Consider the following 72,089-nt stretch of genomic DNA (forward strand, 5'->3'; position numbering starts at 1 on the left):
AATAAGTTGCAACAACAATTCATAATCTGGTCAAGACTTGTGAAATTCAATCTAAATGACAACTTCCTATATTTCTATGGTAAGTTGAATCATGTAGAGGGCATTAGCCACACAACTCAGAAAATAAGAAAATAACCTAGATACTTTCGTTCTAAATTAAATTTGCATCCAAACAATCAAAGCATATCAAATTTCACTTTTCAGATTTCAATTTGATTCATAAAATAGCAATTAGAGGTGATCAATCAATAATCGCACAATTAACATAGATTGCAAGGAATTGAAAGAGATGAAGAAGAATATCAACTTTGCATTAAACCATAACAAGGGTTTCCAAAAGATTCACATAAAAGCCCTAAAAGAAAATTTAGCCTATGATATTCATTCTAGCAATAAGATAATTCAATTACAAACATGAAAATTGACAGAAAAAAAATGATGAAAACTCAGGGACGAATCCTCCAATATGGTGTTCTTACTCCAGCCGTCGTCCTCCCTCCCAGACCTCCTTTCAGTCGCATTATATGTTTCTCAAAAATCCCTACCAAAGTTCCCAAGTGAAAGGACCAAATTGCCATTCAAAAAGTGGTAAAAAATGAGAAAATCGCGTCTCTAGCGCTGTAGCGCTACTTCTGGAGCGCTATAGCGCTATTAACAGTGCCAAAATGCTTCAAAATCTGGTGCACTAGCGCTGTAGCGCTCTTATTATGGCGCTGTAGCGCTAAAGTCAGAACCGACAAAACTCGGTTCGAACAGCCTGCAGCGTCATCTCATCTTATTTTGATCATAACTCCTTCAATATAACTCCAAATTTAATGATTCAAAAAGATATGGAAAGCTAAGAGAAATATATACAACTTCTATTTCTATAAGTGTTTCCAGAAAGTGAATAAATCATGGTAAAAATGCGGCTTGAAGTTTCAGACTTGCGTTATAGAGCATAAATGACGTGTGTTGAGCATCTTCAATGTAGTATTTTCCACACATAATGTCTTGAAACTCCACAATCAACACGAAATCCATCTTATTTATCATATTTAACATGTTTCTTCTCATTTCACTCCATATTATGTAATTGACCATTAAAACCTGAAACAAAAAGAAAACAAGCATAAATCTGCACTAAACAATCCTAAATAACTAAAAACACAACCTAAAACGATCTCTAAAACAAACCTAAAATGAACCTAACACACCTACTGCAAGTAATCGTTGCATTATCACATTACAATCATGGGACTTCAACCCAACAATGTTTGAGTCATTGTCTGTGACTTTTTTCTTTAGATTAGAACAAAAACCATCGGGCAACTTCACTCCTTTCAAAAATTGACAAAAATCTCGCCTCTGTTCAAAAGTGAACACATATGGAGCATGCAGTTTCATTAACCTTTTATTGGCATCCTCGTAAATCCACAACGATTTCCTAACCCCCATATTCTTTAAATCATGTCTTGCGTTAGTGGTGTCCTTAGATTTATCATTATCTAACAAAGTCCCAAGGATATTGTCGCACACATTCTTCTCAACATGCATCACATCTAGGTTGTGTTTTAACTGATTTGAACTCCAGTAATCAAGTTCATAGAAAATACTTTTTTTCCTCCAATTACTTTCCCCTGCACCTCGCTTGCGCTTCACCCCCCCAAATCTGTCATGTTTACCAGACACTTGAAGCGGTAAAGCATTGACTTGATCTAAAACTTGTTGACAAGTAAACTGTTGTGGAGGATTTCTTTTCTCAACTTTGCCATAAAATTCCTTGTCCCTTCTATACTTATGATTACTCCTCAAGAATCGCCTATGACCGACATACGATGTCTTACCAATCACTCGAATGGAAGTGGTGTCTTCATTGCACGTTGGACATGCTTTATACCCTTGCCCGCTCCAACCAGACAAGCTACTACGAGCAGGGAAATCGTTAATTGTCCACAGAAGGGCTGCACGCATCTTGAAAAATTCATTCCTTGTGCCATCTCTTGTGTCGACCCCGTTAATCCACAATTGTTTTAACTCATCCACCAAGGGTCTTAGAAATACATCCATGTCTTTACCCGGTGATTTTGGCCCAGGAATAAGCAAAGTTAGCATAAAATACTCTTCCTTCATGCATAGCCAAGGGGGGAGATTGTAGTTCGTCAAAATCACAGGCCACATGCTGTATGATAAGCTCATGTTGCCAAAAGGATTAAACCCATCAGCAGCCAAGCCTAGACGAACATTTCTAGGATCTTTTGCAAAATCAAGATGGGTGGCATCAAAGTCTTTCCATGCAGACCCGTCAACCGGATGACGCATCACCCCATCTTCTATTGATCTCCCAGTATGATGCCATAATATGTCATTAGCTGTATGTCTTGAACTGTACATTCGCTTTAATCTGGGAGTCAACGGAAAGTAACGCATCACCTTGTGTGGAACCTTTTTCCCCTTCTTCTTTTCATTGACCCATTGGCTACTCCCACACACATGACATGAATCTTTGCTTGCATGCTCATTATAAAATAAGGAACAATCATATTTACACACATGGGTTGATTGATATCCCAACCCTAACTTACTCAGCTTCTTTTTCGCCTCATAGTGTGTTGGGGGAATTTTATTATCTTTCGGAAATGCAAATTTTAGTAACTTCAACAATTTATCGAAAGAGTTATTTGGCCACTTCCCTATAACTTTCAAATGCATCAACTTCGCCAAAAAGTTTAAGGATGATATCCAATCACAACCCGAATACAACTCAGCTTCAATCTCGCCAAACAACTCGTCATAATACTGTCCCATTCGACTGCCAGACACACCATCTGCTTCCTCTGCATTTGTCGGTAAGAGGAAATTATCAACGACGTCAACCATCTCGTCTACATCTTCATTCTCCTCAACTACCTCATTGGCGACACTAGCTTCCACCTCACCGTGGTAAACCCACTTTTGATAATTCTGTTGAAAACCCTTGTCAAAGACATGAGCCTCCACTGTATCTATAGTTTGTAGTTTAACATTCAGGCACCTCACACACGGGCATAAAATTCTCCCGTCGCAGTCTACGTGTTCTTTTGCCATTCTCAAGAAGGCTTGGAGACCATTCCAATAAGCATCACAGTTACGATTCCTTAATGTTGTCCAACTCTTATCGATCGGCATCTACGATACAAGAATAAACAATAATTAAAACTTATTGACTATGTGTGTGTGCCCTAATCCACCTTTTCACTCCACTTCTATAAGGGTAAAGAACCTATCCCATTCAGAGTTGTAGTATACATATAATTTAATCTACACTCTTAAAATTGTTTCGTTTATGTAAAAATTTCGGCAGCACCTCCCTATAGTTCTCATAAGTGGGCAGACTAAAATTAAGTTTGCCCACTTACGAGAACAAATAAGGAGACACATATTGAAATCTCTATTAACGAAACAATAAAATGAGTACTAGATCAAATTATAGGTACACAACAAATCCAAACTATCCATGCGGACACATATCGTCCTGGATAATTGGGAGAAGCATATTTAAGAGTTCTTACTGACTCAGCTTCACCGAACGGGTCTAAGGCTTTTCGTGATTGAAAATAATTAATAAAACATTATCACTAAGTGATAATATATAAAACGTCTATCCAATCTTTGGTGATCAAATTTTATCACCAAAGAAAAGCAACAAAAAAAGAAATATTTTTTAACACTAGATGTTTTATGATGTCTTATAAAATCTTATGATATTAAATTATAATTTTGTAATTTATTTTGAAATTATTTATCTAACTTTTAATTTATTTTTAAATTACTAAATTTGTTAATATTAAATTAAATTATAATTTTTTAATTCATTTATCTAAAATTTTAATTTATTTTGAAATTATTTATCTAATTTTTTAATTACTAAATTTGTTAATATTAAATAAAATTATAATTTTTTAATTCATTTATCTAAATTTGTAATTTATTTTGAAATTATTTATCTAACTTTTAATTTATTTTTAAATTACTAAATTTGTTAATATTAAATTAAATTATAATTTTGTAATTTATTTTGAAATTATTTATCTAACTTTTAATTTATTTTTAAATTATATATCTAATTATTTAATTTATTTTTAAATTACTAAATTTGTTAATATTAAATTATAATTTTTCACTTTATTTTAAAATTATTAAATTGTTAATATTAAATTAAATTATTTATCTAATATTTTAATTTATTCTTTAATTTATTTTGTTAATTCTAAGTATTCAATGTCTTATTTATTATATTATTATTTATTTAGTCCTCTAACTCTACCAAAATTTTGACAGCATAACATCTCTATTATAACATATCCCAAAAATTTAAAACCCTACAAAAAACACTCAGAAAATTCCCAGAACATTCACAATATACATATTATTAATCAAATTTAAATACTAACACATACTACAATTTTATACACATATATAAATATATCACTAAACACATCTCACTTTGTACACACATTCACATATTAATTATATTAATTAAACCAATAACATAATTAAAAAATAAATACCTTGATGGCACAAAATTATATTATACCAGTGACCGAATTTCCAAGAGATACTCATTCAATTTCTACACAAAATCAACCCAAATAATTAAATTTAAACAAAATTAAATCAACTTAATATATATATATATTTATATATAAATCCACAATTTTCTTTGTCCCTTGTTAGCATACCAGGAAAATCAAAGAAATCAAAATGTGATAACAAAATTACATCTCAAATAGAAAGGATCCAAGTAATAAGAGTTATGCTCAATGCAAGGCACATATAAGAGTTAGTTGTAACTTTAACTTGCAATATGATAATAATGAAAAAGTTCCCCATTTCTAAGAAAACCAATCTTTCCACTTAAAACAAATAATAATGAAAAAAAAGAGTCAAATCTTGATCTGGAAAAAGATATGAATGTGAATCAAAGTAATGAATCACAACTCAAAAAGTTCAAACAGGTATACATTTCTAACTAAAAATCTCAACACACCAACTAATAACACTCTTTAAAATAAACCATAAATCATACTCTAAACAGGATAAGAAATTGATTTAAATACACATATACACAAACTAATAACAAAATGGGCACCTAATTAATCCTAAACATATAAAAGAACCAAAAGAATACCTCAAGATACAAAGTCCATAAATATTGATTGCATAAAAAAAACAACTAATGAGATTTCAGAGATTTCACAGAAAAAAAAAAGAGCTTGAGCTATTCTTTGATTGCTATAAAATAAGCTTAAGATTCGGAACACTTAACAGAAAACACAGAGCAAAAAGTAAAAGCATATATTTTTTAATCCTGATATTAAGATTACCACACAAAACAGAACAAGCAAGAGGACAAAACCATCAAGAAAAACTTAAAGCAAACAGAAAACACTTATACAAGAACCAATCAGCTCATACAAGAACTTATTCAGTTCTCAAAACACTGACTTACCCCATACACTGAAGCACTCTCAGTTCAATGATAAAATACGCCAAAGATCTAGACAAAATCACAGTCTATGCCTCTAGCCGAGACTACATTGCTCACAAAACAATATATATATATAAAAAAAATTAAGTTTACAATATTAACAATAAAACAAACAAATAGAGTGATGAGTAGTTGATTAATTTCAACACGACTTTTTTGCCAAACAATAAAATCTATAAATAACTAATATCATCAACTAAATGTTATCCCAAAATTTGAAAAAGATGATGTGGCAATGAACTTGACACGTGGCATGGATTAGTTGGGTGATCTGGCTTAGTAGTAGCCCAATGCATCAAAGAAAAATTTGGACTGCTTGTGAGATGCCATGGTCAAGCCAAATACACCCGAGGAGAATACTTGGGCCAAAGGGTGCTTAGCTCGGGCCCTTGTCCAAGGAGCCCAAGTGTTTGGTTCAAACTCAAGTCTAAGGAGTTTAAGGGATGAGTTTGGACTTTGGCTCGAGGGACAGAGGCAGCAGGTCCGATCGGACCTCAAGCTTGAAGAGCCCCTAGGTGCTTGGCTCGGAGGTGTCCGAGGTAAGCCTCCCAAGTGTTTGGCTCGGACGTGTCCGAGGTGAGTTCCCTAGGTGGTTGGCTCGGACATGTCCGAGGTAAGCTTCCAAATTACTTGGCTCGGACCTATCCGAGGTAAGAGGCTAAGGAGGAGAAGTCCCATGCATGCCAAAAGATGGACTTAGATTTTGGCCAAGGAAAGGCCACACACAGTCCGATCGGACCTTAGTTTGAAATGCCAAAGGAAGTTGCCTCGGACCTATCCGAGGTGAGATGCCAAAGGAAGTTGCCTCGGACTTGTCCGAGGTGAGATGCCAAGGAGAGTGGCTCAGACCACCTTGGTCCGAGGAGAAGGCCACACAAGGTCCGATCGGACCTTAATTGGAGGAGGTTGGCTCGAAGTTATCCGAGGTAAGAAGCCAAGAAGATTGCCTCGGACCTATCCGAGGTGAGAGGCCAAGGAAGTAGGCTCGGACCACCTTGGTCCGAGGAGAGCCAAGCATGCATGACCTTGGTCCGAGGAGAGCCATGCATATATCACCTTGGGATAAGGAAAGCTTGGAGGAGTATATCTGACCAATACTTGCATGTAATCAACATGCATGTGTTTGACCAGGAGACTACGTCAAAATCCCCGGAACGACTTCAGCAAGAATCGGTCTAGGCACCCGGGAATCTCTCATTCCTCACTCAAATTGAGGAATCTGTTGTATTTTAAATATTTCTTGTAATTTAAATATAATATGAATAATAAAATATCCCTATCTAAAGGGGATATCAGTTGAGGATCCCAAGCCTATAAGTAGAGGGTTGGTGGGATCGTAAAAGGACTTTTGGCAAATTGAGAATTAATCTGTGTTCTAGAGAGAGAAAGTGTGTTTTTCTTGAGAGAATCCCTTTTTTGTATTCTGGAATATTTACATTTAAGAAACTCAGTTGACACTGGTTCATCTGATCTTGAGTGTGAATACAGTAATAAAATCTCTAAGTGGATTAGGCTATTACCGACTATCGGGGCTGAACCACTATAAAATCTCGTGTTATTTACTTTCATTGATAAAAACTGTCTGTTGTCGTTTACATTATCTTGAAGGCTTGTCGTATTTGACGTTCCCACGTCGTTGGCTAAAAACACAGTCAACACTAAATTTTGGGTATTAATAAGTATCGGAAGGGGAGGAATTGGCTTATAGTGTTTGTATAATCAAACTAATAATAATATTATTATATTTTAGCAAGTTAAAAGTCTAGCAACATTAATTTCTACAGCATATATATGTAGTGGTTTTATGTATAGAGAAAGAAAGATGGTTGTAGTTGTAGTTGTAGATACTAAAAATATTTAATGCATGCCGAGAAAACAGATTACAAAACAAAAAAATCAAATTATAGAAAAAATTATGAATTGTCCATTACTAATAAAAAATATATATAAACGATACATAAAAGATATAAAAAGAAATGATACTAAAATGCAATAAGCTAGCTGCCAATTTCATTTTCTAATAGAATAATAATTAAACAAGTACATATTACACAGTCAGAACTAAATAAATTGAAGAATCGACTACCCAAAGACTGAACATTATGTGGTTAAGGGTCATCATACTTTCAACAAACAAAAAATATTGATTTTTCATATTCATCAAGATTATAGTAAATACCACAATTTTAAAGTTCAGCACATCACCTTTAGAAAACAAAAATTGAGTAATATATATATATATAAATGCATACCTATAATATATATATAAATGTATATAGATTCAAGTGGGAGAGGCATACCCAATGGAGGTGATGCTCAACTTCTTCGACCTGGCTAGCGGAGGCGGCATACCCAACAAGCAGAGGCCCTGCTTAACTTCAATCAACCCAGCGGAGGATGAGCGTGAAGTCAGAGGCGAAGTGCGACTTCGATCCAGACGGAAAGTGTAACTAAATGCAGGAGAAGGTGGCTTGGCGGTGGTCGAATGGTCCGATTGAAGGCTGGACGGTGCTAGCTGGTCGTACGCATATATATGTAGTGGTTTGGGGTTTGGGGTTTGAGGTCTGAGAGAAGAGAGAGGGAGGTTTGGGGTTTGAGTTTTGGGGTCTGAGAGGAGAGAGAGAGGCTTCGGGTTTGAGATGAGAGATTGGGGTTTGGGGTATGGGTCTGAGAGGAAAAGTATTAATTACAGAGGGGGAAAAAATTTGGGGGTTTTTATTTTGGTTTCGCGCGTAACAAAAAATATAGGAGCAGAAAATGATCAGTGGCCGCGGCCACCAGCATTTATTGGCCGCGGCCTGGGAGACAGGGAGTATTGGCCGCGGCCAACATGATCTCCTGGCCGCGGCCTCCGCGGAAACATGGCCCAGAATATGACCTGTGGCCGCGGCCATCAAGAATCACTGGCCGCGGCCTGGAGATCCGAGAGTAGTGGTCGCGGCCACCAATAAGCTCAGGCCGCGGCCACTTCACGTTTTCAGAAAAAAAATAATAATAATAAATTCACTCCCCACACAAAGACCCAAAACCGAAAAATCACTCTCATTTTTTTCATATCATTTCATCATTTCTCTCTCATTTTCACTCCAATTATTTCCCAAAAAAAATCATTAAATCCTATCATCAATCTTCAATCTTTTTACAAATTTTCACACATTATCATCAAAATCCTCATTGTCTACACAAATTTCCTTTCAAAACCTTAAGTCTCATAAATTTTAAATTTGACTATTGAGATTAATCAACAAGTTTCAAGGTGCTTCATTGATATTATCAAGCTTTCAAAGACTTTCTATAGTCAATTACAAGTAAGTACATTTTCTTGATTCTTTGATTATTGGGTTTTGAGTATTCAAGTATATAATTTTGGGTATTTTGTATTAATTGGTTTTTGGTGGATGAAATATTTATATATTGTGATAATTGGCTTAGATTAAGTGATTATGTTGTTATATTAGTAATAATTCAAATTTTGGGAAGATTGAAACACTATAACATACTTTTTCACTATTGGTTAGTCTTTGCCTACTAAGTGTTTGATGAAAGTTCTTAGAGGAGTATGTTTCAGTTTTAAGGGGAATTAATTGAATATTTTTGAAGAGGAAGTGTTTATTGGTTTAACAGAAGTTTGTTGGGAATAATTAGAGGATTTTGACTTTATATTTTGGGGTATTTTGAATTATTCTTTTAGTGCTTAATTATTTGTGTTTAAGGAAGGTTATCTTTGAGTCTTGAACTGACGAATGGCTCCAAAGAGATTTCGAAAGAATGCTAAAGGTGTTTCCTCATCTGAGGTTGAGTTTGATGCCACCAAATTTATTTCTGAGGAGGCATTCAAACGCTATCAAGATGCGGTAGTGAAACAGAAAATGATGATTGAAGAAAGGGGGTTCGATATGGAGATTCGTCATGGGTATCCATCTATTGTAGAACAGATTGAGAAAAGACATTGGATGAAATTTTGTTCACAACCAGATGCTGCAGTAATCCCTATTGTCAGAGAGTTCTATGCTAATGGAATTTCTCAATTTACAGCTATGGCTACAGTGCGAGGAGTTAATGTGAACTTCTCAAGTCCAGCCATAAATCAATTTTATGGGCTTCCTAGCATTGACAATGATGAGTATAGCCAAATCGTTGATAATCCTGACTTGAATGAGATTATCCAATATCTGTGTAAGCCAAATACCCAATGGAAGTTAACTGAAACAGGTCATCCTATTAAATTTAAGAGAGAGGCGATGGGAGTTATTGAAAAAGCATGGCATAAGTTTATTAATGCAAAATTATTTCCCACTAAACATGTTAGTGATGTGAGTGTGGATACTGCTATACTTCTATATGCTATCTTGAAGGGGAAAACAATTGATGTGGGACGCATTATTGATTCTTCCATTCAGAGCAGTTTTAGAAATGTTTCTAAGGGGTTCTATCATCCCCATCTCATTACCGCTATGTGTGCTCAAGCTGGTGTGAAATGGGATCCCTCAGAGCCTTTGCTGCAACCCATGCATATACTGAATAGATCCTCCATTACTCGCTTTAAGGTCACTGACACTACAGGGGCTAGCTCATCTTCTCATACTCAGACTAGACCACCGCCATCTACAAAAAATATGACCTTGGCAGACCGTATGACACTTGTGGAGGAATCTCTATACACTACATCTCAAGAGTTGCATGCTCACCGTACTGAATTCCAAGCACATCAGCAGCGCATGATTGAGTGGGCTAGTTATCAAGATGTTTGTTTCAGGATGAATGCCATACACCTTGGCTTGGACATGACAAACTACCCACCTGCACCACAGTGGATTCAACCATATCCACCACCTATTCCCATGATGCAAGATGATGAAAATGAGGAGGAAGCTGAAGATGATCAGGAGATGCCTAATTAATAAACATTCACTTCGGTTGAGGGAGTTTTTCTTTATCTTTTTCTTTCTTTTCTTTCATTTCTTTCATTTTATTTGCATTGAGGACAATGTTTCTTACAAGTGTGGGGGAAGGGAATAACTGAAAGTAAACGATTTTGATTTTATTTTTATGATGTTTCTGTAGTTATTGCTTTGACTTTATTTTGTTTGTCATATTTAGTTTTTTTTTTTTTTTTAGGTTGTAATAAGCATGGCATGATTATGTTGGAAGTTGTTTGTCAATGATAAATTTTTTGATTGAAATGAGACTAGTTTCATAGGAAATTGATGAATTATGAATGAATTGTGTGCTTAACTCTTGTCTAGTTGTTACTTAAGCTTGATCTTAGATTTTTAAACATAATGTGTTCAATTAGATTTACTTTTTCACTGTTGTTTGGAGATATTTATAGGCTATGGTGTGATTTAAGCTTAAATATTCCTTTTTCATCTACCTTCAACCTTAGCCTTATATTACAAGCTTTTAAAGACCTTATGATTCTTGATTATGTGTGTTTACATTAGTGGAGAACAATTGGTTAATGTCTATGGAGTGGATGTTTTTCATAAAAATATTATTATCTATGAGACTTTAAAACATATTATGGCATGTATAAATTGATTCAAATGTCTGTGATTTGGTTTATTTAATTGTGCATAATCATAAATAAGATCAAGTTCTAAGTGGTGATGATGCATTGAGTTGAAATTCTAAGGAATGTAGAATTCAGATTTTTCTTATAACTCATACTGGTTGATCAATCTTTGAGATAACTAACACTTTCAACAAAATCATTGCTTATGTTTTATTTGTTTAGTTTTTAGTTTTTATTAGGAATTTTGCTAAGGGACTAGCAAAGTTTAAGTGTGGGGGAATTTGATAAGGGTATTTTGGATATTATATATTTTTATCCTTTGGCATTTAGATAATGTTCCTTTAAAGTGTTTTTAGGTGTTCTTAGCTTTGTTTTACGAGTTTTTTTTTAATTTTTAAGTCATAAAATATTTTATAAGGTATTATTGATGAATTTGATACAATTTTGTGGTTAAAAATGAAAGTGCAATGATATGACTCGAGAAAATGAAGTTTTGAGCGAGATTAAAGTGTTTTTGAAGTCCCTAAATCCGATGATTGAGCCTAAGTTGGAGATTATGAAGAAAAAAATATAGGAGCAGAAAATGATCAGTGGCCGCGGCCACCAGCATTTACTGGTCGCGCCCTGGGAGACAGGGAGTATTGGCCGCGGCCAACATGATCTCCTGGCCGCAGCCTCCGCGCGAACATGGCCCAGAATATGACCCGTGGCCGCGGCCATCAAGAATCACTGGCCGCGGCCGTGCGACAAATTTTTCTTTAAAATTTAAATTTTAAATGTAATTATTGGGGGCAATAAAAGGGATTAGGGTTAACTTTTATCATAACTTTGGATTGCGATTTTTAGAGGCTAGAGCAACAGAGGAGGAGGAATAAACATCATCATCTATATTCTTCAATCTAGTTTTTCTTTCTTCTCAAAACACTTTTATTTTCATTGAATATTTATGTTTATGAATATGAATATGATTATGGAGTAGTTTTCTTTATAGTTAAGGGTTATTTCAAAACCCTAGACATGATATCTTGAATGCATTGATAAATTTTATTTTTTTTATTCCCTTATATTAAATTGCTTCTATTTTTCTATTTGAATGTCATGGATCTTGTAAAATCTTGTTTAGATGGCCACTAATTAATGTTTTGCATTGTTCTACTATCATCTTAGGATTTCTATTCACCTAATAGTTTAAGATTCTAAGTAAAGTGATAAATTGCAATTAAGGTATTGTGACGGGTATTCTAATTGTGATGAGAAATAGAACCTAGGTTAAATGAATTACATGCTTAATGAATTTGTTGCCTAGATTAACCTGTTTCCACAAAGTGTAATGCTTTTACTAGGTTAAATAAATTGCATGCTTAATGGGTTTATTGCTGGGTAAAAAGGGTTAATTAAGAGCGCTTAGCTTTAATTAATTATATTAGGGAAACTGGGATAATTGACTGCTTAAGTGGTATCTGCGGGGTTAATAGTTTAATTGAGAATAGGGAATATTATTCATCATTGTTGATAGATTGATTGTTGAAGGTGGAGAGTAATTCTTGACTATTTCTTTAATATCGTTATATCCTTAGTTATTCAATCATTGATATTTATTTCATTTTATGTTTTCAGCTATTAAAACTAAAACCCATTTTTAATTTTAATCTAGTATTAGCATTGGTCTAGAATTAACTGTCGGCGTTGGGGTCAATAACGACACATTTTAATTGTCGGCATTGGTCTCGAATTAACTGTCGGCGTTGGGGTCAATAGCGACAGTCAAAAGCAACGGTGACAGTTATTAGCTGTCGGCGTTGGTCTCTATGCCTACAGTTTTTAACTGTCGGCGTAGAGTCACACTAAGCAACTACGACAGTCAACAGAGTTGACTGTCGTGGTTGGGTGTCGGGAAAGCCCAGTTTTGTAGTAGTGAGTAAGAGTGAGGGTGAGGGTGCGGCGACGGTGGCGGTGCGGCTACAATCAGCTGGCTGAGATCGAGTGAGGGTGAGGGTGAGGGTGCGGCGACGGTGGCGGTGAGGCTGAGATCGAGATTGAGGGTGAGGGTGAGGGTGTAGCGGTGGTGCGGCGACGGTGAGGCTGAGATCGAGAGTGAGAGTGCAGCGACGACGGTGGCGGTGACGGTGATGGTGCAGAGGCGGTGCGGCGGCGGTGAGGCTAAGATCGAGAGTGAGAGTGAGAGTGAGGGTGAGGGTGAGGGTGAGGTCTGCGGCAATAAAGAAATCGAAACTATAAGGCAAAGAGGAAAATGAGGGTCTGCGGCTGTGTAATTAGGTTTTATGCAGTGGAGGAGAATGATAAAATGTATCAGGGGTGACATTTTATAATGTTAGGGGCGACACGTCGCCCCTAATAATTTTCAGAAATGGGGAAAATTTCTCAACATCAGGGGCGATTTATAACAATATCAGGGGCGACTAATGATGTGTCGCCCCTGATTTGTAGAATATTAGGGGCAACACGTCGCCCCTAATAATTTTTACAAATGGCGAAAATTTCTCGACATCAGGGGCGATTTATACCAATATTAGGGGCGACTAATGATGTGTCGCCCCTGATTTCTAGAATATTAGGGGCGACACGTCGCCCCTAATAATTTTCACAAATGGGGAAAATTTCTCAACATCAGGGGCAATTTATACCAATATCAGGGGCGACTAATGATGTGTCGCCCATGATTTCTAGAATATTAGAGGCGACATATAGTCGCCCCTAATAGAGTCGCCTCTAAAACCAATATTTCTTGTAGTGAGAGGTTCGATGGTGTTCGATGCGATTCTTGCAAGATACGTAATTTTTCACTCGGGTGTCCGTTTGGGGTGATTTTGTTTTATTTTGAGTATTTTTTCAAGATCTACACGTTTGAGATATTTATATACACATTTGAGAAACGTAAATCTTGAAAAAAATGACAAATGAAAAACATACCTCATGTTCAAGATATGTTTTGGTATGTTTTCAAGTTCTAAACTTTGAAAATGTGTATGTGAATATCTAAAACGTATAGATCTCAAAAAAATACCAAAAAAAAAATCATCCCAAACGGACACCCGAGTGAAAAATTATGTCTCTTACAAGAATTGCATCGAACCACACCATCGAACAACCATCGAACCACCATCGAGCAACGTCAATTTTTTCATGAAAATATTGATTTTGAAGGCCCCACCGAGGTAGTATCGAACACCATCGAGCAACCATCGAGTTGGGCATAATTTTTGAGTTATTTTTCAGATTTGAAACTCTGAAATATGTAGAAAATTGACTTTGCTCGATTGTTGCTCGATGGTGCTCGATACCAGCACAATGGGGCCTTCAAAATCAATATTTTCAAGAAAAAATCGAGATTTCTCGATGGTTGCTCGATGGTGGTTCGATGCAATTCTTGTAAAATACATAATTTTTCACTCGAGTGTCCGTTTGGGATGATTTTTTTTTATTTTTGGTATTTTTTTGAAATCTACACGTTTTAGATATTCACAAACACATTTTCAAAGTTTAGAACTTGAAAACATATCTTGAACATGAGGTATGTTTTTCATTTGTCATTTTTTTTCAAGATTTACATTTCCCAAATGTGTATATACATATCTCAAACGTGTAGATCTTGAAAAAATACCCAAAATCCAAAAAAAAAAAAATCACCCCAAACGGACACTTGAATGAAAAATTACGTATCTTGCAAGAATCGCATTGAACACCATCGAACCTCCATCGAACCACCATTGATTTTTTCATGAAAATCTTGATTTTGAAGGCCCCATCGAGCTGGCATCGAACCACGTCGATTTTCTACAGATTTCAAAGTTTCAAATCTGAAAAAAATCGCAAAACAAACTCAAAAATCATGCCCAGATCTGTTCGAAATGCAATATTTTAGTGTCCTAAGTAAGGAATACTTGCTATTACATTGAGTTCTCTTATATTTTACCTTACCCATGAATTTTTTTCTAGAGAGAGATTTGAGAGGAATGTGTTGAGGGAGAGAGAGGGAAGAGGGAAGAGGAAGTTGATGGAAAAATTATAAGAGGGGTATTTTGCGTATTGTCAAAAGATTTGGCATTTTTTTGATTTAGTATATCTCATTAAGCATAAAAACTCAAATTTTCCATTTAAAATTCATTCCACATTCTTTTTTCATTCTAGATTCATTCATTTTATCGATTCCATGATAAAAAAAAATATTTTGGAATTGATGTGACCATTATCTTTCCAACTAATGTTTATTGTCTAATTAATCTAAAATATTCAAAATTATTGATTCTATATATTTTATATATTTATTTTCATTATCATTATAATATTTCATCATTAAAAATTTATTTAGGGATTTATGTTAACCATCATGGATCTTCCAAATATATATATATTAAAAACTTTTATAAAAGAGGATATACATAGAAAAACTGCGTGTATAAATAAGTATGTACCTTGTTCGAAAACGAACGACTTTTTTGCGAGAAAATTTGTGACCTTTTTGCTTAATTAGTACTCATGATAAGAATTTAAAGTCTAAACAGGATCACTAAATTAATGGCTTTTGCTCTAAAAGCACGTAATCAATTAGTCTAATATTATAATTTTAAAGCAGTTTTAGCCATTTAAAATACGTAATTTGATTTATTTTCTTCTTCTCAGACATATAATATATATTCAGTTAGATAAATCATTATGCATTTATATAAAACGAAAGTTCAGCTAATTAATGTAAAACCGCGCCTTGCTATTCATTTTCTGCATTTGTTTTCGCTCAGACTCGACATATGTTATATATATATATATCAGCTTACAGACGTAACAATAAGAAGAGACATAGAGGATTGATAATATGTGCATTAATTATATTATTATTGGCGATAATAAGTACAGATTATCATAGATTCATAGATATTTGTTTTGGCTAAAGTTATAATATATATTTATATATATATATATATATATATAAAACTATACTCAATGGTGCAAGTTGTAGATTTGTCGACTTTGACTGCATGTGCATGCTTTATTTCTTAAATTTAGTTGCTTGATAAGAAATCAAGCCTATACACGCATGTGCAACTAATACTAGCTATACCCATAATTCTATCAAAATATTTTAAATATATTAATTGGATACTAAGTTTTGACTGATCGATTGCTAAGCCAAAATTTTGAGCTAGAACACAATATATATTTATATATATATAACTGCACATTGTGTATAATTAATTATGTACATGTTACATATCCAAAAGTAAAAAAAAAATGAGATGTAAAGAAATTTTATCAAACAGAATAATAAATCGTAGTCTCTTAATTTTATATATAAACCAATATTGAATTGCATTCCACTTTTACAGAGTATAAACACTCTTCAAGTATACGTATAGCTCTATAACAAAACTGTGTTAAGCTTTCCTTAATGTATATAGAAAATGAAATCATCAATCGATGGATACATTTTATACTCATTATTTAGTTCAAATATGGTGGAATTACACACACTTCTTGAACATGATCAACGTAATAAAAATGCATGTTAATGATAATAAAATTATGATTATATGATGTTTTTTGAGACCACCGGCCAATTCATTTCACGTGGTTTTGTTTTATTGAATATATTGCGACAAATTAAATAACGAACCTCTCACGTACGAGATGACCAATCATTAAGATTATATGACGATCATATCATATACAATCGATATATATATTTATATAGATATATTAATATCAAACTCCTTGATCAAGCGTAGTCACAAAGACCATAGATACAGTACTTTCCGTCCTCACAGCGATTGTTACATGTTGCACAATGCCTCTTGTCAAAAGCCAAGTCTACGCACTGCCCTCGGCAGCAAGACTGAGTGTACATACACTTCTTCTTGCACGCACCGCAGTTGTCATCGTCGTACAACAAATCCATGCACTTTTTGCTGCAGCACGTAGTCGAGTTCCCGGAGCCTGTCTTGCACACCTCGTTGTCCTCGTTGCAATGGTCCGCGGCTCTGGGGTTTTTCTCAGTGTTAGCAGCCAAAAACCTACTCACTCTTTTGGAAGGAAGAACTTCCACTACATGATCATCATTTTCATTGTCAAGCTGATCTCCCTTCTGACTCCACCCAATACCACCATGGCCATGTGAAAACGGGGGCTTCTCTTCTTCTTCAGTGGGGTTGCTCATGGTGATCAAGGCCACGGATAAGGCCATTGCTATGGCGATTAGGAAGATTACTATCTTGATGGCTTCCATGGTGCTTGAGACCTTATTGTTTTTTTTTTTGTTCACCTAGTTGAGAGAGATGTAGAGATGGAATGAGGAGAAGAGTCTAGAGGAGCTAGAGAGAGAGACTTTTAGGTGGTATTAGATTCTTAGGAGAGAGAGAGGCTGTGATTTGTTTGGCATGTGAAGGAGGGAAGACTTGGGGTTTATAGTAGGGTTTGACGCGGGAAAAGTGGTAAAAGGTGGTGGTTTTTCGGGATGTGCTGCAAAGAGTGTGGTCGAATTATTCTAGGGCTTATACTTTATAACACACAAAAGAAATTTAAAGAAATAGTGATTTAGGCACTCCATAATATTTGTCAATTACATGCTTGAAATTACAATCTTGCAAGGCATACATAGTGGAAAGCAACCTAAAATCTTAAAAAGTCAAAAGGGTAATTCCGGGATCTTGGGTCCATGATCTGTGATAAAGAATGGGGGAGTGCCATAATAGCAAGAGTTCATTAATGTGCAATAATGGGCCGACCTGAAGAAATTTAGGCATGCCTTTAGGAGAAGCAAAGGGCTTTAGGTGTATTAATTTAAAAATGCATGGGGGGGAGTACTACACACACTAAGCAAAAATGGCCAAATGGACCCTTTTCCTATAAGAGTATTTGACGTTTTTCGTTAAACTATTCTTAAATTGAACCCTAAGATGGGTCTGAGTACAACCTATCTAGTGTTCTATACATATTAGTTTTTACGAACATAATTAATCAATAATTAATATGTAACTGCAAAGTTAGCTAGCTCTTAAGTCTAGTGGGTATACACGTTTTCTATGTAACAAGTAATATTGGAAACCAAAGTGGGTATCGAATGGAATAGCTACACATGTCATGATCAAATCGGGCGTCTCCTTTTTTTATTGTTTGACTAGTTAAGTTTATAATCAAGGTTTTCTAATGATGGTCGTATATTCTATTAATGCAGTTTTAGCTTTGTCTCTATAACTAACAAATACGCTTTATATATATATATATATATATAAATGATGAGCAAGTTCAAGCAATTAAAAAGAAAGAAAAAGAAAATTGATCTGCGGCTTCAATTAATATTGTTTGTTGTAGTGACAATTAATGCGTCGTCATGTTTTTTATGATGATATATATTTTTGTAAATATAAACAATTAATAATGGTTAGAAGACAACATTTTCATGCGATTAGTGTAATATAGTGCATGACATTGTTTGGAAACGGATTGAAAAATTTAGACGTCATTAAATATAAATGAGAGTATTCTATGCAAGTGTAATAAAATGCAACAACATAATTTTGTAGGTTTTTTTTTACAAACTTAATTTTGTAGTTCACTCTTGTAATTCTAATTTTGAATATATTGGGATATTCAAAGATCCATTAATTTTTGGTAATTGTGTATGATATGTCGCTAGAAAAAGTAATACATATTAGTCATATAATTTCCCTATGTCCAATAATATTATAGAATACATTTATGTATGAGCCCGAGCTATAATTATAAACAAACTCACTAACCTTGGATTAGTATATTTATCTATAATTACATAGCAAAGTTGGATTAATATATATTAGTATGTTAATTTTCTTTCGAAAGATTCAATTTTTTATTTTTATTTTTTTTGAGAGGAGATTCAAATTAGTTCTTGATTCTTTAAATATTCTCGAACAACTAGAATATTTATGACATTTCATAAAAAAATCGTTTTCAAGCCAGCTATACGCACACGTACACACATGTCTACAAATTAATGTCACTCATATAATATAAAACATATAACTCAAAAGAAGAAGAGTAAAGTCACCTTTGAAAATTAGCCTATCAAAAAAAAAATTGCAGGTTCAGACGCTGCTGGGATATACTTGGAGTAAAACGATTAACATTTTATTTTAAAATAAATAAATAAATTTTTTATAACGACCTTAATTTATTTTAAATATATATTATAAAATATTTGATTTAGCCGGCCGGTTTCTGATTGGTGTGCGTGATATGAAAGTTTATTTATTTTAATTTTTTAATAATTATGAAGGTTACTTGTATCATCGGACAACATAGCTTTATTCGAGGTTATAATTACTATTATATACAAAATAAAGTAAAACAAGAGAAATAAGAATTTTAAATGTTAGATAATATATTCTTTGGTGCTAATTAACTACATTGGGGAAGCAGTATAAAGTACATGGTTTGTGCAATCTATGAAAAGGAATATTCATGAGGTCAAATATATAGTACTACTTGTAAATTACAACTGGAAAGTCAAAGGTCCCTTCAAGAGGAGAGATCTGATATGTACAAAAATTGACCAATGATACTTTAGATCTACTTTTAGCCAATTACGAATCAGAATTTCAAGCTCAATGTCTATAAAGATCAGTAGAAAATAAAAGCAAATCCCACATACTTGTGCTACGAAATCTCTCATGCTTCTGAATTTGACAATGCAATAATACTATTTAGGTTTTCAAATTTTAAGTATATAATAATTTTCTTAGGTAGGGACGTCATTTTTGCCCATAGGTGTAGAAAATTTCCTTTAATTTGTAACTCACTTTGACTTGTGCATATCTTCTACCATAGGATCGTCTTCTATTTTCAACACTTGGAAAAATAATAACTCAAATTTTTTTGCATGATGGCATATATTATATTTATAACAGGCATCCCGTCAATTTTCGAATTTTTTTGAATAATTTACAATGTCAAAATCAATGTTCAAACAGTCAATACGTGAGCCTAATCTTTTTTACGCGTGGAAAACATATTATTTGAAACTCTTATTTCAACACTGTAAATTATTCAAAATTTCTCGAAAATTGACAACTTGCATGGCGACGTTCGTAGTCGTCGAGTGCTTGTCGGTGTACAATGTCGTGTTAGGATGTCCTGTACTCATTGATCTACGCACTATAACATATATTTAGCATCTCACATTAAGTTCCCCACAAGCGAAGGCATCAGTTGCGTAAGAGGAAACCAGCGAGAGGCGCATGAATGTTACAACGCTTCGATCAATAAAGCTAGAAAGGGAAGCGCCGCTTGCGCCAACATGATCTTTGATGACCAAGGAGTTCAAGGTATAAAGGAGTTATTCGACGAGAAGACTATCTAATCAATAGAGACAAATTTGATAGGTGAGGCCCTGATGAGCGAGGCTAACATTGGCAAGGCCCCAAGGGTTCAGGCCACGTAAATATGCACCGTGGGAGGCAAGGCCCCGCCAGACAAGGCCACCCCGAGCGTGGTCGCCAATGACGCCCGCGAAGTCAACATCACCAGCAGCAGCGATTGCAAGGACAACAACTGTAGGGACGGCGTCACCCCTGGTGGCGACCTAAGTCCATGCACTTTATGAAACGAGTCCCAAAGTGGGGAGGATTCTGATCCTCGCTTTGGGGATGAAGAGAGGCTGATTGGACCGGTCGAAGAGCTCTAAGAAGTAGAATTAAAGGATGGTAACCCCACTCAGAAGGTGAAGGTCAGGAAGAACCTGAGTAGCGACATGAAGGTCGATTTAATCAAATTTTTGCAACAAAAAAAAAATAAGATGTCTTCGCTTGGTCCCACAGCGACATGGTAGGCATCAATCCATCATCCATAAGCCACATTCTAAACATAGACCCGAAGGCACCTCCAGTCCGCCAGAAGTGACGGTCCATAGATGCCGAGAGGTATGAAGTGCTGAAAGTAGAAGTAAAGAAGATGGAAGAGAATGGCATCATTGTTGAGTCTAGTTTTTGTCATGTTTAGGTGGTGTTTTAAGTAGTTTTTTATCTCATTTTTCTTTCATTTAGTGCGGGTTTATGCTGTGTTTGTTTGTCTTTGTGAATATGAGGAAGAATTGAGTACTTGGAGGAAAATGTCAAAAAAAGAGAAGAAATTACCAAGTTTTATAACATATTTTGAGAAAGGATGGATCTCAACATGATTTGGAGGTGTTGGTAAATTTTTGGGATAAAATCTTGAAGAATTGAGAGATTTCTTAAGGGTCGCGGCATGAGCAAAGTAGAGCCGCGACTAGCTAGTGAAACAGAATCAATGTTTTGAAGGAGAACTTTGGGCCGCGGCATGGCTAAGGAGAGTCGCGGCATAGAAGGGCAACAACCCAAAAATCGTAGACACGGGCCACAGCATGGCTGAGGAGGGCCGCGGCATGGCAAGGCAGTATTCATGAAAGATTTTAGACACGGGCCGCGGCATGGTACATATAGAGCCGTGGCCCGCCTCTTCAAAAGCTGAATTTTTAGGATTTTATAAGAGGAAAGAGAGAGAAAAAAAAAGGATATACAATTTTTGGTGGGGGGAATTCTTGGAGGCTGAAGGCTTGGAGGATTCAAACTGCATGTTTTCATCTATTTTCTGATGTTATTTTTAATTGTTTTTGTGATTAGCATTATGAATATGAACTAATTTTCTGTTTAGGATTTTTAATTGAATCACTTGAATCCATATTATGAATTAATGCAATTTCAATGTTCTTCTTCTTCAATCTTCTTCAATTCCATATAACCTGTTCTTATTGATTGATTATTGATTGGCCATCTATAGTCATTATTTATATGTTTTCAAATCAAAATCTGAGAAGTGAGATTTGAATTTGCTGTGGTTATATTGGGCATAATTTTAATCTGGAACGAGAGTATCCATATTAATTATGTAACTATTTATTAAGTTGTTGAGATTAATGTTACCTTTGTGGTTCAATTTACCATAGAAATATAGGAAATTGTCACCTAGGTTGAGTTTATAATTCATAGTATGATTATAGGCTGTTTTTATCAACTTGTTAATTGAATTAGGCAGAAAGAAGAAGAATTTAGTATTTTGTATTAGGACATGATAGGGAGGATAGTTGATGAGATTGAATATCCTAATTATTTCTTCAGTGTTTAAATCCAAGGTTTCGCTATTAATTGATATTTTATTTAATTTGTAATTATTGTTTTTTAATATTATATTTTCTTTTGCTTCATCTATAAGAATCGAAATTATAATTGACCAAATAGAAAGAGAAATTAATTGACTGGTAATTGAGGATTCAGTCCTTGAGGACGATACTTGGTTTTACCAAGATTATTACTAAATTGCGATACGTGCACTTGCGTAGCATATAAAATCCGCAACAATCATCCAAGTGGCATTCTATCCCCTATGGATCACCAACCTGTTGCTTATGCACAAACCAAATACACACATGTTAGTTAAGTTCAAGAAGGCTGGGGTGCACGTAGCTGAATTGGAAGTGGGTTTCGCCATTCTGTGCTGGTACAACATGAAGTTGAACCCGCACAAATGTTCATTCAGGGTTTCTTCTGGGAAGTTCCTTGGTATATCGTCAACTCTAGAGGGATCAAAGAAAACCCTAACAAGATCAAGGCTCTCATCAATACGGAGTCCCCTAAACGAACGAAGGATGTACAAAGCCTGACCAGGAAGGTCACTGGCCTCATTCGTTTCATCCCCACGTCAACCAATAAGTGCATTCCATTCTTCAACCCCCCTTAGAGGAAGTAAGAAATTTGAATGGACAAAGGAATGTGATCAGACCTTTCGGGTGATAAAAAAGTATTTGGCACGGTCGCCCATCCTGTCAAACCCCTTCAATGACGAGCACTTGTACCTGTACATAGCCATCTTTGATCATGCATTGAGTGCAGTGTGTTAAGATTAGTGCCCTTTAATGCACATGTATTGAACAATGTTTTATGAAATAAATAATTGAAATAAAATTTTTCATATATTGTTTGTTTATTATTATTATTAGAACAATATTATATGAATATCAGAAAATTCCCAAATTCGATCTTCGATTTTCTTCATAGTCTTCCAAAGTATCCTTAGAATCACCTAGACTAGAGTGAGAAATTCTCAACACATGAGATAGATACAGAGAGAAGAAGAATAGAAGAGAAAAATTGAGGCTTAGAAAAGAACTTATGTTTGTAGAGAGAATCTATCAGAAAACCAGTGATTAAACTTGTGTTTTTCAACTCTCTCTTAGCATTCTTTTTATAGACTCAATTAGGTCATTTATTTAATTAGAAAATCAATAAAATAATAGCCAATAATCATCCCTAGGTCAAAATTATCATGGGCTTTAGGCCCGTGAAATTACTCATTTGATTATAAGTCCATTAGACTTAAAATCAAGGCCAGTATTATTTTCTATTGATTTAATTAATTGAATAATTATTTAAATCCTTTATCAAATTAATTATTTATAATTTGAACCTTGATTTAAACTTATTTATTAATTTAGATACCAATTCATCTTAGTTAATAAATCTGCCCTAATTTAACTTTTATTCTCTAAATTACATAACTCTGTGAAACTATCCAAAATTGACCTGATCAACTTTGATAATTCTAATTGATAATTAAATCAATTAATTTAGACTATCTAGATGATTTTATCCAATGTACAGTGGGGACCATTGGCCTATGAAATCAAGCTCCAATAAGTTATCATAAATCTAACAAATAAATTTACTAACTTATTAATTTCTCGTGACTCCACTAAAGACTCGGAATTGCACTCTTGAATTCATAAAATGCTCTATAAGCAATATAAATACATTATTAATTATCCATTGTTACAACCATAATAGTCACTCAATACTATATAGACGATCTACAATGAGATGGGACTAAAATATCGTTTTACCACTCATTGTATTTTATCCTTAAAACACTTAGTTCCTTGTAAATGATATTTCAGTAAACTAATATTAATTACTGAAACAAGATCTCTATCATTTAGCACCATGAACCAAACTAAACGGAAACCATCGTTTCACTTCTTTATCAGAAGCTATAGATGGTCATATCTATGATTAACACTCCCACTCAATTATATTATCGAGTTCCCAAGATGTAAGTATGGGCTAGTCCGTAGGGTAAGCTGGTCACGAACAAGTCAAAGAACTCAAATAATACAATCAGATAGAATACTAACCACTCAGAATTGAGATTGAATTGACCTATGGTCAACTATATGATATGACTAGAATAGATAATAACGGTATGTTTACTTATCCTATCTACTATCAATATCGGTCATGTCTGATGTAACAAATACATCCGATCTTATCTACTTTGCTAATGTTTTGGAAAGAACATAACACTACAATGTGTACGTAGATCATATCGTAGATTGGCAAGTCAGTGTAAATCTTGTGCGCTAACTAATCTTATGACAAACTTATATTTGAACATGTAATCATATTTATATTCAACTGTGATTACGTCACTATAAATACGATTAGCTATATGCTTGGGATTTAATAGAAGTTTATATTAAACAAATAATCATGAAAATAAAACGTGTGAGCAAAGTGATTGACCAAGTCAAAAAATGATTTCTATTCTTTTATTGATAATAAATGAGATTACAAAGAAATTGAGTTTTAATTAGGGCATTGTTTACCGAGATTTTCGAAAACTATATTAATGAATATTAGGTAAGACTAATGATATGGAATTTAGAAGATAAAAATAGGATTTTTACGTGGTTGGGGCGTTAATGAGCCTTAGTCCACGAGTCAGTTGTATTAGAGCTTGGAAAGTCATTTATAATGGAGTTTTCTCTATGTTTTGACAGAGTAACTGTATACAAGTCGAAGAGAGATCCCTTCTCCAGTGCTCTGCCACTTGTATTTATAGGCTCACAGGAGCACAGGGCTTGGGCCGGGTATGACCCGGGTCCGTCAAGGATAAATATCCTAGGCTTCTCTAATGGAAGCCCAATACACAGGATAAAACTACAAAATATTAAGAGAGACTGAAGCCCACTGGGGCGGCCCAAAGCCTATGCTCCGCCCGACAAAATAGGGCTTTTGGTCTGGACATTCCGAGTTACGAGGCAGATTCAAGAGACAAGATCGGCCAGTGCACTGGCGGCGCAGGTCTGAACCAGCGACGTGCAATCCTGAGGTGGCCTTTTCCGCAGGTGAAAAGTGGGGACAGCTCCCACTCGTTGTGGGGCAGCTTCAGGATCATGGATGCCTTTTCCTGCCAACCTGGAGGACATGACCCGGGTTCGTTTACCTCTGTCCCTCTTCGTTTACCACAGGTCCGGACCGTTTAACAGGCTCCGGGATCGTTTTGTGCATACCTCGACCGTATCCCCAAGTGGCCATACGTCTCCCGGGCGACTGTCATGGATCATCTTCCTGGACACCATCCGGGTCCGGAACCACACTTAGGCCATCATCCTTGGTTACTCTTGTACTATGCGGGCCTGGGCTGGGCCCATATCCAATCGCCCAGACCATGGGCGTGGACCATCGTCCCGGGCCCACAACAGGAAATGGGGATAACATTTACCCCCAAGCCTTCGCCTGGGTCCGCGAGGTGGAGGCTTGCCTTGTTCCTGGATACTCCACGGTTGCCTTCCCAGTTCTTGCTTGGAATCGTGGGTCCGTGGCAAAGGGCAGTGACGCTGGCCGCATGCTAAGCCCGGACCATTTACCAGTGTCCCGGTATGTTTACCTAAGTTTCGCTTTGTGGCAGGGATACACGTGTCTCCAAGCGACTGTTGCAAAGATGGCACTTGAACTCGAAAGGTTACCTAACCACCTCAAGGGTCACTAGGCCTAGTCTAGCGCGTCAGCATGGATTCCGAAGCGTCCCATCCGCATGAGGGTCCTTCATTAATGCTTCTGCGCTGAGGTGGACCGTACGATGGGGCGACCTTTTACATTTGCCTCTCCTGGGCCGTTGGATTGAAATGGCTAGGATCCAGCTCCCGAGAGCTCATAAAAGCCCCTGCATGATTTTCGACCATCGGATGGGGGAATTTCTATCCACTGGATCAGAGACCAGGACTTGGGTCTCTATAAATACTCCTCAGACATTCATTTGACACTTTTACACTCTCGAGCCATTTCAAGAACTGAGGAGCTGTGGATGTCCGATATCGCCGACGACATCCTTCACCGCCTGCTTATTCTGTGTTGTTGCCTATTTCCAACAGTCCCAATGTCTTCCTCTCTGCCTGAGCGCACGTCCTGGGCCTGCCCTATCGACGAGTTGCTGAGTCGGCTTCACCAGTTCAAGAACAAAGTTCTGCCGTCCTTACCGTCGGACAACCACCATCCTTTACGGCCCACTACTCACAGTAAGTCTTTCTGACCTTCTTGGTGAATACATGAACGTAGGCTGCTCTTTAGTTCATATGCTTAGGCTGCTAGAATTTGCTTATGCTTAGAAACATTGTTAGGAAGGCCGCCTGGTTCAGGTTGCTCCAGGTCCGGATGCTTCCTGGACAGACGGTGGAGCCTACTTAGTAGCCCATTTTTCGTTCCCGATCTGGGTCTCGTGGTTCCCTGGTGAACCCGGACCCGATCCGGAGGGGACTCCAAGCAGTCCGTAGGAGACCCCCGTACCTTAACCGACTTTCTTGGGTTTTGGTATTGACTGCTTGGTTTCTTTTCTCTGTTCCCAGATCATCAGTCATGGCAATGGGCGTCACCCTTCATTCAAAGGAGGAAGTCAATAGGGCCCCCGTCATCCTCTCCGGGTCTAGGACCCCCACGGGCAACAGATGGGAAATGGACGTGCTGTCAAACCTATTCCAGAACTATCGGATGATGTATATCCTGGAGAAGCACCTGGGCATAGAGTCCACTCCCGGACTATTCCACAGCTGCCTAGCCAGGATAGAGGAGCGAGCGCATACTTCGGTAGAAGGGTTTGGGGCCTGGCGTGCTGGCCACATCATTGCGGGAGCCACACTCCCGCTTCACGGCTACTTCGTGCGGTTCCTGACGTACATGGGGATCGCACCGTTCCAGCTCCTGCCACAAGCCTACCAACTGCTCGCGGGATGCAAAGTATTCTGCATCGCGAAGGAGATCGCGGAGCCGATCCCTGCGGAAATCTTGTATTTCTACAAGATGGAGCTGCAGGTCAACGCCAAGGACAAGAACTTGGATGGCTTCTACAGACTGAAGCCGTGAGGTAGCTACCCCGCTCCCACCAGCTCTTGGAAGCATCCCCCGGACGTCCGTCACTACTGGTTCATGACGTCCGGGTTCCTCGTGGAGAAGAACCCCACGCTGCTGCTGGACTTCCAGCGAGTGGGTAAGTGCTTCCCCGATCCTTTTCCTCTTTTTTATTTTTTCTTTCTTTTTCTTCGTTTCTCATTACGTTACTCCGGGTGGGAGGACCTTTCGCCGAGACTCCTCTCACCCAGTTCATCCTGGAATGGAGGAGGTTCTACTCCGGGCTGAGCGCAGAGGACCTGGACGTAGGAGGCTACGTCAACACGGACAACCTCCGACTGGTCGGGATGCTCGTGGCCCACCAGAATATTGTTGTCCCGAACCTTCGTGGAATCCAGTGCGAGAAGAATGTTTCCATCGGGGAACAGCTAGCCCTGGAGCACATCGCGAAAGTGGAGAAAGCGGCGCGAGACGACGCGGCCAAGCGGAAGAGGGACTTGGCCCAGACAGAGGCGGCCGCTTCAGAGGAGCTGGAAGCCCTCTTTGAGGATGCCCTACCGAACACGGGGACCCCTGGGGCTAGCATATCGGGGTGAGGTAACTCACCTTTGCTCTTAACTTATGCTCCCCAAGTCGGGGACTTAGCTAGGGATAGGCTAGCACTTCGAGGCCCCGCGTTCGGGGCTAACGGGGAGATGAGACCTTCGTCTCCCGTCCCTGTAGGCTTTGAGGTTCTCATGTTCTTGTCCAGGTTCCTTCAGTACGGGAATTTCTTGAACCCAGACGACATGGGGGATCGAGTCCATTCCTTCACGTTAGATGAGTTGAGTCACGCTTGGGGTTTAGATGAGGGTTCATCCCGGGTCACTCTTAGTTTTGATTTTGATTCTCTTGGTTAATCGTACTAACTATTTTTTCTATGTTTTTGTAGGAGACTCTGACATGTCTACCCTCGCGGGCGAACTGAGGCAACTCCTTAAGGACCGGGCGGCCAGGAAGGCTGCCAAGAAGACAACAGAAGCGGTAGGCCCGGACCCACCCCTCAATAAGGAGGCGTCAGGGGCGGAACCTCGACCCGGTGGGGGTGTGCTTGTCGCGGTCCCTATCCAGGCCGTGGACAGGGAGGAGATCCAGACCTTGACGGCTCGGGTCCACGAACTGGACAGCTCTCTTCATGAGGAGAAGATGGCGCATGAGGAGGCCCGCCACGAAAAGGAGGAGGCGGAAGGCATGCTGGAAGTCACTTTCGAGGAGGCCATTTACATGGCTTGGCGCAGGGACAAAAGCATGAACCTCCTGGTCTTCCCCGACCCAGAATTGAAGAGGGCTGAATTCGAGGCCAAAGAGAAGGAAAACACAGAGCTTCTGGAGGCGGAATCCTAGGCCCGGATCTCCACATTACCTCTTTTAATTTTGTAATAACTTTTACCGGACGCGTATGCGTCCGAGACGATTTGTATTGCTTTCTCCGGTTTATCTTATTTTTGTTATTCCTTTTGGAAATTTCCTTTTGTCACCGTGCATAACCGACTCTGAGGGTTTGGTCCCGGTTCCAACGGCCTGGACTAACGAGGTTTAAATATTTTATTGTGGAACCTAGTAACCCCACTCTACCAGTCGTGGGCCACAGCTTTACCTTGGGGCGTACCAGATTCTTTTCTCTCCCGGACATCGCTCGTCCGGGTGGGACCAGCCTTAGGCTCGGTCCTTTTAATTTATACCCCCGGACATCGTTCGTCTGGGGCGGGACCAGGCTTAGGCTCGGTCCTCTTAATTTATACCCCCGGACATCATTCGTCCGGGGCGGGACCAGCCTTAGGCTCGGTCCTCTTAATTTATACCCCCAGACATCGCTCGTCCGGGGTGGGACCAGCCTTAGGCTCGGTCCTCTTAATTTATACCCCCAGACATCGTTCGTCTAGGGAGGGACTAGCCATAGGCTCGGTCCTCTTAATTTATACCCCCAGACATCGTTCGTCCGGGGCGGGACTAGCCTTAGAGTCGGTCCTCTTAATTTATACCCCCGGACATCGCTCGTCTGGAGCGGGACCAGCCTTAGGCTCGGTCCTCTTAATTTATACTCCCGGACATCGTTCGTCTGGGGTGGGACCAACCTTAGGCTCGGTCCTCTCAATTTATACCCTCGGACATCGCTCGTCCGGGGCGGGACCAGCCTTAGGCTCGGTCCTCTTAATTTATACCCCCGAGCATCGCTCGTCCGGGGCGGGACCAACCTTAGGCTTAGTCCTCTTAATTTATACCCCCGGACATCGTTCGTTTGGGGTGGGACCAGCCTTAGGCTCGGTCCTCTTAATTTATACCCCCGGACATCGTTCGTCTGGGGCGGGACCAGCCTTAGGCTCGATCCTCTTAATTTATACCCCCGGACATCGTTCGTTCAGGGCGGGACCAGCCTTAGGCTCGATCCTCTTAATTTATACCCCCGGACATCGTTCGTTCAGGGCGGGACCAGCCTTAGGCTCGATCCTCTTAATTTATACCCCTGGACATCGCTCGTCCAAGGCGGGACTAGCCTTAGGCTCGGTCCTCTTAATTTATACCCCCGGGCATCCCTCATCCGGGGCGGGACCAGCCTCAGCTTGGTCCCACAGGGTTTGTATCCCCTGGACATCGTTGGTCCGGGCTGGGACTAGCCTGAGCTTGCGGCCCGCCGGGTATTTGCTCATACCCGAGATACCCCCCACAAGTGAGCGGAGATTGGTCTGAGGTCACTTGAGTAAGATTTTCATTTGTTTGAGAACGTTTCTCACTCACAAATTTTCCCTGCAATGGCCTAGATTCCCCAATCTAGTCAGCCAACCCAACACTCAGTTTCACACACTCACTCACGTTCGAGGTTTGCCCAGCCTTCACTCAACAACACACTCTTGCTATCAAGTAAATAAACACAATGCACACAATATACAGGAACCCTTCCCAACCTTGTTATTAAGCACAATATCAAGGACACAATATGTTTCAGCGCTGGACATCACATGCTGATGACTCAAGCGCACACAGCCTATTTATAACCCAACACAAGGGTGCGGTTGACATCCCCAACCACCTAGGCCCTAACACATCAACATCCCATGCTGATCCTAAGTAACACGCCTGTGTCACATGGCCACGCCTTCAGCCCAAAGCATTGCTTCTGCTCCCCAACAGATGTGTTCGAACCCATGCATCCGCTCACCAACAGATGTGACCGAACCGTTGCATCTGCTCCCCAGCAGATGTGACCAACCAATGCGCCTGTTCCCAACAGATCTGGCCGAAAGCATTACACATGTTCCCAACAGAGGTGACCAACTGATGCACCTGTTCCCCAACAGATGCGCATCACCCAGCTGCTGCCACCAGCTGACATGCAACCTTGAGTGATGCCGAGGTCCGCCCGGCGGACATTAGTGAGGGTCTCACAAACCACCCCCACCAGAAGAAATCGACGCCCTCGTCGATATACTTCTGAGGTACTCGTTCACCTTGTCCTCAAACTGCCACAAGGTGACGGCTTTCTCCCACGAAGCCTCAGCTTCACTTTCGCCTTGCCACTGAACCAAGTACTTCGTTCGTTGGTTCTTCTTACTAGCTCCGAACGTACGATGATTAAGGACCTTAGCCAATTTCTTCTCAAATTGCTTCCTTACAGTAGGAGGTGCCCGTACCACCTGCTGTCTTCCTTCGGTCTTGTGTTCATGAAACTTCTTTAAAAAGATAACATGAAAAGTCAGGTGCATCTTGAATCTCTCAGGTAGCTTCAATTTGTAAGCCACTGCACCCATTTTCTGCACAATCTCGAAGGGACCATCATACTTTTGAACCAGCCCTTTGTGGTAGTGCTTATCTGTGATTTTCTTCCAAATCTGGGGAGTGAGTTTTAGCAACACTCGATCTCCCACTGAGAATTCCAAGTCTCGCCTGTGCTTGTCGGCATATTTCTTCATTCGCCTCGAAGCTTTCCCTAGGCTGTCCCTGGCAAGTTCCAGCAACTCGGTTCTGTCCCGTGCAAACCGATATGCTGCAGGGCATACTCCTTGAGACTTCTGTTTTGCAACTTCATGTGGTGTCAGCAACTGTCTACCAAAGACTATCTCTATTGGACTCATTCCTGTGGCAGAGGACTGTTGAATGTTATAGCAAAACTGTGCTGTATCAAGCAACTCTACCCAATTCCTCTGACTTGCTGTTACATAATGCCGTAAGTATTCTTCGAGCAACTGGTTCATTCTCTCAGTCTGACCGTTAATATGAGGATGGTTGGCTGTCGAGAACTTCAAGTTTGACCCCAACATGTTGAACAAGGTAGTCCAAAACTTCCCTGTAAATCTCGAATCACGGTCACTGATGATATCTTCAGGCAACCCGAAATATTTCACAACATTCTTCATAATCAGCTCTGCAGCCACATCCGCTGGACATGCGTTTGGGGCAGGAATGAACACCCCATATTTTGAAAATCGATCCACCACCACTAAAATGGACCTGAACCCTTTAACATCTAGAAATCCCACAATGAAATCCATATTGATTGACTGCCACGGCTTCTCAGGTATTGGCAGGGGTTGCAATAGCCCTGCTTCCTGTCTCCGTTCAGTCTTATCCTGCTGGCACACAAGACACGTCTTCACATAGATCTCAACGTCTTGTTCCATATTTGGCCACACGTAGGACTTAGATAGTAATGCCATCATTCTAGCCACCCCCGGATGACCAGCCCACTGAGGGTCGTGGGTTTCTTTGAGTAGTTCTTTCCGCAAACCACCACTACTTGGTACGAACAATCTGCCACCCTTGGCATAGAGAAGACCATCTTCTTCCCAGTACCTCATCAATTCTCCCTCTTTAGCTTCACTCAAAAGCTTCTTGTAAATGGGATCGAGCAGTGACTGCTCCCTCACCCGGTCGAGAAAGGTTGTGCTCACCTGAGACAACGCACCAACAAAAGCCTGTACTTCCTTGCGGCTTAAAGCATCAGCCACCTGATTCTGCTTCCCTGGTCTATGCACCCACACAAAATCAAACTCTTCTAAATACTCTTGCCAACGAGCTTGCTTTGGAGTCAACTTTTTCTGAGACTTGAAGTAAGTGTTGGCAACATTATCCGTCACCACAGTAAATTTTGTGCCCAGTAAGTAATGCCTCCAAACGTCCAAACAATGCACCACTGCCGCCATTTCCTTCTCATGGGCCGAATATCTCTGCTCAGCATCTTTTAACTTTCGACTCACAAAAGCTATCAGATGTCCCTCTTACACAAGAACTCCCCCTAGCGCACGGTCAGATGCATCTGTCTGTACTTCGAATGGTAAGTCAAAGTCTGGCAATTTCAAGATTGGTTCTGAAGATACCGCCACCTTGAGCTTCTCAAAGGCCTCATCACAGTCTTCAGTCCAACACCACTTCTGGTCTTTCTTGAGGAGATCCGTCAGTGCACTCACCTTCCTTGAGTATCCCCTGATGAATTTCCGATAGTAATTAGCCAATCCGAGAAATGAATGCAACTCCGGCACTTTCTTAGGAATAGGCCAATCCATAATTGCTTTTACTTTGCCCTCATCCATTCTGAGTTTCCCTTGGCCAACCCAGTGACCCAAGAATTTCACTTCTTGCTTGTAAAACTCGCATTTCTCCTTCTTAATGTACAGCTTTTCTTCTCGTAACTTTGTCAACACCTTCCTCAGATGCTGCAAATGTTCTTCTAATGAATTTCTATAGATCACAATGTCATCGAGATACACGACAACAAACCGGTCCAAAAACTCATACAACACATCGTTCATTAGATTACAGAATGTTGTAGGAGCGTTAGTTAAACCGAAAGGCATCACTAAAAATTCAAATGAACCATACCTCGTAACACGGGTAGTCTTTGATTCATCCCCCACCGCAATTCGAACCTGCCAGTACCCTGACCGGAGATCTAGTTTGGTGAAGTATGATGCTTTCGTCAACCTATGAAACAAATCCGCAGCGTTTGGAACTGGCTATTTTTTCTTTACCGTGACTTTGTTCAATGCCCAGTAATCAACGCACATCCTCAACGACCCGTCTGCTTTCTTCTGAAACAATACTGACGCACCATAAGGAGCCTTGGATGGCTGTATAAATCCACTATCAACCATCTCCTTCAACTGTCTCCTGAGTTCTTCCAACTCTGAAGGTCCCATCTTGTACGGTGCTTTGGCCGGTGGAACCGCCCCTGGTTCAAACTCAATTCTGTGATCAATCGCCCTCCTCGGAGGAAGTTCTTTAGGCAACTCGTCAGGCATCGTGTCAGCAAATTCTCCCAGCAGAGCTGCAATCTAATCGGGTACCTCGACCCACTGGTCTGGCTTCACTTCCATCAGGGCGGCCACATAAGCTTGATTCCCCTTCTTTCTTATGGAGTTCCCGAACTGCGTAGCTGTTTCCAACACAATGTCTTTCCCTCGATTCTTGGAATATAATTTTTGGGTGCCGCAAGGGAATTTTGCACACGCCGTTTTTATTATTCAAGGGGGTCGCCCTGAGGCGTACATTATTTACAACGAAAATACAAAATTGGAACACACTCTCCTGACTACTGATAGTATTTACGGAGATGTTCCGCATTCCAGGCTCGCGGGACTTCCAAGCCATCGAGCCGTTTTAAGCGGTACGTCTCGGGGCACACTTCATGTTGGACCTCGTATGGTCCTTCCCAATTCGGGCCCAGAACCCCTACTCCTGGATCTTGAGTAGCAGGGAAGACTCTTCGCAAGACCAAGTCGCCGGTTCCGAACTTTCGGCTTTTTACTTTTGAGTTGAAATGACGTGCGATCTTGCCTTGGTACATCTTCAACTATAGTCACTACACCAAATACCCATTTCCATAACACATGAATATAATACTAATAAAAAAGTATTATGCTAGAGTACTATGTTGGGGCACTTTATGAAAAAAGGTGGTAATAATTTTCACCATCCCGCCACTTAGCATTTTTTTTCATTTTGAGACCTGAAAATTTGGGAGATCGTAGACACAATTCCTTCTCCTTTTTCCTCATCATTCTTTCTCCTCTCTCTCGGATCTCTTTCTCCCACCAGACCTCTCTCCTTCGCTCTTTCTCTCTCGCCTGTGTTTATGGATCCCGACCTTCCCCTACACGCACTGGCTAGGGCTCTTCAGAGGGCGTCGAAGCTTCGACCCACGCGGGTCCAAACCCTCACACGTTCGAATCTCAACTAGCTTGCCCCATTCAAATCGTCGCTGCTCCTGGTGTATCCGATTTGGAATTCTAGTTTGTGAAACCCTTTTTACAAGCATAAAAATTTAATTAAATAAACAAAAAAAATGGAAAGTTTGTGCTTGATTTTTTTAATTTATTTATTTTGGGTAGGAGCACCATAGATTCATCTTTGTTCAAGCAGTTGTTGAAGAACATCAAAAGTGAGACTGGGATTTTGTCTGGAGGTGACTTGTCTCTAGAACAAGTCTTAATTCAGGTTCTTTTTTCACTCAATTTTCTCATATTGTTTCTTGGTTGATTGGAAAATAAAGGAGGGACATTTGGTCTGTGCATAATTCCTTTTCAAAACACACTTGCTGAAAAGAAATAAAACCATTTGGTTTAGATTGAGGACTTGGTGAGCATTTCACCGAATAACACACAAAATATGCATCAAAAATTTTTTTAGTGACTTTTAAAACAATGGGTTTCATGTGGTTGATTGAAATAATCGTTACATCACTCATTATTTAATGTTTTGTGTGCACATATCATTACTTTGTAATGGTTTCCATTGAGCGATGGTTTCTTCATATTAGGGAGTGGATATGTTTGGAAAGCGCATTGGGTTTCTCAAATTTCAAGCAGATGTTCTTGACAAATATACTGGCAAAAAGGTATATTATAATCATTTCCCCCATGTATTTCGAGTCTATTATATTTATATATTAACAATGACATTAAACTTTTAATTTTCTTTTCTATCCATTTCATTTGGTCTTTGTCATCCAAGTATTTAGTCAACAAGTTGATCTGGGTTTTGCCTTTTTCCATTACTTCTTTGATGCTTGCTTTCAATCATCTTCTCCTTGTTTCTGTTTTGACTGAAACGTGTTTAGGTTCCAGGTATTGTTTTTGCCCGAGGACTGGCTGTAGCCATTCTGATTATTTTGGACTCAAAAGATGAGACTTATGGTGTTCTCACTGAGCAGGTTTGATCCTTCTACTTTTGGCTTATGTTGTTTTGAGTCTTTAGCTAAAAAGGAGAAAGAAAGGGAATGATGACTAATGTTCTTTTGTCATTGCTAAAATCTTGCTGCAAAATCTTGTATGTTTGTTTTCTCAAGGTAAGGGTCCCAATTGGTAGGCTCGTTTTGGAATTGCCTACTGGAATGTTGGATGATGACGAGGGTGATATTGTTGGGACTGCAGTTCGTGATGAGTTTTTTTTTCTGTGATGAGTTTTCTTTTTCTACAAAATAACTTATATTTCAATAAATTTGATTGAGTATTACTGATTTTTTTCCGATTTTCTTTCTTGCTAGGTACTTGGGGCATTGAATTAGCTGCGCAGTTGTAGCTTCTGTACTATTGGGGGCTATTGTTTCTCATCATTTTTCAGTTTCAAACCCATTAGCTGCAAAAAGAGATGCCTTACAGAGCACTGCTATTTTGGGCTTTGGATGTATGTTATATATACATATCAGCATATTGATAGATATAACAATAAAAATAAGCTACTAATATTATCAACTATTCTTGAGATACTCTGAGCTTTTCAGGTGAAACCAACAGAAATTCTCTTGAAGCCATGGTGAGTCCTTTGTATATTTATACTTATAAATATTCCATTAATCTTCTTATTAATATAAACTAATATGTGTTAATAATTCTACACTTTGCCAGGTGAAGAGCACAGGAAAAGAATCATTACAATGGGATAAATGTGAGAGCAGCTTCATTAGCTCAATGTTCTTAATTACTTGATTATCTTTAGATTATCTTTGCCATTATTAACATTCTAGGCTGTATCAAAATGTTGAAAAAAGTTCATTGTTATACTTATATCAGATAGTTTAAGTTTCTTTCAAGCTCACTTTGTTGTGTGTTAATAAGTATAATTTCATTTTTCTAGTCAAAGGTTGTAAAAAACTATATCAGGATTGAAGGCAATTTTCTCAATTGAATCAAAAGGTAGGTTTTGAATTGGATTGAGGTGTAAGTTGAATAACATTTAAAATATCATAAAATTATGAAAAAAAAATAAGAATTTAATAAGCATAGATTCATAAGAATTGAAACATAGCCTTAGTTCGTAAAATGGCACATAATAAGAAAGCATTACAAAAGGATGGTTTAAATACTTTTTATTTTCCATGTCTCAGATTGAAATGGTTTCAAAATGTAGGCTTCTTCAAAAGTTTTTCCAAACCATGGATCTAGTTGTTTTTAATTGCTGTGATGGACGTGGGAGTATTTGATAAGGTTATGTACACTATATGTGTACATGTTTGTAGTAGATATTGGGATGTTTTTGTGAATAAGCTATTGCTTTTTTCTCTCTACTTTTTGTTTTTTTATTGTATCTTGATGAGTTTGTTTGTCTACTTATTTTTTCACTTTTCAACAGGATGTGGAATTTGTTGTTGATGGTTGGGCTCTTGAAATTTCACTTAAGCATTATCGAACAACTTTTACTGAATTAGCAATATTGTCAAGGACTGCTATATGTTGTCAGGTAACACCATCACAGAAAGCACAGGTAATCCTTATCAGTACCTGCTATATGTTATCACTGGACTTGTGATTAAATACATGGTACATTTTAAAATTTAAATTAATATGACCAAGATCTGGTAGACATTAGCTATGTGTTGAGATCCCCTTGGGGAAACTATAATATTTCTCTATATAAAACGTATGAAACTGGTATGCTGTATAGTTAGGTTTCCTATCTTTTGAATGGGGATTGGAGTTCATGGACATGATTTGAAGCTAGAAAAGATATAAGATGTTTTTCTAAAAAACTATGTTTTCTGGAGTTAAAAGTTTTTGCTGGGGAGCACTTGGAGTCCTGAAATTGACTGTTGATGATTTAGCATATTAACCCTCCTGTTATCTAGTATAGTTAACTGGTCTTAATACATCTTAATTGAAATTATCTCTGATACATCTACTAAAACAAAGTTAGTCATATTATTTTTTAGTTATTTTTTTGTTGTCCTTGTTTTCCAAATTTAAAGGGTCTTACTCTACGTGTGATGTCATAAAATGTTGAATACCTAAGTACATATTGCGTTTAACTCTATTTTGCAGCTTGTGGAGATTTTAAAATCATGTGATTATAGAACATTGGCCATTGGGGATGGAGGGAATGATGTAAGAATGATACAACAAGATGACATTGGAGTTGGAATCAGTGGGAGAGAGGGGCTGCAGGCAACAAGAGCAGCTGATTATAGTATTGGGAGTAAGTTGTTGATACCTAAACCCCTCCTCTCACTTTTTGGAAACTTGACAGAACGAACAGGGTAGAGTGATTTGTTTTGGTATTATTGTATTATTTTGCTGAGTTTAGGTTTCTGAAAAGATTAATACTTATCCATGGACGTTACTCATACAATCATACAGCATTTCTATCCCAGTATTCATTTTACAAGTCTCTGGTGGTTTGTTTCATCCAGATCTTGTGAGTTCTCCTGGACAATGCCATTTATTTTCAACTTTTATATCTTTTATAATTGACATGTAAACATTATTCCTTCTGATCTTGTATATTATTCTTTTTTAAATGTCTGGTGTACTAACTTTGGCATGTTTTCAGCTTCTCTTTTGTTTAAGGTGTCTCAGGGACTAGTCTTTTTAATTCTGTTAGCTTGATGGCTTATAATGTTTTCTACACTAGTGTTCCTGTTCCAGTCAGTGTCACGAATTAATTTGTGAAGTAACTATCACATTTTGTGTTAGGCCACCGCTAAATTAATGAATCCAGTAACACTTATTCAATTAGCATAATGACATAATATGATGGAAATGCTAACTGAAGTCGACCAATCATAAAAAGCTTGGATCTTTACAAAATTTCATAATAACATTAACTTCTTTAATTTTTCCCCTGCTGTATGTGTTTTACATTAGATTGTGTTGTTTCATTGGTTCACATTCTCTCTGTTCTTGTTGTTTCTCCTAATCTTCCTTGCTGTTTTGAACTTGTGTATATTCTTAGTTTGTTAATTTTCACTATCTTTATAAGAAATTTAACCAAAAGATCTTAGTTAAACTAGATTTTTTTTATTTAGATTTGATTTATACATGTTCTATTATCTGATTTTATTAAGCTTTTGTGATAAGTTCGAACTGAAGCTCTACTCTCTTAAAGTTAAACTATGATTATTTGCATATCAGTTTTTGCAATTGTATTTCATTCGCATATTTTAGGTTCTTGATCACAGAAGTGAAAAGAAATGAAATTAGATTTAAATTTTGCATGTTCCGTAAATTTTTTCTTCTATTTTATTACTTATTTTTTTGCCTGAAATACTATGTTTTGCACACTACCTTTATGTCTTTTTTTGTAATAATGAAATGGAGATCATTGGCACTTGTCCAATTGAGGATACAACCAAATTGCATTGTGAGAATTTGGCCATTTGATATTTGAAAATTCGCTTCCATATGCAGGCAATTTATGAAATTATTGAAACCTGACGTTCTCATTTGATAATGCCCAAGTGCTTATCTCCAATTACTCAACATGGTATGTACTCAAATCAGTTTTTTTTTTAGTTTTTTATTTTGTTTCTTAGCCATTGAGTTGATATATTATATGGCTTCAGTGTATTCTAGTTTCTTTCTTGACCTTTTATTTCCTTCTTTCATTATTGTCTCTAATGTTTTTTGCAGCCACATGTTGACTTTGGATTAAAAGTACTTGGTGCAAATGCTATGTGGATTCCTGGCCTATATGGGTTTGTCCAGGTAGAGTACTCGTTTAAGTTTCGTCGATTTAGGCTTAGTTGAATAAACACATAAATACATGCATCCATCTTATAAACAAACATAATTTTCTGAGAGTACATATTAATCCTAATATAGTAACTAAATGAATATTGCTTGCAGTTTTTACTTATCTTTTTTTATTATTATTGAGAGATGTTTCATTCTGTCCCTTAATATTATTTCTTTTATTATTATTTTCTGCCTCAGGAAATGATTAAAGATCAAGTTGCAAACATGTATTTATGGCTCAAATCTCTAGAAGTACAAAGTATGGATCCAACAAAGTAACGATCTGAGCCCAAGGTCAGTATACATTTTCTTTTTCAGTCATGCTTTTTGTAGTTGTGAAGTTTAGGTATCTCTTTTTCCATTATTTCAGGTAAGGCATCTAGGACACTTAGCTGGTGGTGCTTTACCCAATGCATTGGGTGCTGGAAGAAAATGGTAAGCAATATAAATCAATTAGTGAAGGGTTCAACTCTGTTTATTTTAGTCTAAACAATTATTGTTCAAATGTTGAAGAGTCATGTAAATTCAACAACATTATGGGAAAGAATCTGCAGGCATAAGAAACCTGTTGTAGAACCTAGACAATCTTCTTTGTTTTCTGAGTCAATTGAGGTTACTTACATTAGTACTAGCTATATAGACATTATAGGCAAATAGGATTGGCGATTTAAAGTGCTCACTTGTATGTCTAGTGTTTTTGTATCTAAACTTCAAGATGGTTAAGTTCTTGGATTAGTTTTTCTGCCTTTGCTCTTTTGAATTCTGATTCTGGCTCTTTTCTGATTCTGATTCGATTTTGAATTATTTTAAATAAAATAAATAGGAAAGAGTGAGTTAGGGTGGGGAGCAGCAAGGATATGTTTGAAAGAAAAAATGCTGAACTTAAGGCCACTGATCTGCCACTCCAATCTGAGAAAGCCATAATAATATTAAAGATTTCTTGAAAAACTAATTGCTTTTTCTTCAATATTTGCCTCTTAGTATAAATAATATGAATATATTATCATTAGAAATATAAACAATTAAGTGATAGTCAAAAAAGTTACCACATAAGAGAAAATTCCAATGCCATATCATGTGAATAGTCTTCCCATGTCAAGGGACATAGCTCCCTGTATCAGAATTTTTTTCAATTCAGAAACTGACCCATTTAGTTTTGTAGCCTCTGCTTTTCTCTTTGAATTTATTTTGATTCTTCAATTCCTTGTTTACTTTTAATCTGATACTTGTGTTTCTTATGTTTTGGGCATGAAAACTATGGTGTTTCCCTTTTTTGGCTCCTATACTTGTGTTACAGGAAATTCAATGAAATTATACATATAATGAATTATGTTTGTGTAAAAATTATTTATATAAATATACAATTAATTTCAGTCACATTTTTTTACAAGTGGTTTGAATCATATTCAGAAGGAAAAGAGAGAATAAAAAAGATAAGTAAAGGGACTAAACTATAAGTTGCAATCAACATGAAGGGACTAAACTCTAAGTTGCATCCATTCCATATATTTCATAAGTTAATTAAAGTATGTGATGATTCTCAATGAATCACTGATAAGTGAATTGGCTATATGGCAGTTTAGTTAGTTATATAAACTAGTTCATATAATGTAAACTTTAGGATAGAAAAGTTCACAAATTTCTTTACTCTATCATGATTTTGTGCTTGACTAGTACTAGAGAAGGTGAGGCTTTTAACTATCCAAAAGCTGTAATAATAACTATTGTCCTTTCTCATTAAACAAACTGAAAAAGGTTGAATAAAACAAAAAAACATTTATACTCTACTGTCACAAAAATGTACAAGACTATTTCTGGATGATCAAACAAAATTAACTTAGATAATCTTTAAGTAAATGGCTAACTCATTAGAAGAGCAAACATTTCTCTCTACTAGCTGGACATGAATCTTAGGTTTGAGACTGAAGCTTTGAAACTCCTTTAGCCAATTAAATTCTAACTTCTAAGTAAAGTTGCTAGCTTTGAAAAGCATGGTGGATTAAAACAAAAAAACCTTCACAAAAAACTATATCTAACTATAAATATAATCTCATAGTCAAATACATAAAATACATAAAGTCAAAGTCATAAACAAACATGTGTCTAATTTTCTACACATAATTTTTGAGTTAGGCAAGTCAACCCTGTAAACGACCCATTTATTATACAAGTTAGAAACCTCAACTTAAAACTAATTCAACCCCCTTATAATTAAAATCCAAACCAGCAAACTTAATGCAAGTTTCAAGTCGTATTATCATGTTTGACCTATTTTGCCACCTTCAATCTTGACCAAAAAGTGGTCAGAAATCAACTATATCTCAGATAAAGTGTTTTTCCTCTGCCATAGATATTCTTCTATCTTTCCCTACAATCTTTATTCTGTAACAAAGGAAAACACTTGATACCTATGGGAACCAAGATATAGAAACATTTTAAAGTTAGATACTTATAGTCTAAAGAAGAAGAAACTAAAGAAAGCATTAATATTCATGTACAGAGTCATTCGTTACAGCTATACTTGAAAGATATCTTTGTGATATTACAACTATACTTGTACTAGAGAAAGTAGATTCATATTGTTTTATGCATAATTTTATGAAATATATGAATATTGCATCTGGTCTGGGATTTCTTTTTCTTCTGTTGTTATAGATTATGCCTGGTCTGGGATTTAGATGTGTATATATATTTAAGAAATATGAATATTGCACATGCTCTTGTATTTGGAGCCCATCAATATGGGTTTGAGTTTCAGAGTAAGTGTCATATTCACAATACTAGAGTCTAGACCACCATTTTTAGTTTGCATTTAACACTCTTACCACTTATGTACATATCTAAGCTTTGTCTTTGGAGCCCATTTATTGCCATGTGGCAATAATTGTTACAATTGTGTTTGTTATAAGGGTTGTATGCTTTTTAAGCTGTATTCTATGCTCTCTAGATTATATACCCAAGAAAGTAGCTTTTTAAGTTGTATTCTATGCTCTCTAGATTAATATTAATATTGGTAAATTTGATTATTTTACTTTTGAGAATAACTTGTGTGTTTCATATTTGTTTCTGTTTTGAGTTTACTGATTATTTTTAAAGATTTATCTATGGTTGAGTATGTTAAATCTTTTATTTTGAATTTACTGCATATTTTTATACAAATTTATGTGTGTTTTTTCATAAACACATGTTTGCATAATAATCTATGAAGTTTTTTCTGATTCTCTTAATGAGATAATGTGTGCATAGAATCTACTTGATTAAATTCCTGAATGACTTGTATTTTCTTTAACACAATGCTTCATCCTTCCTAGTAGTACACATTGCTGCTCTGTTAAGTCCAGACCTCATCTGATGCACTTGCTTTTTTTTTTAATGTTACATTTGAAGTTTGTTAAAATAGTTAAGATAAAAGTGTGTTGGCTTGGTGTGATTATGTGTAAATTTCCCTGTCAATTTACTTGAGGAACTTTCATATCTTATAAAAATTATCTATACATATTCATACACACTTTAAAATCTTGCAAGCCTACTGGTACACATTATGCATAATTCAAAATCTCAGATATGTATAACTTCATTGTTGTATAGTATACAAGTAATGATCAAGAGGACAAGTATTCCTTTGTTATGTTTGTAAGTTTGTATCATGTATCATGTATTAGGGTCTTAGTTTTGAAGGTCAATATAGGCTGGTTATTTATTTAGAATATTTGAAAATGTCTAATTTTAAAATCCCTAACCACTTTTTGTGATTTAAATATTCCTTTCAGACTCTGTTTGGGGACTTGTCTTGAGGTATCATTGATTTTCAATTTTTGTTTTCACTTTTCACCCATGTTTGGATCTAATAAAACCTTGTACTTTTTCTTATTCACGTGTTATTTGATTGAACTGAAACTTGGTTGTGCATTTTGTTTTTATTGATGGGTTAGCTGACCTATGTTTAAAGCTTTGGCCATCAACATAACATGGTGGTATTACTTGTTCTGGTTCATCAACTTGGCTAATGGCATATCCACTAATTAAATATCTATGAGCGGAGTACTCAAGTCTTAGAGCATCTTATTAATTTAAGTATTACTAGTAAATAGTTGTTTAAATCTGATTTCAATTTGGCTGGTGCCTTGTTACTTAATGAAATTCTTTGATGATATTTCTTATGAAGAGTCTAAACATGTGCTCTAACTATCTTTGATAGAAAATGCTCTGTTGAGGTTAGGTTTCTTCATTCATGTTTTGTCTAGTGCAACTTAAGCAGTTTATTCATTTTAGGCTTGTTGTTCAGAAACTTTAACCCAAGGATCCTGCACTAGCAATTAAAATCATTGAAGAGAAACCATTCGTTTGAGCAGCTTTTATTTACACTTTAATTGTAAACATGTTTAATTTATTAAGTATGTTTGACAGTGGTTATTGTAATCCTAGTGATGACTAAGTGATTATAATGCATTTATATAGTAAATACAAGAGGTGCAGAAGAAAGCAAGGTAATCCTAGTGATGACTAAGCTTCGACTCTGCTGTATGAACTTACTTATGTCAATATGATCTGCTTTAGTGGCAGCTATGATTATGGCAGTGAAAACATTTGATAACTACTGAATTTAAATTGTAATTTTTTTTGTCGATAATAGATACTTGTGACAGACTTTGAATTCTTTAGTTTGGATTATTAGGAACTGGTGTAGTGCTATGAATGTATGGCCTGCCCTTATTGTTGAGACAAGCAATGCTTCTGATCTCCATGGATATACTGTCAGGGCTTTATACAAGGCATTCTAACATCATCTGAATAGGTGGGCTTTTTATTTCCCTTGTGCACAGTATACATGATTAATGGAAAGATTGTAGTACTTTTATTACTACAAATTTTATCTATTAAGTGGTAGCTGCTAGATCTGTTATGGTTTTCTATGAATCTGTTAGCCTTACTCTAATTTTTAGCTCATTATAAGTGATGTATTCTCTTTTTCTAGTTAACACTTCTATATATTTCAATAAAGTTCAGTTCATTCATTCTCTATCCTCTCTGATTTTCTCATTCACTTTCATTTCTGAATTTAACTGTTTGTTTTGTGGAAAATTCATATGCTTAGATTTTTCTTTCTTAATAGGCTGATATGACCATGTTAGAAGACGAACTACCAACAAAAAGATGACTTTCATCAGCCCTTGTCAAGGTATAAAGAAGAAAGTCTTCTGTTGTGCTTTAGAATTATGCTGCTGAATGTTTCTTTCATTTTCATTAAGTTTTAGGTATTGATAGAGTACTCTGTTTGGCAGTGGAATTTTCTCTTCGTTCATCTCTTAGCTTATTGTTTTAAGTTGCATGTTTTGTTGCTTCAATCGTTGTTTTGCATGGTAGTACATCTTGCTATACCCTGCTGTTTCGTCAAGTTTTGGAGTTATTACAAATTTAATTTAAACTTTATATGCTTACTGGTGGAAACTAGCTTAAGTCTTATGTTCTTAATAATAAAATGACTTTTTTTTTTACAATGTGCAGGTATATTGAGATGATTTCTTTGGAGCAATTCTTGACAACATTTGTAGTTGAGGCCTTTAGAATGGAAGAACGTATTTCACTAATTTTTGTATACATTTCTTATTTTGTATTTAGTGATAAAGGAATCTGAATTGGGCATAAATTATGTTGTAATATGATTTCTTAAGCCTAGACTAGTAGACTAAATATTGTAATTACATTTGAGTAATTAATAAAAATCTATTTATGTTACCTTATTTGGCTTCAACTTTCATATTTGTTTTCCTAGTTTTGTGTAAGTAAAAAAAGATTATGTTTCTCTAAGCTAATATAACACATGTGTTATATTAAAGTGTAGTATAACACAAATAATGTGTTATACTAAAGTGTAGTATAAAACAAATAATGTGTTATACTAAAGTGTAGTATAACACAAAAAATGCGTTATACTAAAGTGTAGTATAACACAAAAAAAGTGTTATACTAAAGTGTAGTATAACACAAATTTATAAGTATTGAAATGTGTTATATAATCGACTATAAATAACATAATTAAACACTTATCTATTTATTAAAATAACACAGAAATTGTGTTATCGTTGACAGTATAATAACACATCTGTATAACAATGATAAAGTGTTATGTAAAGTACCCTGACCTACGATAACATAGTCGGTCTTAACACATCAAAAAGTGTTATGGTATGTTTTGATAACACATTTTTGGTGTTATTAAAAGCATTGTTTCTTGTAGTGACTTGCGACTCCTCCCGGATCTCTTCGATGAGATCTAGCGATTCCTGGAGTAGGGCGTGGTTCTGGGCGGGATCATACGTGTCTTTTTGGTGAGACGGGATGGTCGTTTCGATGGGGATGACGGCTTCGCATCCATAGACCATGGAGTAAGGAGTGTGGCCAGTTGAGGTCCTCTCGGTCATCTGGTAAGCCCACAACACGCGGGGCACCTCTTCAGGCCATTTGCTCTTGCAGGCCTGGAGTTTTTTCTTTAACGTCCCTTTTAAGATTTTGTTCACGGCTTCTGCCTGCCCGTTTGCTTGGGGCCTGGCCACCGCGGAGAAGCTCTTGACGATTCCATGTCTCTCGCAAAAGTCTATGAAGTGGGCGTTGTCGAACTGCTTCCCGTTATCAGATACAATTTTGTAGGGGAGGCCGTACCGACACACTATATTATAGATGAAGAAATCCAGGGCCTTCTTCGAAGTGATCGTGCTCATGGGTTCCGCCTCAACCCACTTAGTGTAGTAGTCCATGGCCACGATGGCGTATTTCACTCCTCCTTTCTCGGTTGGGAGCGACCTTACCAGATCGATCCCCCACACCACGATAGGCCAGAGGCTAGTCATCAAAGTTATCTCGTCAGCGGGGCCCATGGGACCTTCGAGTATCTTTGGCACTGTTCGCACTTGCGGACGTAATCGATACAATCTTTCTTCATGGTAGGCCAGAAGTATCCTTGGCGCATGATCTTTTTGGATAGACTGGGCCCGGCTGTATGATCTCCACAAAAGCCTTCGTGCACTTCGTGCATGATGGCGCTTAGTTTTTTCCCGGACACACACTTGAGGTAAGGCATGGACAACCCCTAGCGATAGAGTTTTCCGTCCAACATGACATATCGGTGGACCTGGTACTGAAGCTTCTTGGTTGGGGCCCGGTCGTCTGGCACCTCACCGGTTGTCAGATAGTGGATAAGAGGTCTCATCCAGGACGTGGAGTGGTCAATGGAGCTGACCGCGAGGGCCCAGATGCTTGGGATGGGGAGATGGTTGACAGGGACTAGTCTGGCCAGTTCAGCTTCGGCGTCGGTGGCCAGCTTTGCCAGTGTGTCCACGAACATGTTTTGTTCTCTGGGGATCTGGCGGATGGAGTGCTTTATGAACCCTTGCAGCATCTCTCTCGTCTGAGTCACATAAGCTGCCATTCTCTCTCCTTTGGTTTGATATTCCCCCGAGATTTTCCTAACGACCAGCTGGGAATCGCTGTAGATTTCTAGGCTCGTGGCCCCTACTTCCCGGGCCAGGCGCAGCCCAGCCAGCAAAGCTTCATGCTGAGCTTCGTTGTTCGATGCCTTGAACTGGAAGCGTAGGGCGTTTTGCAACTGGTGTCCCTGGGGTGATACCAAAATGATCCCGGCCCCTACCCCATTCTCATTCGAGGCCCCGTCTACGAAGACCTTCCATACGGGCGCCGCAGTGGCCTCAGGATCATCTTCCTGAGATATCCCGGAACACTCCACGATAAAGTCGGCTAGGGCCTGCCCCTTGATGGAGACCCTAGGAATGTAGGCTATGTCAAACTAACTCAGTTCCATGGCCCACTTCAGGAGTCTTCCCGACGACTCAGGCTTCTGTAACACTTGCCACAAGGGGTGGTTGGTCAGGACTTTTATGGCGTGGGCCTGGAAGTAAGGCCGGAGCTTCCGGGATGCCATCAGCAGGCAAAATGTCAGCTTTTCGATTTTTAGATATCGAGACTCGGCGCCCAACAATCGCTTACTCATGTAGTATACCGGGAGCTGTGTCCTTTCCTCCTCCCGTACCAACGCGGCGCTGATCGCGTTCTCGGTCACTGCCAGATAAAGGTACAGAGGCTCCCCGTCCACCGGCTTTGCCAGGATCGGCGCTTAGGCCAGGTGTTCTTTCAGTTTTTGAAAGTCTTCTTCGCACTTGACTAACCATTCGAACCGCTGGCTTCCCCGAAGGGTGTTAAAGAACGGGATGCACTTGTCCGTGGCTTTGGAGACGAAATGGCTTAAGGCGGCTATCCGCCCGGTCAGGCTTTGGACGTCCTTTTGCTTCCAGGGAGAGGGCATATCAATTAGTGCCTTGATCTTATCCGGATTGGCCTCTATTCCCCTGAAGCTCACTATGAAGCCCAGGAACTTCCCAGAAGCCACGTCGAACGTACATTTCTTGGGATTCAGCTTCATCCCGTACTTTCGAATGACTGCGAAAGCTTCAGCCAGGTCGTCCGAATGCTTACCGGACGTCTTGGACTTGACCAGAATATCATCGATATAGACTTCCATGTTTTGCCCCAGCTAGGCCCGAAACATTTGATTGACGAGCCTTTGATAGGTTGCCTCAGCATTTTTCAATCCGAAGGGCATGATGATGTAGCAGTATATCCCCTTGTCGGTTTGGAAACTGGTGTCTTCCTGATCTACCACATGCATGGATATCTGATTGTAACCGGAATACGCGTCCATGAAGCTTAAGATCTCGTACCTGGACGTTGCATCCACCATTTGGTCGATCCTGGGGAGCGGGAAACAATCCTTTGGACAAGCTTTGTTGAGATCCGTGAAATCAATGCACGTTCTCCATGTTTCGTTTGGTTTCGGCACCAGAACGGGGTTGGACAGCCACACAGGGTATACAGCCTCGCGTATGAAGTTGATTGATGACAACTTCTCTACTTCCAGCTTGAGGGCCTCGACCCTCTTCGTTCCCAAAGGCCTGCGTTTTTGGTGGACCGGGGTCGCGTTCGGGTCGATACTCAACGCATGGCAGGTGATGTTGCGGTCGATCCCTGTCATATCTGAGTGAGACCAGGCCAAAATATCCTGGTTCTCCTTAACTTGGGTGATGATGGTGGCCTAGACATCCACCGACAGATTTTTCCTGACTTGGATGACCCTGGCCGGATCGCTGTCGCTGATGCACACCTCCTCAATCTCGTCCATTGGCGCCAGGACGCGGTCGTCCCCTATCCTCGGGTCCAGGTCATCTTCTTCTCGGATCACTCTCTCAGCAGGTCGGGGAGGAATCGGGTCGATGAGGTCCTCAAAGGGCTCATCCCGGACCATGTATATTGGCTGGGCGGACACGTGGTAGCATTTCTGGGTGCTCTTCTGATCTCCCCGGACAGTCCCCACCCCTCTGTTGTCGCAAGGGAACTTCATGCAAAGATGAGGGATAGAGGTGATGGCCCCGAACTCGACTAATGCGAGCCGGCCGAAAATGACGTTGTAAGCGGTGGGGCAGTCCACCACTACGAAGGTGCAGAACTTGAATGAGTGCTGCAACTCACTTCCTAACATTACGGACAACTGGATCTTCCCCATGGGGAGTAATGCATCTTCGTTGAAGCCGTAAATCTGGGTCGGGCACAATGCCAGATCCGCTTCAGTCAAGCCAATGGTGGTGAAGGCGGGCTTGAACAAGAGGTTGACGGAGCTCCCGTCATCTACCAACACACAGGATACCAATTTGTTGGCGATCTGCGCATCTATGACCAGTGGGTCATGGTGCGGGAAATGGACGTTGCTGGCGTCGTCCTCCGTGAAGGTGATGGGGAGGTTTATCAATTTTGGGCGCTGAGCCGGGGCCTGGACAAGGGCGCACACCTCCTGATCATGGTCGAGCTCGCTTAGGTAGCACTTTTGATCATTCCTGGACGGCCCTCCGAGGTGAGGTCCGCCCGAGATGGTGGCTACATGTCTGTCCACACGAGGGGGTGCCATCCCAGATGGATAAGGCATTCCAGGGCCAGGTGCTTGCGCGACGGGGGCCCTCGGAGGGGTCTATGCCGACAGTCCCTGTGCATACCCTCCCTGAGGCGGGTATGCCTTGGGTGCTCCCGGGACCGTGGGTTGTCCGGGACCTGCTGACAGGCCCGGGACTCCCACGGGCATCCTGACCCACTTGTGGAGATGCCCCAGCTTGATGAGATTCTTGATCTCGTCCTTGAGTTGTTGGCATTCTTCGGTCATGTGGCCCACGTCCTTATGGTAGGTGCACCGTTTGTTGGTATCCCTCGGATTTCTCCCCCTCTGAACATGGGGCTAGGCTTTCAGTAGTGGAATGCCCTTTCTGTGGCCAGGAAGATGTTCTCCCTGGTGTCCACCAGATTGGTGTATTTTTAATATTGGGGCTCGTAGCCCCTTTTTGCTTTCTTAGCCGGTTTAGACCGATTTTGGCCTTTGCCGGATCTCTTCCCCCGGGAGGGGTTTACGCTTGCCTCTGTTACTCCCGCCTGCGACTGCTGGTCCTCGACGGGGGCAACGCTGTGACCTGCAGGCGCGGCTCCGTACCCAGAAAAGTGGGCGGATTGGACTGGGGCATATCCTAAAGAGGCAGGACCGTACACCGTAGGGGTGTAGGTGATTCCAGGCGTAACGGCCGGTCCCGGGGCGATCGGGGGTGTGGCGTATGACTGCGCTGGGAACTGCACCCTATACCCCGGGAATGCTTGGGCATTTGGCTATGGTTCCGAAGGCCATCCGAAAGCCTGGATCTGAGCCTCTTCCCAATTGATGAATCCTTGGGCCCTCCTGATGAACTCTTCCAGGGTAACCGCCTTGCTACGCTGCATGTCATCCTAGAGAGGGGACCCGGCCCAGATTCTGGACTGTAATGCCACCAGGCGCTGTCCATCATCCACCTTTGTCTTGGAGGCTTCTTCAGTGAAGCGTTGGATGTAGGCCCTTAGGGTCTCTGCGGGGAGTTGTTTAATATTTGCAAGGGCGCTGATTTGCATGTCCATCCTCATGGCGGCCACGAACTGCTTGCGAAATGCCGACTGCAGCCCTGACCAGGATTGGATGGATCCTGGCTTAAGTCTTTTCCACCACTCCTCAGCAGGACCACCTAGAGTAATCGAGAAACAGAGGTACTTGCCGTCGTCACTGACGTGGGCCACTGTCATAAGCTGGTTGTATTAGGACAGATGGTCCCTGGGGTCGGTGTTTCCGGTATAGGCGATGAGGCTTGGCATCTTGAACCCCTTGGGGAGCACAAAGTCCAGGATGTGCCTCGCACAGGGCTCTTTGTCCTCCTCATCGGAGTCGATATCTGCTCCTTCCTGCTTGCGGACCAAACGGTCCGTGACCTTTTTTAAAGCAGCCAGCTGCTTTGCTATGCCATCCTCCAGGGGAATTCTTTCATTCCTCCTGTCATTGATGTTGTTCCTAAGGTCGCCACCTTGGGGGAGGATCTTTTCCTTACGGGCCCGCTCTTTCCGAGCGTTCAGTTTGTCGCGTAAGTCTACCCGGGACGTGTCGTCCCCTGAACTAAGGGCACGACGCTCCTCACTGCGTGGCCATTCTCGACGGTTTTTGTTTACCGAGGCGCTTGGGTGCAAAGACCTTTCCCGTTCGTCTCACCCTGGGGCGTACTGGGGCCATGCATTCCGCAGCCGCGTCCCCTGCGGATCGATCAGGTGGCCCCATCCTGGGACGGGGCGCACCTTCTCTTTCCTAGGGATTGGCCGAGAACGCGTCCCGACTTCGTGACAGGGGTGCTCTTTTCTCGGGTCTTTCCACTGGCCTTCTTTTTCTCCATGTCCTGGTTTCTTGGTGCTGGCTTAGGAAAATCCTCCCGGAGAGGGGCCGGCCTCGCTTCGGGGACCCCGGCTCAGGCTTGCGGAGCGGGGTGTTGCGCTCCCGGAAGTGGGCCAGCTGGGGGATTGGTTGCCAGACCCTGCGCGGCTATGAATGCCTGCAGGGCTTGGAGAGATTCTTGCATCCGCCGATGCGCCTCCGCCTGCTCAGCAATCCTGGCCTCCTAGTCCAGGACTTGCTGCCTCAGTCTAGTCACCTCCAGGTCCTATTGGTGGGGACCTCTCCTTCAGGGATCTCGGGATCCGTAGCTTCGTCGTGGTACTCCTCCTCGTTTTCCTCCTCTTCATAATACTCCTCCTCGTTCTCTGTTCCACCCTCATAGTCTTGCAATTCGTCAAGGTGAGACGTCTGAGGAGGAGTGTTCTCAGGCGGATTCTGAGGAAGATGCTGGGAAGGCAACGGATCTCCATTGCCCTGCTCTGGGTTCTAGGGTCGAAAGTGGTGTGTCTTGTATTCACCATTGTAGTAGAGGTTTGGTGTTAGCACTAGCTTTCTCAGGCTCTTAATGAAAGCACCAAAATGTTTACTGAGATTTTCGGAAACTATATTAATGAATAATAGGTAAGACTAATGATATGGAATTTAGAAGATAAAAACAGGATTTTTACATGGTTGGGGCGTTAATGAGCCTCAGTCAACGAGTCAGTTGTATTAGAGCTTGGAAAGTCTTTTACAATGGAGTTTTTCTCTATGTTTTGATAGAGTAACTGTATACAAGTCAAAGAGAGATCCCTTCTCTAGTGCTCTGCCACCTGTATTTATAGGCTCACAGGAGCACGGGGCTTGGGCTGGGTATGACCCGGGCCCGTCAAGGATAAATATCCTAGGCTTCTCTAATGGAAGCCCAATACAAAGGATAAAACTACAACAGATTAAGAGAGACTGAAGCCCACTGGGGCAGCCCAAAGCCTATGCTTCGCCCAACAAAATAGGGCTTTTGGTCTGGACATTCCGAGTTACGAGGTAGATTCAGGAGACAAGATCGGCCAGTGCACTGGCGGCGCAGGTCTGAACCAGCGGCGTGCAATCCCGAGGTGGCCTTTTCCGCAGGTGAAAAGTGGGGACAGCTCCCACGCGTCGTGGGGCGGCTTCAGGGTCATGGATGCCTTTTCTTGCCAACCTGGAGGACATGACCCGAGTTCGTTTACCTCTGTCCCTCTTCGTTTACCACAGGCCCGGACCGTTTACCAGGCTCCGAGATCGTTTTGCGCATACCTCGACCGTATCCCCAACTGGCCATACGTCTCCCGGGCGACTGTCATGGATCATCTTCTTGGACACCATCCGGGTCCGGAACCACACTTGGGCCATCGTCCTTGGTTACTCCCGTACTACGCGGGCCTGGGCTGGGCCCATATCCAATCGCCCAGACCATGGGCCTGGACCATCGTCCCGGGCCCACGACAGGAAATGGGGATAACAGGCATAAAACCCCAACAGTTTAGATATTTTTGAATAAATAAATTATTAAATATAATTACAAGAAAATTAGTTGTAACACATCCCTAAATATAGGGATGTTACACGCCAACTACAGTCCAAGGAGTGTAGTTGGCGTGTACACTATGTAACAGATCAAGATTGAATCTTGATATTTTTCTTTCATTTATTTAATAATAATAGATTTATAGTTTTAATTTAATTAATTCTTTTTATAAATATATCACGAATATAGTTTTCATAATATACGTAATATTCATAATATTCTAGAGAGAGAAAATATATAGAATAATTTTCTATCCTTGAAATCTGTCTCAGAGCTCTGTCTCAGACCTACTATTCCAAGATATCATGTGTTGAGAATATCTTGTGAATCAAAAAATTTCCTACCATTACTCTACGTGTCCACACTCGTCTTAAGGTGTAGAGATACATCTTAGAAGATATTGGTCTGAGTATTTGAAGAACTTATTTGGATTGGATGTTCGTAGGAGATACAAAAAGATAGCAAGTATTCTCGATAATTCTTCAATTGGTAAATACTCAACTTTTTATTTCTTTATGATTAATGTTTTACATATTAATAGATCCTATTATTTAAAGATTTTTTAAATAAAAAATTTTGACATCTCTGGGCCCAACACCCCGTGCTTTCTGCTGCGCATATGGTCAACCAGTTACCGACAATTGATATCAGAGTAGTCATTAATCTCTGCATACATTAATTGTTGTGTGGGTATAATATGCATTCTTATATTATTGTAATATAAGATGAATGGATGGATGTTTATGTTGATGAATGTTTGTTCTTAAGACTCATTAATTATACGGTAATTTGGGTTTATGAATTGTTCTTAATTTTTTTTCTAAATCTACAAAATTGTAAGCCATATGAGGCATAGGATTTTCTGCATTTAAAATTATTTGCAAAAAGTTGTAATCTCGAGACCCAAGCCCCTAGTGCCCACTCATCACATTTTTCCCCAGGCACCTGGTGCCCAACCGACCCCAACATGCGTCTGTTTAGTGTCCTGAGCCTCGTGTGCACCTGTTTGGTGTCCCAAGGCCCTCGCACATGCTTGTTGGCGTCTTTCAACCTTGCGCACGTGCCTACCAGTGCTTCCCAAGCCACCTGCGTGTGCATCCCAGACGCAAGCCGCCCCTGCTGCACACCAACCCAAGCCCAGTCGAGCCTCCATGCGCAAACCACCTTTAGGGTTGTTGAACCGTAGTTGCCATATAATTAGGTTTTCTTCAAAACCCTAATTGGCAAAAAATTATCCATTAGGGCTTGTTTCAAAGCCCATAATTTTTTTTATTTTGAATTAATTATTTAAAGTCCATATTCAAGTTGGGCCTAATAACTTTTTCGGTTTTAAAACTCAATTTCAATTATTCTTAAAATTAGTTTAAGATAATTAAAAGTTATTTTAATCCAAAAATTATAATGGACAAAGATGCAAAGATGCAAGTGGACAAAAATTACTTTGAAGGCCCAAATAATGAAGATGATAGATCTTATTTAGTTCTTAGATAGTATTTACATTTTTATTGTAAATTTTGCAAGTCTTGTAATTTTTCTAGAAATACTCAAAACACCCAGCTCACATTTATTTTATTTATTTATTTTATTTGTTTAAATGTTTGAATGTATTAAAAGTATTTAATAAAATTTTCATGCATTATAATATGCCATTCATGTTACCCTTAGAGTATATCTAATTCAAGTATGCTTCTCATATTGAGTAGAAACATTTTTGAATTAGGAATGTCCTCTTTGATTATATGCATTTAATGATTCATATAATTAATCTAGTTTAATCTAGAACAAAGCGGTAAATTGATTTTAAGTGTTAATTTCAAAGACCTATTTAATAATTAATTTTATTAGATAACAAATGATATTCTACATAATTAGAGCATTTATTGACTAGATATTTTAAGGGCCTATTTAGTGATATGATTAAATCTTGTTTAATGATTAAATGCTTAATGAGATTAATAATTATTAGAATACCATTTGGTAAATTAATTTGATTAATTAATTTAATTAAAAAGCATAGGATGTTTTGAGAAAACACATATTCTAAAATAATGAGTGGGGAAAGGGAAAATAACAATAACTCCTATGGTCTCCATTATTAGTTAACAATAATGTTTCATGGAATGGGTCTCGAGGCACATTTGTTTTCATCCCCCTAAGGAAGGTTTCTGACTGTGTTATTATTCAAGGTTAACCTCTTTAAAGAATAGGATTGATGATGTATTTCAAGTTTGACTGACCCTAAGCCACACTCATGAGTTAAGTCATCAATCTAAAATAATGGGTTACACTCACAAATGTTAACTAGGCTTTCGAGCGGACTAGTTAATCTTGACCAAACTAGCGGTTGTTCATGAGTCTAAAGAGAAAATAATTGATTTTAAGTTTTCACTTATGAATTTGAGAAGTGTCTCAAAATTAATTTAAGATTAGTCTAACCTACCCTAAGGTTGGTCCATTAATTTATCTCGGAATTAGTAATAATTGTTTTTATGTGTTGTTTAAATTTTGTTGCATTCATGCATCATATTTACTATTCCAAAAACTTACTTATATTCATATATGTGCTAAATTCATTTTGTGATATTATTTATTTATTTCAGCAATCATATCTAATTATCTCTCTCGACAAATTGACTATACTCTAGAAAATACTGATTTTGATCCCTAAAAAAATTCATATTTGGCACGTCTGTATGTTGTACATTATAAGCAAAATTGGGATTTCTTATATTGTATGTCAACCACCGCTTGAAGAGCCACCTATAGATCATATCTATAACATGCATGAAAAATATACCAAATGGTTAAAGGATAATCACATGGGGTGGTTTTGTATACTCAAAAGCTTGCCAAAAGAGTACAAAGACAAGTACGAACACATCAAGACATCGTATGAGTTGTGGCATATGATTCATAAAGATGTTAGATCTCTAGATATAATGGAGTTAGTGAAAAAGGACACAGAAGGTAAATTTAGATTTTCCTTTACTTTACTTTTACACTAATGTGATAGATGTTTTATTAACATTATGAATTTTATAATGCATGATTCTAATATTATTTTTATTTTCCTTGCAGAAATGATGGCTCTTCCTCCAAAAAAGTCAACTTCTAAAGGGAAAGCATTGGCATCAAAGAACAAGCGGAAGGCCCATCATAAGTTTAAGAAATTTATTATTATTTCGAACAATATTATTTCTTTAATCTTATTTTAGAGATTTTAGATTTATATTTAGAACAAAAAAAAACTAATGATTTAGAACTTTTTTAGTTTATGATTAGTAATATGATTATTAATTGGGAACTTTATTATTTCTATGTTGCATGAACAAGGTTTCGATATTTTCTTCAATAATATTGTGATTGTCATCTTAATATCTGGTATTGAAATATGTCATGCAAAATCTGATGATGGGATGTATAAACTTAAGGCAAAAGAGCAATATGTATACAACTCTGAAATGTTTAAAGTTGCAAACCCAAGGTCTATTAAACATCAAAAGACTGATTCTGACAGTGAAACATATATAGCATTTGAGATTGGGGCATATTAGTTCGGATAGAATTAACATACTAGCAAAGGAAGGACCTTTAAGAGAATTAATCGTTGGCTCTCATAGAGTCTGTGAACCTTGTCTGGAAGGCAAGATGACCAAAATACATTTCTCTGCAAAAGGTTCAAGAGTTATAGAACCACTCCAACTTGTACACACTGATGTGTGTGGGCAAGCGAGAGGAGGGTTTGAATATTTTTTCACCTTCATTGACAATTATTCAAGATATGGTTACCTATATTTAATGTAAAAGAAATTTAAAACTATTGGAAAGTTTAAAGAATTCCAAGCTGAAGCTGAAAAAGCAATTAGGTAAACCACTGAAAGTTCTTCGATCTGATCGAGGAGGAGAGTACTTGGATTATGAATTCGAGGACCACTTGCATGAGCATGGAATTTAATCCCAACTCACTGTACCTAGAACGCCACAACAAAATGGTGTTTCAAAAAGAAGGAATAATATGTTATTAGAGATGGTTAGATCAATGATGAGCTATTCATCATTGTCACTATCATTCTGGGGCTATTCCATTCAATGTGCAATGTACGAATTGAATGTTGTTCCATCCAAGTCTATCAAGAAGACACCGTTAGAATTATGGAATGGTACAAAACCTAGTTTACACCATTTTTGTATTTGGGGGTGTCCAGCACACGTGCTAAAAGGAAAGACTGGAAAGCTAGAATCTCAAAGTGAATTGTGCATGTTTGTGGGATATTTCAAAGAGACCAGAGGTGGTATATTCTATAGTCCTAAAGAAAATAAAACATTTGTATCGACAAATGCTACTTTTCTTGAATATGAATATATTAACAATCACAAGCCTCACAATAAGGTTATACTGGAGGAGATAGTCTTTAATCAAGTAAATAGACTACCAACTGTTCGCAATGAACAACCACCAGAAGAAGTCACAAGTTCTAGTCAGAACAACAGAGAGCTTCATCATAGTGGGAGGGTTGTTAAGCAGCCAACTCGCTATGAACATGAAGTTCAGATGCTTGTGTCTGACACAAACAAAGATGATCTATTGACATACAGGGATGCAATGGAAGATTCTGACAAAGAAAAATGGCAAGATTCCATGAACCTCGAAATTGAATCAATGCATTCCAATTATGTATGGACTCTTGAACACCTTCCTGAAAATGTTAAACCTATTCATTGTAAGTGGATATTAAAGAGAAAAAGGGAGCAGATGGGAAAGTGGAAGCCTTCAAAACTAGGCTTGTAGCCAAGGGTTACACTCAAATATAATGGATGGATTATGAAGAAACCTTTTCTCCTATAGCCATGCTTAAATCCATCTGCATACTCTTGTCCATAGTTGCTTGCAATGATTATGAGATATGGAAAATTGATGTTAAGACAGCTTTTCTGAATGGCTATCTTGATGAGACCATCTATATGTCTCAACTATAAGGGTTCATAGTAAATGGTCAAGAATTTTTTTTTTTGCAAGCTTCTTAGGTCCATTTATGTACTCAAACAAGCTTCAAGATCTTGGAATTTGAGATTTAATGATAGAATCAAAACATATGGTTTCGAACAAAACGTTGATGAACCTTGTGTCTACAAGCAAATCAAAGATGGCATCATGGTATTCCTGGTTTTTACGTTGATGACATCCTACTGATTAGAAATGACATAGGAACATTAACAAAAGTAAAGAAATGGCTAGTCCAACAATTCCAAGTGAAAGATTTGAGAGATGCAAGCTACATTCTAGACATAAAGATCCTTCGAATCGACAGAACAAAGTTTTGGCTATATCGTAAGCTACTTATATAGATGAGGTACTTGAGAGATTCGATATGCAAAATTCCAAGAAGGGTGATATGCCAACTTGTCATGGAATTATCCTTTCTGAAGAGTAGTGTCCTAAAAAACCTCAAGAAGAAGAGGATATGAGACAGTATCCCTATGCCTAAACGGTAGGTAGTCTGATCTACGCCATGTTGTGTACAAGACCTGACATTTGTTATGCAGTAGGGATAGTCATTCGTGAGTAATTCAATCCTGGATTGAGTCATTGGATTCCAATAAAGAATATTCTCAAGTATCTTTGGAAAACTAGAGAATATATGCTTGTATATTAGGTGGTGACCTGAACCCCACTAGATACACTGATTATAATTTTCAATCAGACAAAGATAGTTGGAAATTGACTTCTGGATCAATGTTCAAACTTGGTGGAGGAGTTGTGGTCTAGCATAGTATTAAACAAACCAGTATCACATATTTTACCATGGAGGCAAGTATATAGGGGCTTGTGAAGCAGCTAAAGAGGTTATGTGGCAAAATAAGTTCTATTCCGATCTGGAAATTGTTCCAGATATGGATAAGTCGCTTGTCCTATATTGTGACAACAGTGGGGCGGTAGCTAACTTGAAGGAACCAAGGAGTCACAAGAGGGAAAGCATATTAAGAGGAAATATCACTTGATTAGGGATATTGTTCACAGAGGAGATGTACCAGTTATGAAGATGGCTTCAGAACATATCCTTGCCGATCCTTTCACTAAGACTTTGTCTACCAAGTATTTTGAAGATCATGTTTGCAGTATGGGTTTGAAGGAGATGCATCATTTGCTTTAGGTCAAGTGGGAGATTGTTGAGATTAGTGCCCTTTAAAGCATATGTATTGAACAATGTTTTATGAAATAAATAATTGAAATTAATTTTTGTAATATATTGTTTGTTTATTATTATTATTAAAATAATATTATATGAATATCAAAAAATTCCCAAATTCGTTATTGTGACTACAATCTTGTATTGGTACTAGAGGATTATGATTTTAGAGAAAAAAATTAAATAGTTCACATTAAACAAAGTTATATGGAATCTTTGGATTAATTACTGTAACTAAGGTTCACTAGTATTATGAATACATGTAATCTAATCTGGATTACTAGTGTAGTAGGACATCTTAGTAGATGTACTTTGTGTAAAGTGGTTATACATGAACAAGACCCGATATGTTATTAATAATTAATAATGTCGCTTACTTTACAAGTATTAATTAAACATATCAATTAGAAGATCATATACAAATTGATCTTATTCCTGAGGTTATTACGAACTCTTGTTTATGTTATATGAGTTCTTTGATTCAGTCGTTATGGTTTGTCAGAATGATCAGGCTTAAAACTTTTATTTTGGGAGCTCATACTGTAAATGGTTGGGACATAATATACATATATGAAATCTATACATTTTCGGAACGAATTGATTAATGGTTCTCTTAAGGGTTGACTTTTGGAACTGAATGGTTATTGAGCTAAAATTCATAAATTAGTTTATGAATTAACCTTCACTAGTAAAGTTAATGGCACTCAAGGAAACAATAAATAATTAAAGAGGTTAAACGGTAATTGATTCATACTTTAATTATGAACCATTAATAGAGAATTAAATTGTATGTAGTGATTGTAACATCCTGTATTTTGAACAGCGTTAGTAGCCGGTTGGAGTCGGTGAAGAATTTTGTGAAATATTATTTCAATAAATAATATTATATGAAATTATATTATTTCATGAATTTATAGCCATTGTGCTAATTTTATAAAGGGGTTAGGCCTATGCAAAGAAAATTGGTCTTGGACTGAGGGACAAACCCTAATAACGGAAAAATCTCGAATTAGGTAAAATGAGGAATACTATGGCATAAAAATATTTGGCAACTGGGACTGTATAGTCGAGCAAGTAAATTTAAGAAAAATTGATTAAGGATTTAATTCCAATCTACCGGGTTTAAGAATGGAAATTCTTGCCCGAGCCTCTAAGGGTATTTTGGTCAATTTGAGTAAAATACCAAAATTATGTGTTATTTGACAAAATTTATTTTTTGGTCACATTTATTTTATTTTAGCTTGGAGATATTTAAAACCTATAGGGTAAAAGTTTGGTTAAATTTGGAGAGTGAAATTACCAAAGGGCCCTTGAGTGCATTAGAAGTGAGTTAAATGGGAAGGGGCATTTTAGTCATTTCTAAAGGAGGAGAGAGGGTGTGATGGGCAGCTAGGCTATGCCCTAGTGTACTCAAGTGTCTAGGACACCTACCTAGGAAGAGTAAGAGGCTACCTCACCCATTGGCTAAATCTCCAATCATTCCCTCTTACACATCCAATCATTATTATTTTTTAATTTTCTTCTTTTTCCTCAAGAAAAAAAAAAGGAACTCCCTCCATTTCTCTCCCCAAAACCAAGAGCCATCTCTCTCTACCCTCCATGGCTGCTATTTTCTCTCCTTAACCTTAGGCACCACTCTCCATTGAAGGAAGAGAAGCTCAAGGAAGACTAGTGTACAAGTAAGTCTGAAACATTGTTACTTTGTTTCTCTTCTTCTTCAAATCTGAAACTCTAAGGGGTGGATATGCATGCATGTGATTCTAATAGCCATGCATGGCATGGATCTTGTATCGTAGGGTTCAAGAGAGGTGGTTCTAGGAGGATCTCAAGATATGAATCTTGTTGGTGATTAGTGAGAACAAAGGTAAGGATTTTAGAGTTTTGGTAATTTTCCACTAATCTTCATCTTCTACTCTAACACTCTTTTAAAAAAATCTGCATGTGGAACCTTGGGGCTCGGTTTGAGTGTATAGAACACAAGGAGGAAGTTTGAAAGGCTAAGGGAACCTCATCTCCAAGCTAGAACCATCAAAGGTAGATTTTTGGTTGGTTTTCAAGTTGTTTTTTGTTATTGATGTTAGATCTAGTTGTATAGGTTGTTTTATTGGTTTTTGAAGTTTATTTTATGCTTGAGGGTTAGATTGGTTGATTTTCATGCATGCATGTGGCTAGGGTTTTGCTAGTTGTGTATATTTTTGCTAGAATGTGTAGAAATGCATGCTGCCAAGTTTTCACGGTTTGACTTCCAACGGTCCTGATCGTACCCTACCACCTCTGTTTGTGGAAATAATTTATATGGTTACATAGTTCTAGATGAGTACTTGAGTTTAGGCTTTTGAAAATCGAAAAAAAAGCGTTTTTAAACCAAAGTTATGAATAATTTGGCATCTTGATGAAATCAGGAAAATTTCATGCATTGCCCAGATTGTTTTGCATATTGAACACGTTTTACTGAGCCAAAAGCCATGAAATTTGGTAAAATTTTAGTTTAAATAAGTATAAGGAACACATAACTTTTTTAGAGGAAAATGAAAAATGGTTAAAGAGTAATGGTTTTCAAAGTTTGGCGTAATAATCTTAAAACAAAATTTTTGGGCAACAAACACTGTACAGATTGTCTTACATTTTTTAATAGGTTCCCATATCCTAAAAATTATGAAATTTGGAGAGAAACTAAATTAGATATGATTAAAGACTTTGGAAATTTTTTAGGAAAAACTGGGCTACGATGTAAGAGAAATAAGTTTTCAAAGAACCCTAAAAATCTGAGTAAAAACTCCTGGGTAGCAAGCTCTGCCCAGATTTCTTTAAATTGTTTAATGGGTTTTTCCTTCCCAAAAATTATGAAACTTGGTGAGAAATTTTTAAGTTAGGTATTAAGGCCTTGGTAAAATTGTAGATTAAAATATATCACGGTTTAACAGTAGTAATTTTTCTAAGTTACCTAAAAACGAGGAAAAATAGTAATTTCGAACCTTAACAAAAAATGAGTTTTGGGAGGTTAGTTCTCCTAACCTAAATTGAATTTTTGACATGAGCTTTCGCCTAGTTCCTGTCATTAGGATGCATAATACGTGAACGATATTTTAAAGGGTTGTGGTTAGAGAACCTAACATTAAATATGAGCTTAAAATCGGAATTTTTATCACGTTAAAATGAATAGTGAAAAAGTTAGGTTCGGAATTAGAAATGAAGTTGTTTTAAAAAATAGCTAAAGTTTTGGATATCTAACAAATCACAAATTAGTTTAAGGTTATAGAGAATTCATTTTTACCATTTTCTAAACAAGGGGTCCAATTTCCCTTTCTTTTCGAAAATGACGTAATAGAGATCCTTGGTTATGGATTAAAGATGGTAAAAATGGGAGTCAGGTTTTATAAAACAATAAATCGAAAAGTATTAGCGTTAACAGATAATAAATTGTAAAAGGTCAAAACGAGGTATTTTTGGGTGAAGAATGGAAAATGGTAAACTTCGTACTTGAGTAGAAAGTAGGTGGTTTTCTAAGATCAAGATTCATTTAAAACTCCTTTTATAAGTAACCAAAATATGTATAATACGATTGAGAGAGTCTTGTAGAGATAGAATATTAAAATGCACAACACGGAGAGCATGTTGCTGTAAGGACGATTTTTCTCATGAAACTGTAAATTGATTTAAAGCGAAATCTAGTCTTATACAATGTAAAGTGTATAAGAGAAATGTCAGTATAGAGTCTCTAAGAGAACTTTGTTGAATGTACCTATCATAGAATATTAGCTATACGAGTATGCCATAGTTTAATCCGAGTACACTTTATTAATTACAATAATCACAAAAATGGAAAATGAATAGTGGTGTTAAAGATCCAGCTAGGAGCAAAGGACTCCAAGTAAGTTAGCCTTTCTCTTTCTTGGCTACAACATGAATATACTAGTGTGCTCTTGTAGTAGTAGATTACGCTAGTTTTGTAATGCCCTGGATAGCCAAGACTGTTACACTGTGTATTTATAAAGGTGCAAGACTCGCTAACAAGTCATTTAGTTAAGAACGTGTTACTGAAACTATAATTGAGCTAGGGTTAAAATATTTTGGTCACAAAAATTGGTTTCCATATATTTAAACATTTTAGTACATGGGATCCCAAAAGTAATAACATTTAAAAGACAGTTTACAAAAGATTGAGAACAAAAGTACAACTACTAGCCACTCTAAGGGCAAAACAGACATTTAGGCTTTTCCCGTCCTGTGTCACTCCTCGGCTGTGGTGGCCAATCAGCTAACTATGTACATTCAACTCCAAAGCTCTCCAACTCAGGACTAGTCCACCTTGCCCTTGCCTTTACCTGCACCACGTAGCACCCATGAGCCAAGGCCCAGCAAGAAACCAGATAATAGAGCATAACCATTAAGCAGTCAATTTACAAATCAGCAATCAAACAACTCATAAGCATAACCACATGCTCAACAATCCACAACAGTTATATAATCACGCATTCAACATACCAAGTTCATCAATTAACATTAATAATCAAATCACATATTAATCAGGGTCGGCACCCTTAGGTCGCACCCTCTATGTAACGACCCAAAATCGCTAATAAGGCTTAAGGGCCTTGATTAGTGTGCCTGGAGGGCATAATGGGACTTATGTGTGATTTTCATGAGTAAATGCATGATTATGATTTAAAGCATGTTATATGACTAATTGAACATTCGAGATGCATGACTATGTGGTTAGTATGTATGTTTAGGTGAAATAAATATGCATGTGGACCCCGTTTGTATGATAGGGGTAAATTGGTAATTTTAGCCCGTTGTGGGCATATATGTGATAATTGTATTATGTGATTTGTACCACGTGAGGGTGGTGTTATTATTGTGATGCACGTGCCGAGACGGTCCTAGAGAGCTAGTTAACTCAAAAGTCACAACGGGATTTTATACCCGGCTCGGGAGGAGCCTAGGGGTATCTTGGGGGAATTTTGTGAGTTGAGTGAGAACTAGTGGTTATAGTTATTGGTGATTGAGTAACCTGAGTAACCATTTGTAACTGCTATGAGTAACAAGTTTAGGTGGAAAATGGTAGAATTGAAATAGAAGTGAATAGACTAGAGTGCCCTTGATGGGTTAGTTAGGAAATGATTATTAGGAGGGGTAATATGGTCATTTGGCAGGGGGTTTAGTAATTGTTCAGCTTGGTTAAAGGGGTACACGGTTTAGGCTTGGTCATATGTTGGTTTTGTTAAAAATAGAGAGAAGAAAAGCTAGAGGGAAAAGCTAGGGCAAGAAGAAGAAGAAGAATAGGAGTTGAAGGAGCTGAAATTGGAGACTTAGGAGATGAATCAAGGAAGCTTAGGGTTGGATTCTATGTAAATTTAAGGCTTGTTTCTGTTTTGGTTTAAGAAAATGAAGCATGGTTTAAGTTTTGAGCTATGGGTTTAAATTTTCTGAAGTTGAAATCAAAGGTGTGGATTTTTGGGTGTGATTGTGTTTTTGATCTTGATACTAGTGTTTATGGGTTGTTAGATGGTTCATTTGAAGTTTTAAATTGATCTTGGGGTTTAGGTAATTGTTTGGGATGATTTGGAGGGGTTTTAGCTCGAAAAAAATGCAAGAGAAAACCCAGAAATATGGGTTCGCGAAGGAGCGCCGCGGCCCTGTTATTGGGCGCCGCGGCGCGAGGTTGCATCAGGATTTGGGGCTAGCCGCTGGGCGTCGCGGCCCTTGAGGGGAGTGTCGCGGCCCTAGGCTATTTTGACAGGCAAAAATTTGGGTTTTTAGGGCTTTTGCCTGGGGACTCGGGGGTTGGTTCCAATGTATTGTTTTAAGGAATTAGAGGTCCCGAGAGTGCGGGATTGGTCCCGGGAAGTGGTTTTGGGTTGGTTAGTATTAAAAAGTGTTTTATGTGTGTTGTGACTAGGATTTCGGAGAGGCTCGTGCTAGAGGACCGTGCTTGTGGCCTTGGTGCATCGGAAAGCTCGGGATACAGGTAAGGAAAACTGTAGCACCCGTAGGACAGGGCATGGACCCATAGTGTTAATGCAGGGCACGACCCTAAATGGTATTACATGATTATGGTATAGTTTTTATTGAATTGTTATATGTTTGAATGTTATTTGAATTATACTATATGTGATTATAGTAGCGAGAACGGCAAAGGCGCCGAGAACGGTTAATGAGCCGAGAACGACAAGGAAGCCGAGAACGGCAGCGGGGCCGGAAGTAACACTTAGCACATGGGATGCTTATAGTCAGGGTAGGACCCAGTGGATAAATGGGATATCCTTACGGTGAGGACCAAAACCCCAGGCTTTGGTAAGGCTTCTAGGGCGGGATGGTCGTGTTTGCTTAGTTGATGGCTGACCTATTTATCTGTGGATTACCGGATATGTTAACTGTATAATTTGCACATGTTATGAACTGTATGAGTTTTCTAGCTGGGCTTCGGCTCACGGGTGCTCTGTGTTGCAGGTAAGGGCAAAGAATGAGTCAATCAGCCATGAGTACGGAGAGCATGAAGCGACGCGTACATGTTTGGCCTGCCCGACTGCTTTGGTTGGGGGTATTTACGAAAAGTGGCTGTAATAATCTATGATTTTAATAACTAATCAACTGTAAACTTATTTTAAGTTGTAAATAGTTTCCAAACCTCATTTTGGGATCCCAGATGTTATATACTTGAAGTATTCAATAAAGTAAAGCATTTTCAAAAGATTACAGCCTTAACTTTTGCTTAGTCACACTTGGGTTTTAAAAACCTCGGTAACGAGTTCTTTGCACTAACTCACTTGGTAACGGCTCTAAGGGAGTAGGGCGTTACACTCTATTTATCCCACTGACTCCGGCCCACTTAAACCGAGCTACTGAGCTCAGTGAATATTAAGCTGTCCTCAGCTACCAGTGGCTGAGCCGCGCCCTGTGCGCAAATATTGATTCCGGCACTCTTAGGCCGTTTATCACATGTCCCATGGCATAATACCATCTATGACATTATACAGATATAGGGAGCTCTTAGTCCCATCATTAACACATAACCGGGTGCAGTTTCTTACCTTTGATTCCGCTAGCTTTGTTCAATGAAGTTAACTCTCAAGCATGATCCCGTCCGAGCCCTAGCATACACCTAGTCACAGCCACAAATTGGAACCTTCACTAAACTTCAATACCAAAACCTAACCTCGGGACCAAACCCCAGCCCTCAGGAAGCCCTAATTCCACCAAATGGGGTGGTGGAATCAAACCCCGAGTCCCTGGGCAAAAACCTAAAAAATAACCCAAAAACCCTCTTCTGGAAACAGGGTAGTGCTACAACGCTTCAAAGAGGGCGCTATAGCGCTACAAGCAGAGCCAAAGGCGCCAGGAAACCCAAGCCTAGCGCTGTAGCGCCCAAAGGCTAGCGCTACAGCGCTAGTCACAAACCAGCAACACCCTGTTTTCTCCTCCTTCGATTTTCCTCGAATCAAAAGCCCTTGGAACCCTTCCAAACCTCAACTACACGCCAAATTGAGTCCACCATCACCTATATCTCACCCCACACAACCCAATAACACAAGACTTAACCACATGCATCATCAAACTAAGAAAACAAACTTTGAACTCAAGAACTCAAGGATTCAACCAGAAACTCAGAACTTCAAAGCCAGAATTTGTTACCTTCTATGGAGAATTTCGACCTTAGGTTATCTCTAGTATCCTTCCAGCCTCAAGCCCTTCAACTCCTCAAGCTTATTTCCCTTAATTCCATCCAAAACTCAAGCTTAGAAATCACCTCAATAAAACTCAGAAAAACTTATCAGAAATCTTGAAACTTACTTCAATTGAGTAGCTAATCTCTGCTAACTCTTTTAGGTTCACCAAGGTATTTAGCCCTAAGTTCCAGCCTGAGCTTACTTTGAGATTCCAGCTCCAAAACTCACAAAGAATGACGAGGAATAGAACATACCAAATAGAGAAGAAAGAGTCCATGTTTTTCTTCTTTCTTTCCTTCTCTTTTCTTTCTTTTAACTTCTTAAACTCTCTACAACCTCCACTAAAACTAAAAAGAAATATAACACTTATCTCTTTTTAGTCAAATGACCATTTTGCCCTCCCATTAAATCCTAAGCCTTAAAGCATACCAAGGGCATTTTAGTCACTTGCTCCCAATTCCCACTAATTCCTCGAGTGTCCCTAATAATTACCGCTTACATCCCAACACCTAACTAATCACCAATTATTTTCCTTAGTATCAAATAATCTCCAACATACTTCTCAAATTCCTAGAAATACCCCCGGACTCCCACGAGCCGGTCATAAATCCCCGCCGTGACTTTTCTGCTAAACCGCTCACTAGGATCGCCTTGAGTCACAAGCTGCAAATATATCCACATAATAATGTGGTCTCAACAATTTATCGCAAATATTTACATTTATGCCCTCAATGGGCCAAAATTACGAATATACCCTTATAACCTAATTAGGGCCTACATGCATACTAATACACATAGTCATGCATCACATTTATCCAAATAATCATATAAGCATGCTTCTCACATAATCATGCATTTTAACCATTAATTCACATAACTTCCAATTGTGCCCTCTCGGCACACTAATCAAGGCCCTTAAGCCTTATTAGTAATTTTGGGTCGTTACAAGTTTTGTTTGGGTCATTAAGACCAGGGTACGCTTAATGCCTACCTTTGCAATGCTTATGAATTATGCAGCTTAATGGTAAGTGAGTTCAGGTTTAAGCTACAACATTATTATAATTATAGTCTGGATTGGAGCCAGGACATGGTGAAATTATAGTCCGAGTTGGAGCTAGGACATGGTGAAATTATAGTCCGGGTTAGAGCCAGGACATGGTAAAGTTTTAGTCTGGGTTGTAGCCAGGACATAGTGAAATTATAGTCTGGATTGGAGCCAGGACGTGGTGAGATTATAGTCTAGGTTGGAGCCAGGACATGGTAAAATTTTAGTCTGGGTTGGAGCCAGGATATGGTAAGATAAAGTCCAGTTTGGAGCCAGGACATGGTAAGATAAAGTCCAGTTTGGAGCAAGGACATGGTAAGATAAAGTCCAGGTTGGAGCCAGGACATGGTAATATAGTCTAGGTTGGAGCCAGGACGCTAAGAGTGAATCCGGGTCGGAGCCAGGACTCTTTGTGTTTGTTTGAATTGATTTAAATTGTATAATTATATATCTTGAATGTTCTAGGATTTTTCTGAGGGCAGATTGATATGATATGTATGAAATGGGTTGTTGGGCGCAACCAATGTGCTTAATTTCTGTATGGATATTATTATGAATGGTATGATAGGGTTGGAATTTTATCCAATACCCTAGTGATCGGTAGTGATATCTACCTTAGGGCAACCTATTGCTGGGTTTAGTATATTTGTGTGGAAGACTATTCTTACTAAGCGTTTTCGCTTACCTAGTTGTTTCATGTTGTAAGTAAAAGCAAAAGCAAAGGGGAACAGTGAGCGCCGGAGTCTGCTTGTGGATATGTACATGTAGCCCGACCTGGGGAGGTTTTTGATTAAACACCATTTTGAAAAGAAACGTTGGGAGCGCGTTATTTCTTTTATGACATTTATTTTTCTTTAACTCTGAAAAAGAGAGGTTGTAATTCTGTTTGCTAAAACTAAAAGTGTACGCACACAATCTTTTTTTTTTTTTAATTATATGGATTTTTAGTACAATGAATTCAAGTAAAAGTTTAGATTTCTGAATGTTTTGGTTTTGTATGTTTTGAGGGTCGTAACAAGTGGTATCAGAGCTCGAGTTGAGTCGATTCTGTAGAAAAAACCGACATGTACATTCTGTAAGATAGACCGACACTCACTGTAGGTACTGTCTTTTCATATCTTTTTCCTTTGCTTTCTTTAGTTACCCCATTCCTAAAAATTGTAGGTGCGATGGCAGATTTGCCAGAGATAGTTAATTCGGTCCTAGAGGACCCACTCTTCTAGTATCCTCTCGCTCAGAGACTCTGCTTTCACCAAGCCTTCCATAGCGCATTCCTGGATGTGTTCACTGGGGAACATGACTCTTCGTCTGAAGTATGGGAATGGACATACACGATCAATATAATCCTTCGGGATGCAGAGATTGCACCTTCCTACCAAGTGAGGCTAGCTAGCCTATAACTGAGAGTCGAGGCATTTTGCTGGTTCCAGTATCGCTATGAGGACCCAACCACCGTCTCCTGGCCAACGTTCCAAGCATCTATCGAGCTCATGTTTGGATCGCACTTCCTCATGTCCCGATGGCAGGAGAGGTATGGAGAGGAGCAGATGGCAGCAGCAGCTCCCGCACCAGACGTTGTACCTCATGAGTTACCCCAGCCTACTGAGGAAGCTGCAACAAATGGCGAGGTGGTGGAGGAGATGGATGAGCCAGTAGTGGACCTAGTGGGTGACGACGAGGGCGATCCAGAGGGGGATCCCGAGCATCCAAATGAGTATACAGACCTAGAGTTGGATATGTTGATGGATAGGGTATATTAGGTTTTGTTGTGAATGTCTTGTTGATACTTTTGTAAATACTTTGCAAACCTACTAATTTGTAGAACTTTTGTATGGTTATAGCAAGCGTATGTAGAAGCCCGATGCGTAGTTAGGGTTCTCTTTTGTATTTATTGTTCTGCTAACTAAAATTTTATGGCAAGATCTGTCATGATCATTTTGTAAGGTTATTGAATGTTATTACTACTTGTTTTGAGTTGAATTGTTATGGTTTTCTTTCCTTTTCCTTGTGCGCGGGAAACTTGTATGCTAAAAGGTTTTAAACATTGTTGTATAGAGACTCGCGATGGTGCCTAACACTCAAGCTGTAACGTCCTGGATAACCAAGACCGTTACACTGTGTGTTTGAAATAGTGCAAGACTTGCTAATCAAGTCATTTAAATCAAAATGTGTTTCTAATGAAACAAACAGATTAGGTTAAAAAGAATTTTGGTTATAAACGATTAAATTTTATTAGAAACAGATGTTTAATACATGGGATCCCAAATCAGGGTTTAAATGACGTAAATACAAAATTCTTAATCACAAATAAGTAACCCAGCCACTCTAAGGGCAAAATATACGTTTTAGGTCCCTGCCCCTGTACAAATCCTCAACCGTGGTGGCCGAGCAGCTGACAATGTACACCTTGCCCCCAGAGCCCTCCAACCCATGGTAAGCTTGCGTTACATGCACCATGTAGCACCCGTGAGCCAAAGCCCAGCAAGAAAACATAATATCATAACATAACAATATTAGCAGCTAAACAGTTCACGGATCATAATCCAATAATCACAAAGCATTAATCAGTTCCATCAAGCTATAAAATAAATTCAAGGCTGCACACTGGTCAATAACCAATAATTCAGCTCCAAACACTCATCAAATCATAGACAATAATCCACAATAGACACATGTCAAGCAATAACTAGGGTTAATGCCCGCAGGCCGCACCCTCTATTTAATTCACTGCCTTTGGCTCGCTTACGCCAAGCCCAGTGACATACCCACTGACTCCAACCAGCTTAACCGAGCTCAGTGATTAATAAGCTGTCCTCAGATACCAGTGTCCAAGCCGCGCCATGTGCGCAAATATTGATTTCGGCACCCTTAGGCCGCTTATCTCTTGTCCCTGTGGCATAATACCGCCTCATGACATTTATACAATTATAGGGAACTCTTAGTCCCAACATATTCACATAACAATACATTCAAATATAGGGAACACATAGTCCCATCCTATCCACCTACACAGGTGCAGTTTTCTTACCTTAATTCCAAGTACTTTAATTAGAAAGGGCGACCCCCGAGCACGATCTATTTCCCGAGCCTTAGCTTATCACCTAGTCACAACCAAGATAATGGATTCCATTAATATTCAAATATAGGTTTTTGTGTACAAAACTAGCTTCCGGGGAATCGAATCCCACCAAGCACGGTGGTGAGATTGATCCCGAGCACCCTAGACTCAATCCCCGTACTTTAAAACCTTAAATGATCAAGTTTGCATCTAAGGGTTGCGGCCCTTGAAGTTTAGCCGTGACCCTGCCCTCAAAACAAAACCAAGGCCCTCCCTGAAAGAAGACACGCGCCGCGGCGCTTGCCCCTGGCCGAGCCTCCCTGGCTCATCTTCAACCTAGGGCCTCAGCGCTCTAGAACAGAGCCGCGGCCCTTCCCTTCGAACCCAGAATTTCCCCCACTTGTAACATCCAAAACTTCATCCAAACCCATTTTAAACAATCCAAACAACACAACTCAATTATCCCAACACTCTAGCATACTTCCAACAGTAAAACCCAACACGAATCTAGGTTAAAAACCCCTCAACACATCATTTTAATTTATGAAACTCTCACACCCAAGAACTACAAAACCAGTCAGAAAATCTCAGAGATTCAAACATTAAAACTTTAATTTCAAACTCACCTTTGCTGCAAAATCAATCCCCCAAGTAAAGCTGAGCTAACTCCCAAGCCCTAAGCCTCAATTCAACCCCTAAATGTCAAAATCCACAATCTCTTCAAAACCCAGCACAATCACAGAATTTTAACCATCATGAACAAACTTATAGCTTACCTTTACTCTTGCTGGAAATCCTCAGCTAATCCCTGAGTTAAGCTCCTAAATCATATCTTCAAATTCTCTGAATTCCAATCAAATTCCCCTTAATTTTTTGTAGTTCTTCTTGAGAGAAAGAAAAAAAGGAAGAAGATAAGAGGGAAGGCTGAGGCTAAGTCGGTTTCTCTAAGTTTCTAAATAATTCCTTTGTTTTGTTTTATTAACTTAAGCTTTAAGGTTACCTCAAGGCTCAGGGTGCCAAAAATGTCCCTGAGGCAAAAATGGTAAAATCCACCAGTATTCCCACCTAAACTTCCTAACCTCGAATATATCTCCATATATTTATTTTCATAACCAGATAGTCTAAATAACCACCCGATACCTAAAACACCCCTGACTTGTTCAAAGTCAACTGTTAAACCCCTTTGTGACTTTTCCCGCTATCAAGCTCTAGGATCGCCTCGTGCCGAAAGCTACAACCACACATATATGCATATATATATATATCCACCTATCCACATAATAATTTTGTCTCAACAATTTTATCACACACAATTACGTTTACGCCCTAACGGGCCAAAATTACAATTATGCCCTTACCAGCCAAACGGGGCCCACATGCTTATCCAATACCCATATTCATGCTTTCTTACCATTAATTCTCTTAACCTCAAATTATGCCCTCCCGGCACACTAATCAAGGCCCTTAAGCCTTAATAGTAATTTTGGGACGTTACAACTATCCCCTCCTTATAATAATTTCATCCTCAAAATTTACTTGAACACATCAAACGGTAAACCTCATACCTTTGACGACAATTCCCAAGGTCCAATGTCCTTACTCTTAATCTTC

General features: G+C 38.7%; 1 protein-coding gene and 2 long non-coding RNA genes across 3 annotated transcripts; 2 read left to right on the forward strand and 1 right to left on the reverse strand.

Moving 5' to 3' along the window:
- Positions 1-16,755: 16,755 nt before the first annotated feature.
- Positions 16,756-17,220, reverse strand: LOC133785299 (stigma-specific STIG1-like protein 3). The gene has a single exon (XM_062224547.1). The coding sequence runs from the start codon at positions 17,218-17,220 to the stop codon at positions 16,756-16,758; it is 465 nt and encodes a 154-aa protein (XP_062080531.1).
- Positions 17,221-35,471: 18,251 nt separating this feature from the next.
- Positions 35,472-36,122, forward strand: LOC133784119 (uncharacterized). Its single transcript, XR_009871141.1, has 3 exons — positions 35,472-35,860; positions 35,958-35,989; positions 36,082-36,122. It is a non-coding gene; the product is annotated as an uncharacterized LOC133784119 (long non-coding RNA).
- A 7,913-nt stretch (positions 36,123-44,035) lies between these two features.
- On the forward strand, positions 44,036-44,919 carry LOC133784120 (uncharacterized). Its single transcript, XR_009871142.1, has 2 exons — positions 44,036-44,362; positions 44,689-44,919. It is a non-coding gene; the product is annotated as an uncharacterized LOC133784120 (long non-coding RNA).
- Positions 44,920-72,089: the final 27,170 nt, after the last annotated feature.

The sequence above is a fragment of the Humulus lupulus genome, chromosome 6 (assembly GCF_963169125.1).
Source record: "Humulus lupulus chromosome 6, drHumLupu1.1, whole genome shotgun sequence".
NCBI classification, from domain to species: domain Eukaryota; kingdom Viridiplantae; phylum Streptophyta; class Magnoliopsida; order Rosales; family Cannabaceae; genus Humulus; species Humulus lupulus.

What these genes read in the sequence shown, in the direction of transcription:
- LOC133785299 (XM_062224547.1), bottom strand. Translation starts at nt 17,220, where the DNA reads ATGGCCTTATCCGTGGCCTTGATCACCATGAGCAACCCCACTGAAGAA.